Here is a 72,089-nt window from a genome sequence, read left to right as displayed (position 1 = left end):
CTGATCCTAGATCTGTACCTAAGTGAAACTTCAACCTCCACCTAAGGGGCCATAATCTGTATTGGTACTATGAGACGAAGCTACTGTCTGTCACTCTAGTAACTAGCTCAACAACTAACAGTATCAGTTGACTGGCCTGCGTGGCCTAATGGCTTCTCCACCACTTCTATCTTCTTCTGCTGTTCTGTGCTGCCTCACTGGCTGTCATCCTGGAACCACCACGTACAGTAACATTTAAAGGTCACTAATAGTGAAAATCATGATTTTCATCCAATTCAATGAAACCAGTAGGTTGACCCAAGTATTGTCAAATGACTGCAGCTTTTACACTGACAAGTTGATCATAAAGTTACTAGTCCCTTCCAGTAACTTTGGAATCAGGAAGCAGGCATTACTTCCAGGATAATGCAACTTAATTTATTGCCGGACATATTATACACCAATGGTAGCGTCTTATAATCTCAACTAATTTAAATATGTAACTCCTTAAAACCACATGTGCGCATCATACGGCTTTGTTTGCAAACCGTAAGATACTGTAGATGTAGATACTGTAGATGTAGATAGATGTAGATACTGTAGATGTAGATACTGTAGATGTAGATAGATGTAGATACTGTAGATGTAGATACTGTAGATGTAGATAGATGTAGATACTGTAGATGTAGATAGATGTAGATGCTGTAGATGTAGATACTGTAGATGTAGATACTGTAGATGTAGATAGATGTAGATGTAGATAGATGTAGATACTGTAGATGTAGATAGATGTAGATACTGTAGATGTAGATACTATAGATGTAGATACTATAGATGTAGATACTGTAGATGTAGATACTGTAGATAGATGTAGATACTGTAGATGTAGATAGATGTAGATACTGTAGATGTAGATAGATGTAGATACTGTAGATGTAGATAGATGTAGATGTAGATAGATGTAGATACTGTAGATGTAGATACTGTAGATGTAGATAGATGTAGATACTGTAGATGTAGATAGATGTAGATACTGTAGATGTAGATAGATGTAGATGTAGATAGATGTAGATACTGTAGATGTAGATAGATGTAGATACTGTAGATGTAGACAGATGTAGATACTGTAGATGTAGATAGATGTAGATACTGTAGATGTAGACAGATGTAGATACTGTAGATGTAGACAGATGTAGATACTGTAGATGTAGATAGATGTAGATACTGTAGATGTAGATAGATGTAGATACTGTAGATGTAGATAGATGTAGATACTGTAGATGTAGACAGATGTAGATACTGTAGATGTAGATAGATGTAGATACTGTAGATGTAGATAGATGTAGATACTGTAGATGTAGATAGATGTAGATACTGTAGCTGTAGACAGATGTAGATACTGTAGATGTAGATAGATGTAGATACTGTAGATGTAGATAGATGTAGATACTGTAGATGTAGATACTGTAGATGTAGATAGATGTAGATACTGTAGCTGTAGACAGATGTAGATACTGTAGATGTAGATAGATGTAGATACTGTAGATGTAGATAGATGTAGATACTGTAGATGTAGATACTGTAGCTGTAGACAGATGTAGATACTGTAGATGTAGATAGATGTAGATACTGTAGATGTAGATAGATGTAGATAGATGTAGATACTGTAGATGTAGATAGATGTAGATACTGTAGCTGTAGACAGATGTAGATAGATGTAGATACTGTAGATGTAGATAGATGTAGATACTGTAGATGTAGATAGATGTAGATACTGTAGATGTAGATAGATGTAGATACTGTAGATGTAGATAGATGTAGATACTGTAGATGTAGATAGATGTAGATACTGTAGATGTAGACAGATGTAGATACTGTAGATGTAGATAGATGTAGATACTGTAGATGTAGATAGATGTAGATACTGTAGATGTAGATAGATGTAGATACTGTAGATGTAGATAGATGTAGATACTGTAGATGTAGATAGATGTAGATACTGTAGCTGTAGACAGATGTAGATACTGTAGATGTAGATAGATGTAGATACTGTAGATGTAGATAGATGTAGATACTGTAGATGTAGATACTGTAGCTGTAGACAGATGTAGATACTGTAGATGTAGATAGATGTAGATACTGTAGATGTAGATAGATGTAGATAGATGTAGATACTGTAGCTGTAGACAGATGTAGATACTGTAGCTGTAGACAGATGTAGATAGATGTAGATACTGTAGATGTAGATAGATGTAGATACTGTAGATGTAGATAGATGTAGATACTGTAGATGTAGATAGATGTAGATACTGTAGATGTAGATAGATGTAGATACTGTAGATGTAGATAGATGTAGATACTGTAGATGTAGACAGATGTAGATACTGTAGATGTAGATAGATGTAGATACTGTAGATGTAGATAGATGTAGATACTGTAGATGTAGATAGATGTAGATACTGTAGATGTAGATAGATGTAGATACTGTAGATGTAGATAGAGGTAGATACTGTAGCTGTAGACAGATGTAGATACTGTAGATGTAGATAGATGTAGATACTGTAGATGTAGATAGATGTAGATACTATAGATGTAGACAGATGTAGATACTGTAGATGTAGATAGATGTAGATACTGTAGCTCAAGCAGAACATGGCAGAATGATACTGATACCCCTTTTTATCTGTATTGTGACTTTTAGCTAGCAAACTAACAGCATGCCGGAAAAACACACTCCACACTCCTTTTGTCTCTTAAATGAGGTCACCCTTGATGCAGCATCTATATGTGGGGAAGCTGTGCGAGCTGTCCTTCCCAGGACCCCTCTGTCCAGTCTGAGAGAGGCCTGACAAGGAGGAGTATATAGCTGGATTTGTCTCCCGCTTAAATCTTGGGGATGATTGAAGCCAAGTGGGTGACTGAAGCCTGCTTAATTGAATCGGGGCACATGGGTCCCTCTCCTCTCCCACTCCACTCCCCATCAATCTCCGTAGATGGTTGTATTTCCCAAAGCCTAAGTAATTAACTTCTACATGATATGACATGACACTTTGTTACTTTGTGTTATTTTTTACAAGCAATTCAGACGGGAGATGAGTGTGACAAATTGGACGAATCAATGGGGTACTGCACATTGTAGGGTGAACAGGTTCCCATATTAGGCGTATGGCTCTAATAAAAATGTTCTGTCGCTTTTATTTCTCATGAGTGTTCATGTTGATCAACATTTTGGCTATGCTGGCCTATGATCAAATAAATATCTGATCAATACAAACAATTCTGAACATATTGCTATTTATAATGTGTCACACCCTGATCTGTTTCACCTGTCTTTGTGCTTGTCTCCACGCCCCTCCAGGTGTTGCCCATCTTCCCCATTATCCCCTGTGCATTTATACCCATGTTCTCTGTTTGTCTGTTGCAATTCATCTTGTCTTGTCAGGTCTTACCAGCGTGCTTTCCCATCTTCCTGTTTCTCAAGTTCTGTTTCCTAGTTTTCCCAGTTTTGACTATTCTGCCTACCCTGACCCCGAGCCTACCTGCCTGACTCTGACCTGAATAAAAATCTCTGCCTGTCCTCCACCTGCCCTTTGCCTGACCAGTGTTTACAATACATCATCTGAGAACTCCCAAGTGGCGCAGCGGTCTAAGGCACTGCATCTCAGTGCTAGAAGGATCACTACAGACACCCTGGTTCGATTCCAGGCTGTATCACAACCTTGCTGTGATTGGGAGTCCCATAGGGCAGTGCACAATTGGCCCAGTGTTGTCCGAGTTTGGCCGGTGTAGGCTGTCATTGTAAATAAGTATTTGCTCTTAACTGACAGTTTTTATTTATTTTTTATTTAAAAAAGAACTGTACTATCCACCTCCTGTGTCTGCATCTGGGTCATATCATAGTCATGATAGTACGAACTGGCCATTACTGACCCAGCAAACAGACCAACTCCACAATGCTGTCTCCCAGCAAGGAGCCACCATTGGAAGACACAAGGAGTTACTGCAATGCCTTACAGAGGGACTCCATACCGTGGCAGAATGCTATGACCAGGCGTTCGATACATTGCTGGAGCAATTCCGCAAATTCCCTACTAGGCAGGGGGCCACACCAGTAATCCCCCAGACTCTCAGCAAGCCCGCTACCAGCACCATTTCTTCCCAGCCTACCCCAGTGTCCGAAGAACCCCGCTTACCTTCTCCGGAGCTCTACGACGGAGATTCTGGAACCTGCCGGGCCTTTCTCTCCCAGTGCTCCCTCATCTTCGAGCTACAGCCTTCTTCGTTCCCCTCTCAGCCCTCGAGGATAGCGTACCTCATAATACTGATTTCTGGGAGGGCACTCACCTGGGCCACGGCGGTGTGGGAGCAACAGTCCGCCATCTGCTTCAGTCTGGAGGAGTTTGTGGCGGAAGTACAGAAGGTGTTCGATTCTCCATTGTCCAGGAGATAAGTTGCTCGTAAGCTGCTCCAGCTACGTCAAGACTCCCATAGTGTGGCAGACTATGCAATGGATTTTAGCACGCTGGTGGCTGAGCGTGCCAGGAACCCGGAAGCATTGTTCGTCATGTTCCTTCACGGATTATCGGGGGTGATCAAAGATGAGCTCGCAGCCCTGGAGCTGCCCATGGACCTTCAATCCCTCATAGCTTTGACCATCTGGATTGATGGGCGGTTATGAGAATGTAGGAGGGAGAGAGAATCTGTGCCCTGTCGCCACCTCCGTGGAATCCCGGAAACCCCCGAAGTCGACATGTCCGAGTGAACCCGATGTCACCCGAGTTCTCTCGGGAATCACAGATGGCTGCCGACTTGCCTCCTTCGGAGCCCATGCAACTGGGCAGGGCTAAAATGTCTCTGGCTGAGCGCTTACGCAGACTTAACACCCCTAGCTTTCCATTTTGTGGAGATACAGGACATTTCATAGCTACCTGCCATTAAAAACCCAGATTCATCAAGTAGGTACGAGTACACTGGTGAGTTGTACGGGGAGTTTCCCCATCCTACATTGCTCGTACCCCTCTCCATGCTACCCTGTTGTGGGGCAACCATTCCAAATCTCTCCGGGTACTCATTGACTCTATGGACGACGAGAGCTTTATGGACGCTACCCTTGTGTTGAAACTGGGAATCCCCACACAACCCCTCCATTCCTATGGATGTCAGAGCGTTGGAAGGGTGCTCTATTGGCAGTCCCCCACACTACATTTCCCATTAACCTAAGAGTGTCAGGCAATCACAGTGAGAGTATGCAGTTCCTGCCCATTGAATCCCCTCATGCACTCATGGTTTTGGGGTTCTCCTGGTTCCAGAGGCACAATCCTCTGATCGACTGGGCTCCTGGTTCTATCCTGGGTTGGACCCCGTTTCGCCATGAGCATTGCCTGGGGTCGGCACTCCTTGCCCTGCGATGTCTTCCTGCGGACTTGGGAAAATCCCTGAACCTCTCCGCCATTACAGCAGAATACCAGGACCTCCGGGAGGTTTTCAGCAAGGCCCGTGCCCCCTCACTTCCTGCGCATCGGCCCTATGACTGCGCCATCGACCTTCTCCTGGGCACTACACCTCCACGGGTGCGACTTTATTCCCTGTCGGGTACGGAGACCAAAGCAATGGAAGGGTATATTGAGGACTTTCTCACTGCTGGGTTTATGCGTCCCTCTTCCTCCCCCACCGGCGCAGAGTTCTTAAATGTGGAGAAGGACTGTTTTCATGTACATTCCCTTATGTGTACGCTTCTAATGCAACTCAGGCTTTACAAAGTGTATCAGTGAACTGTACTCTAGTTTTCGTTACAAAACAATAGAAATACAGTATATTGCTGCTGTTTGTCTGATATCAAACAGTCCATGATCAACTCTCAGCTCTGCTCACAAGGGTGTTTCAAAAAGCTGTCAGTCAAGGTGAGCTCATGAATAGTATACCTGCACGACATCATAAAATGATTTCCAGGTAATAACGGTTCATGGCATTCTGCTTCCGGCTTTTCACCGTTGTTGGTAATACATTAGCATTCTTAAAAGTATTGTTTATATATACAGTACCAGTCGAAAGTTTGGACACACCTACTCATTCAAGGGGTTTTCTTTATTTTTACTATTTTCTACATTGTAGAATATTTGTAAAGCCATCAGAACTATGAAATAACACATATGGAATCATGTAGTAACCAAGTGTTAAACAAATCAAAATATATTTTATATTTGAGATTCTTCAAAGTAGCCATCCTTTGCGCTTGATGACAGCTTTGCACACTCTTGGCATTCTCTCAACCACCTTCATGAGGTAGTCACCTGGAATGCATTTCAATTAACAGGTGTGCCTTCTTAAAAGTTAATTTGTGTAATTTCTTTCCTTCTTAATGCATTTGAGATAATCAGTTGCAAGGCAGGGGTGGTATACAGAAGATAGCCCTATTTGGTAAAAGACCAAGTCCATATGATGGCAAGAACAGCTCAAATAAGCGAAGAGAAACGACAGTCCATCATTACTTTAAGACATGAAGGTCAGTCAATGTGGAACATTTCAAGAACTTTGAACGTTTATTGAAGTGCAGTTGCAAAAACCATCAAATGCTGTGATGAAACTGGCTCTCACGAGGACCTCCACAGGAAATAAAGACCCAGAGTTACTTCTGCTGCAGAGGATAAGTTCATTAGAGTTAACTGCACCTCAGATTGCAACCCAAATAAATGCTTCACAGAGGTCAAGTAACAGACACATCTCAACATCAATGTTTCAAAGGATACTGAGTGAATTAGGCCTTCATGGTTGAATTGCTGCAAAGAAACCACTACTAAAGGACACCAATAAGAAGAAGAGACTTGCTTGGGCCAAGAAACACAAGCAATTGACATTAGACCGGTGGAAATTGGTCCTTTGGTCTGATGAGCCAAGATTTTAGATTTTTGGTTCCTACAGCTTTGTGAGACGCATAGTTGGTGAATGAATGATCTCTGCATGTGTGATTCCCACCGTAAAGCATGGAGGTGGAGGTGTGATGGTGTGCGGGTGGTTTGCTGGTGACACTGTCTTTGATTTATTTAGAATTCAAAGCACACTTAACCAGCATGGCTACCACAGCAGTGATACACCACCCCATCTGGTTTGCGCTTAGTGGGACTATCGTGTTTTTCAACAGGACAATGACTCAAAACACACACCCAGGCCATGTTAGGGCTAATTGACCAAGAAGGAGAGTGATTGAGTGCTGCATCAGATGACCTGGCTTCCACAATCACCCAACCTCAACCCAATTGAGATGGTTTGGGATGAGTTGGACCACAGTGTGAAGGAAAAGCAGCCAACAAGTGCTCAGCATATGTGGGAACTCCTTCAAGACTGTTGAAAAAGCATTCCAGGTGAAGCTGGGGACCCATGGTAAATCTTGTCAGTCTCCTGAGGGGGAAAAGTTGTTGTCGTGCCCTCTTCACAACTGTATTGGTGTGTTTGTACTAAGATAGTTCAGTGGTGATGTAGACACCAAGGACCTTGAAACTCTTGACCCCTGCCACTTCAGGCCTGTCAATGTTAATGGGGGCCATTTCGGCTCTCCTTTTCCCATTGTCCACGATCAGCTCCTTTGTCTTGATCACGTTGAGGGAGAGGTTGTTGTCCTGGCACCACACTGCCAGGTCTCTGACCTCCCACTTATAGGCTGTATAATCGTTGCCGGTGATCAGGCCTACCACTGTTGTGTCATCAGCAAACTTAATGATGGTGTTGGAGTCGTGCTTGGCCACACAGTCGTAGTTGAACAGGGAGTACAGGAGGGGAATAAGCAGACACCCCTGAGGGGCCCCAGTGTTGAGGATTAGGGTGGCAGATGTGGTGTTGCCTACCCTTACCACCTGGTGGCAGCCCATCAGGAAGTCCAGGATCCAGTTGCAGAGGGAGGTGTTTAGTCCCAGGGTCCTTAGCTTAGTGATGAAATTTGTTGGTACTATGGTGTTGAACACTGAACTGTAGTCAATGAACAGCATTCTCACATAGGTGTTCCTTTTGTCCAGGTGGGAATGGGCAGTGTGGAGTGTGATTGAGATTGCGTCCTCTGTGTATCTGTTGGGGTGGTACGCGAATTGAGGTGAGTCTCGGCATGATGGTGTTGATGTGAAGCATGACCAGCTTTTCAAAGCACTTCGTGGCTACCGACATGAGTTCTACGGGTCAATAATCATTTAGGCAGGTTCCTTTCTCTTTCTTGTGCACAGGGACTATGTTGGTCTGTTTTATCAGATGAAGTTATTATTTTTTATAGAAACAGTTTACCTTTGTCCTGGATGCAAAGCGTTATATTTGGGGAAAATGCAACACACTGTGTACCACTTCATGTTTTCAAGCATGGTGGTGACTGCATCATGTTGTGGATATGCCTGTCATCTGCAAGGACGAGGGAGTTTGTTTAAACATAAACGGAATAGAGCTACGCGCAGCCAAAATCTTAGAGGAAAACCTGCTTCAGTCTACTTTCCACCAGACACTGGGAGACAAATTCACCTTTCAGCAGGACAATAACTCAAAACAAGGCCAAATATACACTGGAGTTGCTTACCAAGACGACATAGAATTTTCCTGAGTGGTTTAATTACAGTCGAAAATCGGCTTGACAATCTAAGGACTAATAAAACATTATGGCCTTTCTCTTGCATTTCAAAGATGATGGTACAAAAAATACAAAATAACGTTTTTCTCTTTGTATTATCTTTTACCGGATCTATTGTGTAATATTCTACTACATTACTTTCACATTTCCGTAAACTTTAAAGTGTTTCCTTTCAAATGGTAGCAATAATATGCATATCCTTGCTTCAGGGCCTGGGCTACAGGCAGTTAGATTTGGGTATGTTATTTTAGGCGAAAATTTTAAAATCTGGGCTAATCCTTAAGAGGATTACATATTTTTAATTACAGGACATTAGCTATAAAACTGTGAATTTTTGCTCAGACTCAATAATTTATTCAATTTCTATAGCGTAGGTCTCGACTACAACAATTGTCAGCTGTAGTGTTGGGTGTTTGAAGCCTCCAACACATAGCTTGAGCAGACAATGTAAAATGTATATTGTGTAAATATCAATGTTAAACCTGAAACATATGAAGTGAACATCCTAAAAACAAATGTATTTCATTCTTACAACATTAAGTGAATGTCCTGTGCAACCTAATTTGAACATGAAGCTAGTTTCTCTCATTTTGTGCACAAATGTTTTCATCCATGTTAGTGAGCGTTTCTCATTTGACAAGGTAATCCATTCCACCTGACGTGGCATATCAAGAAGCTGATTTAAAAGCATGATCATTACACAGGTGCACCTTGTGCTGGGGACGAAAGGCAACTAAAATGTGCAGTTCTGTCACACAACACAATGCCACAGATGTCTCAAGGTTCGAGGGAGTGTGCAATTGGCATGCTGAATGCAGGAATGTCCACCAGAGCTGTTGCCAGAGAATTTAATGTTAATTTCTCTACAAACATTGTTTTAGAAAATGTGTCAGTACAGTACATTCGCAACTGAGACGTAAGCTGAACAAGTTCCACAGACATGTGACTAACAGAAATAGAAAAATGTGTCCCTGAACAAAGGGGGTTCAAAATCAAAAGTAACAGTCAGTATCTGGTGTGGTCACCAGCTGCATTAAGTACTGCAGTGCATCCCCTCCTCATGGACTGCAACAGATTTGCCAGTTCTTGCTGTGCAAGTTCCCGGACATTTCTGGTGGTAAGGCCCTAGCCCTCACCCAATGATCCAACATGTCCCAGATGTGCTCAATGGGATTGAGATCCGGGCTCTTCGTTGGCCATGACAGAACACTGACATTCCTGTCTTGCAGGAAATCACACACATAACAAGCAGTATGGCTGGTGGCATTATCATGCTGGAGGGCCATGTCAAGATGAACCTGCAGGAAGGGTACCACATGAGGGAGGAGGATGTCTTCCCTGTAACGCACAGCGTTGAGATTGCCTGCAATGACAACAAGCTCAGTCCGATGATGCTGTGACACACCACCCCAGAACATAGGGTGACGTTGTTGCCGGTGACGTCTGGTGAGGACCTGCCTTACGACAGGCCTACAAGCCCTCAGTCCAGCCTTTCCCAGCCTATTGCGAAAAGTCTGAGCACTGATGGAGGGATTGTGCGTTCCTCGTGTAACTCGGGCAGTTGTTGTTGCCATCCTGTACCTGTCCCGCAGGTGTGATGTTCGGATGTACCGATCCTGTGCAGGTGTTGTTACACGTGGTCTGCCACTGCGAGGACAATCAGCTGTCCGTCCTGTCTCCCTGTAGCTCTGTCTTTGGCGTCTCACAGTACAGACATGGCAATTTATTGCCCTGGCCACATCTGCAGTCCTCATGCCTCCTTGCAGCATGCTAAGGCATGTTCACACAAATGAGCTGGGACCCTGGGCATCTTTCTTAGTGTTTTTCAGAGTCAGTAGAAATGCCTCTTTTAGTGTCCTAGGTTTTCATAACTGTGACCTTAATTGCCTACCGTCTGTAAAGTGTTAGTATCTTAACGACCGTTCCACAGGTGCATGTTCATTAATTGTTTATGGTTTATTGAACAAGAATGGGAAACAGTGTTTAAACCCTTTACAATAAATAACTGCGAAGGTATTTGGATTTTTATGAATTATCTTTGAAAGACAGGGTCCTGAAAAAGGGACAATTCTTTTTTTGCTGAGTTTATTTCATATGTCCTTTTATGAACTTACTGTAGTCATGTTTTTTTTTTCAGTAACACTTATAGTATACGTGTTATGTACTTGAGTGAAGACCCAAAAGCGGTTTTAACATAAAACAGAGTTCTTTAATGAAAAACAGGAATGGCATAAATCCTCTTCCAACGTAGTCAATGGAACAAAAAGAACGTTAGTATAATGCAGGATGCACCTGCCAGGCGGACTCCGACAGGATAGGACAAGGTGGAAGCAAACGGGACGACAGCTTGCTTCTGGCATCAAAAATACAAACAAGAATCAGACACTGAAAGTAGCAGGAACAGAGAGAGAAATAGAGACCTAATCAGAGGGGGAAGAGAGAACAGGTGGGAAAGAGTGAATGAGCTAGTTAGGGGAGATGTAGAACAGCTGAAGAATGAGAGACAGAGAAGGTAACCTAAAAAGACCAGCAGAGAGAGACAGAGTGAAGAGAAAGGACAGGAACAGACATAACAAGACATGACAGTACCCCCCCACTCACCGAGCGCCTCCTGGCGCACTCGAGGAGGAAACCTGGCGGCAACGGAGGAAATCATCGATCAGCGAACGGTCCAGCACGTCCCGAGAGGGAACCCAACTCCTCTCCTCAGGACCGTACCCTCCCAATCCACTAGGTACTGATGACCACGGCCCCGAGGGCGCATGTCCAAAATCTTACGAACCCTGTAGATGGGTGCGCCCTCGACAAGGATGGGGGGAGGGACGAGCAGGGGCGCGAAGAACGGGCTTAACACAGGAGACATGGAAGACCGGGTGAACGCGACGAAGATAGCGCGGGAGAAGAAGTCGCACTGCGACAGGATTAATGACCTGAGAAATACGGAACGGACCAATGAACCGCGGGGCCAACTTGCGAGAAGCTGTCTTAAGGGGAAGGTTCTGAGTGGAGAGCCATACTCTCTGACCGCAACAATATCTAGGACTCTTGGTCCTACGCTTATTAGCGGCCCTCACAGTCTGCGCCCTATTACGGCAAAGTGCCGACCTGACCCCCTTCCAGGTGCGCTCGCAACGCTGGACAAAAGCCTGAGCGGAGGGGACGCAGGACTCGGCGAGCTGAGATGAGAACAGCGGAGGCTGGTACCCGAGGCTACTCTGAAAAGGGGATAGACCGGTAGCAGACGAGGGAAGCGAGTTGTGGGCGTACTCTGCCCAGGGGAGCTGTTCTGACCAAGACGCAGGGTTACGAAAAGAAAGACTGCGTAAATGCGACCAACAGTCTGATTGGCCCGTTCGGCTTGACCGTTAGACTGGGGATGAAAGCCGGACGAGAGACTGACGGAAGCCCCAATCAAACGGCAAAACTCCCTCCAAAATTGAGACGTGAACTGCGGGCCTCTGTCGGAAACGACGTCAGACGGAAGGCCATGAATTCGGAAAACATTCTCGATAATGATCTGAGCCGTCTCCTTAGCAGAAGGGAGCTTATCGAGAGGAATGAAATGAGCCGCCTTAGAGAATCTATCGACAACCGTAAGAATAACTGTCTTCCCCGCTGATGAAGGCAGTCCGGTGATAAAATCTAAAGCGATGTGAGACCACGGTCGAGAGGGAATGGGAAGCGGTCTGAGACGGCCGGCAGGAGGAGAGTTCCCAGATTTAGTCTGCGTGCAGACCGAACAAGCGGCGACAAATCGACGCGCGTCACGTTCCCGAGTGGGCCACCAGAAACGCTGGCGAATGGAAGCGAGCGTACCCCGAACGCCGGGGTGGCCGGCTAACTTGGCAGAGTGGGCCCACTGAAGAACGGCCGGACGAGTAGGAACGGGAACGAACAGAAGGTTCCTAGGACAAGCTCGCGGCGACGGAGTGTGAGCGAGTGCTTGCTTTACCTGCCTCTCAATTCCCCAGACAGTCAACCCGACAACACGCCCCTCAGGGAGAATCCCCTCGGGGTCGGTGGAGACCTCAGAAGAACTGAAGAGACGAGATAAAGCATCAGGCTTGGTGTTTTTGAGCCCGGACGATAAGAAATAACAAACTCGAAACGAGCGAAAAACAGAGCCCAACAAGCCTGACGCGCATTAAGTCGTTTGGCTGAACGGATGTACTCAAGGTTCCTATGGTCAGTCCAAACGACAAAAGGAACGGTCGCCCCCTCCAACCACTGTCGCCATTCGCCTAGGGCTAAGCGGATGGCGAGCAGTTCGCGATTACCAACATCATAGTTACGTTCTGACGGCGATAAGCGATGAGAGAAAAACGCGCAAGGATGGACCTTGCCGTCAGAGAGAGAGCGCTGAGAAAGAATGGCTCCCACGCCCACCTCTGACGCGTCAACCTCAACAACAAACTGACTAGAGATGTCAGGTGTAACAAGAATAGGTGCGGATGTAAAACGATTCTTAAGAAGATCAAAAGCTCCCTGGGCGGAAACGGACCACTTAAAGCACGTCTTAACAGAAGTAAGGGCTGTGAGGGGAGCTGCCACCTGACCGAAATTACGGATGAAACGACGATAGAAATTAGCGAAGCCCAGAAAGCGCTGCAGCTCGACGCGTGACTTAGGAACGGGCCAATCAATGACAGCCTGGACCTTAGCGGGATCCATCTTAATGCCCTCAGCGGAAATAACGGAACCGAGAAAAGGGACAGAGGCGGCATGAAAAGTGCACTTCTCAGCCTTCACATAAAGACAGTTCTCCAAAAGGCGCTGGAGGACGCGTCGCACGTGCTGAACATGAATCGAGAGAGACGGTGAAAAAATCAGGATATCGTCCATGTAAACGAAAACAAAAATGTTCAGCATGTCTCTCAGGACGTCGTTAACTAGTGCCTGAAAGACAGCTGGAGCGTTAACGAGGCCGAAAGGAAGAACCCGGTATTCAAAGTGCCCTAACGGAGTGTTAAACGCCGTCTTCCACTCGTCCCCCTCCCTGATGCGCACGAGATGGTAGGCGTTACGAAGGTCCAATTTGGTGAAAAACCTGGCTCCCTGCAGGATCTCGAAGGCTGAAGACATAAGAGGAAGCGGATAACGATTCTTAACTGTTATGTCATTCAGCCCTCGATAATCCACGCATGGGCGCAGGGACCCGTCCTTCTTCTGAACAAAAAAACCCCCGCTCCGGCGGGAGAGGAGGAGGAGACTATGGTACCGGCGTCGAGCGAAACCGACAAATAATCCTCGAGAGCCTTACGTTCGGGAGCCGACAGAGAGTATAATCTACCCCGGGGGAGTAGTTCCCGGAAGGAGATCAATACTACAGTCATACGACCGGTGTGGAGGGAGAGAAGTGGCCTTGGAACGACTGAACACCGTGCGCAGATCGTGATACTCCTCCGGCACCCCTGTCAAATCGCCAGGCTCCTCCTGTGAAGAAGAGACAGAGGAAACAGGAGGGATAGCAGACATTAAACAGGTCACATGACAAGAAACATTCCAGGATAGGATAGTATTACTAGACCAATTAATAGAAGGGTTATGGCGCACTAGCCAGGGATGACCCAAAACAACAGGTGTAAAAGGTGAACGAAAAATTAAAAAAGAAATGGTTTCGCTATGATTACCAGAGACAGTGAGGGTTAAAGGCAGCGTCTCACGCTGAATCTTGGGGAGAGAACTACCATCTAAAGCGAACAAGGCCGTGGGCTCCCCTAACTGTCTGAGAGGAATGTCATGTTCCCGAGCCCAGGTCTCGTCCATAAAACAGCCCTCCGCCCCAGAGTCTATCAAGGCACTGCAGGAAGCAGATGAACCGGGCCAGCGGAGATGGACCGGAAAGGTAGTGCGTGATCCAGAAGGAGAGGCCTGAGTAGTTGCGCTCACCAGTAGCCCTCCTCTTACTGATGAGCTCTGGCTTTTACTGGACATGAGGTGACAAAATGACCAGCGGAGCCGCAGTAGAGACAGAGGCGATTGGTGATTCTCCGTTCCTTCTCCTTGGCCGAGATGCGGATACCCCCCAGCTGCATAGGCTCAGCATCCGAGCCGGCGGAGGAGGGTGGCAGTGATGCGGCAGGTGGCAGTGATGTGGAGAGGGGAGCAACGGAGAACGCGAGCTCCTTTCCACGAGTTCGGCGACGAAGATCAAACCGTCGCTCTATGCGAATAGCAAGAGCTATTAAGGAGTCCAGACTGGAAGGAACCTCCCGGGAGAGGATCTCATCCTTAACCTCGACGAGGAGACCCTCCAGAAAACGAGCGAGCAAAGCCGGCTCGTTCCAGTCACTAGAGGCAGCGAGAGTGCGAAACTCAATAGAATAATCCGTTATGGATCGATTCCCCTGACATAGGGAAGACAGGGCCCTGGAAGCCTCCTCCCCAAAAACAGAACGGTCAAAAACCCGTATCATCTCCTCCTTAAAGTCCTGATACTGGTTAATACACTCAGCCCTCGCCTCCCAGATTGCCGTGCCCCACTCACGCGCCCGTCCGGTAAGGAGAGAAATGACGTAGGCGATGCGGGCTGCGCTCCTGGAGTAAGTGTTGGGCTGGAGAGAGAACACCACATCACACTGAGTGAGGAATGAGCGGCACTCAGTGGGCTCCCCAGAGTAACACGGCGGGTTGTTGATCCTGGGCTCCGGAGACTCGGAAACCCTGGAAGTGGGCGGTGGATCGAGGTGGAGTTGGTGAACCTGTCTTGTGAGGTCGGAGACTTGGACGGCCAGGGTTTCAACGGCATGTCGAGCAGCAGACAATTCCTCCTCGTGTCTGCCTAGCATCGCTCCCTGGATCTCGACGGCGGAGTGAAAAGGGTCCGGAGCCGCTGGGTCCATTCTTGGTCTGATTCTTCTGTTATGTACTTGAGTGAAGACCCAAAAGCGGTTTTAACAGAAAACAGAGTTCTTTAATGAAAAACAGGAATGGCATAAATCCTCTTCCAACGTAGTCAATGGAACAAAAAGAACGTTAGTATAATGCAGGATGCACCTGCCAGGCGGACTCCGACAGGATAGGACAAGGTGGAAGCAAACGGGACGACAGCTTGCTTCTGGCATCAAAAACACAAACAAGAATCAGACACTGAAAGTAGCAGGAACAGAGAGAGAAATAGAGACCTAATCAGAGGGGGAAGAGAGAACAGGTGGGAAAGAGTGAATGAGCTAGTTAGGGGAGATGTAGAACAGCTGAAGAATGAGAGACAGAGAAGGTAACCTAAAAAGACCAGCAGAGAGAGACAGAGTGAAGAGAAAGGACAGGAACAGACATAACAAGACATGACAATACGGCTCAAATTTGTTGCACATTGAACGTGTTTACTTAAATGAAATGTTTTACATGATACCCAAGTGTCACCATGAACCACACGAAGCCTGTTGGTGTTACTGCTGTGGTTTGAGCCAGGAAGAGAAGTTCCTCTTATTTTAATTAACTCAACAGGAAACACCAACACAAGCGAACAGACTATTTAGTGGCTATCCTCTCTTCTGCCATATATATCTGTCTGTATACCTATCATATCTTGTCTGGAGCACCATCTCAACACCATGAAGTTGAAAATGTCTCTCCTTTTAGGGTTTTGATTAGTGACCTGCGCAGGTAGACTGTTGTATATCTCTAAGGTTCTATTTTTAAAGAGCAGCAATTTCATGGTAAATAAAAACACACTGATGGGCAAAAATACTGCATAAGATTCTAAGTATTATCTGAGGAATTTAGGCATTTACAGTTGAAGTCGGAAGTTTACATACATCTTATCCAAATACATTTAAACTCAGTTTTTCACAATTCCTGACATTTAATCCTAGTAAAAATTCCCTGTCCTGGGTCACTTTATTTTAAGAATGTGAAATGTCAGAATAATAGTAGAGAGAATTATTTATTTCAGCTTTTCGTTCTTTCATCACATTCCCAGTGGGTCAGAAGTGTACATACACTCAATTAGTATTTGGTAGCATTGCCTTTAAATTGTTTAACTTGGGTCAAATGTTTTGGGTAGCCTTCCACAAGCTCCCCACAATAAATTTGGATGGTGTCTATTTTGTGAAGTGCACCAGTCCCTCCTGCAGCAAAGCACCCACACAACGTTATGCTGCCACCCCCGTGCTTCACGGTTGGGATGGTGTTCTTCGGCTTGCAAGCCTCTCCATTTTTCCTCCAAACAGAGGACATTTCTCCAAAAAGTACGATCTTTGTCTCCATGTGCAATTGCAAACCGTAGTCTATTTTTTTAATGGCGGTTTTGGTGCAGTGGCTTCTTCCTTGCTGTGCGGCCTGTCAGGTTATGTCGATATAGGACTCGTTTTACTGTGGATATAGATACTTTTGTACCTCTTTCCTCCAGCATCTTCACAAGGTCCTTTGCTGTTGTTCTGGTATTGATTTGCACTTTTCACACCCACCCACTTTTCATACACCACCCACTTTTCGTACGTTAATCTCTAGGAGACAGAACGCGTCTCCTTCCTGAGCGGAATGACGGCGCATGGTGCCATGGTGTTTCTACTTGTGTACTATTGTTTTGACAGATGAACGTGGTCGTTCAAGCGTTTGGAAATTGCTCCCAAAGATGAACTGGACTTGTGGAGGTCTACAATTCATTTTCTGAGGTCTTGGCTGATTTCTTTTGATTTTCCCATATCAAGCAAAGAGGCACTGAGTTTGAAGGTAGGCCTTGAAATACATCCACAGGTACACCTCCATTGGACTCAAATGATGTCAATTAGCCTATCAGAAGCTTCTAATGCCATGACGTCATTTTCTGGAATTTTCCAAGCTTTTTAAAGGCACAGTCAACTTAGTGTATGTAATCTTCTGTGAACAGTGGATTATAAGTGAAATAATCTGTCTGTAAACAATTGTTGGAAAAATTACTTGTGTCATACGCAAAGTCGATGTCCTAACCGACTTTCAAAAACTATTGTTTGCTAACAAGAAATGTGTGGAGTGGTTGAAAAACAAGTCTTAAAGACTCCAACCTAAGTGCATGTAAACTTCCAACTTCAAAAGTAGGTCTTAGGTGGTGCAGGAAGGCCATACGAGTGGCTCAGCGGTCTAAGGCACTGCGGTCTAAGGCACTGCGGTCTAAGGCACTGCGGTCTAAGGCACTGCGGTCTAAGGCAAGTGCTTGAGGCGTCACTACATACCCGGGTTAGATCCCGGGCTGTGACACAGCCGGCTGTGTCTGGGAGACCCAAGAGGCATCACACATTGGCCCAGCGTCGTCGAAAGGTTAGGGGAGGGGTTTTTCGGCCTTGGATTTCCTTGTCCCATTGTACTCCAATCGACTCCTGTGGAGGGCTGGGTGCCTCCATGCTGACTTCGGTCGTCAGCTGTACGTTTTTCCTCTGAGACATTGGTGCAGCTGGCTTCCGGGTTAAGCGTGCAGTGTGTCAAGAAGCAGTGCGGCTTGGCAGGGTCGTGTTTCGGAGGACTAATGGCTCTCGACCTTCGCCTCTCCTGAGTCCGTACAGGAGTTGCAGTCATGGGACTAGACTGTAACTACCAATTGGAGAGAAAAAGGGGTAAAAGTACAAAACTTATAACAATTATAATTGAAGTGGTACATGGCCGTAGTGAACGCCATTGTCGCCATTACTTCAGCCGGTTAGATAGGGTGAGGCTCACACTGTTCTCCGTCGAATTTTCCCTTCCATGCATCTAGATAACATCTGGAATCACTATCGCCATAACTTCGAGAGAGGACAGTCTAGAACAGGTTAGGGTATTTCTGATTCAGGAAATCCAGACGAACTATTCACCGTATGACTAATTATTACATTCCCAATTTTCTTAATACAATATTGATAAGACAAATGTCAAAGAGCATTACAACACACTGTTGAAACCATTTTGCATATTGGTTTATACTACCTTATCATATTGGTGACCTCACCGCAGAATTACAGGGTCAAGGAGTTAGAGGGCTAACCCTTGCAGAGAAATCCTGACCAGACAGCAGACCCAATTTGGTGAGATTTGTATTGAAGCAAGACAAAACCAAAACAACAACAACTTCTTCATATTATACTTAAATCTAACCCAATGTCTCTAGGCTTTCTGGGTGATTAAGTGAGTATGTTCTTTTCCTTTTCTTTCCCTGTACTTCTACTTATTTAAAGACATTTGAAACATTCTGTGTACCAGGTTTACATTGGGTTTCTCAGTACATTTCTTATCTGGAGAACTGACATGTGTGCAACCCAAAATCCTTATCCTTATACTACATTTAATTTGTGTGCCCTTTAAGGTGCATCCTTTCTAACCCGTGAATAACCTACTAAAACTAAATTAAAGACCCCACACAATTAAATGAGACACGGCATTAACACCACTAACAAATATTCATAACCGGTGGCTTATGTTTGTGTGATGGTGTATGTGGTAAAATGTAGGGCAATAACAAACAAATGGCCAGGTCTTACTTAATTGGGAGCTCCCTTTACACCCGAATCCGGGTACCTTTATACTTAATAAAACTGCAGAATTTCACTAACTGCCCTCCCAAGACAACAGCCTCGGGAAACATTTCAAATAGAGAGATAGGGACACCCCATCCTCTCCTGGAAGAGAACATGTACATTTCGTTAGTATTCCCTATGCCAAATGTTAATCAGCAACACAAAAGTTTTAATTACAGACAAAACAAAACCCCTCCACTCATTAATCGTTTGTGTTTTAATCCATCCCCACGGTTACTGCATATACTGTTACCAATCTCCATTGGAAATTCAATGCCCTTCTTAGTCATGAACAACATTTTAAAAGGTCGTTTTAGGTTTGGTAACCCCAATGCGTGATGGGGTTAGTCAATTCTATAAAGCTATTTCCCAATAAGACGGAATTAAGTGTCTCATGAGATAAAACAAATAAAAAATAAATGGTTTTCTGAGCTTGTCTTGTTACCTTTTAGAACCCATTCCTCCGTAATTTTGCATAGATTATCCAACCCCAAAATTGGTTCCACACCCATCGCCATGTATAATGATCTGGGTATTGTTACTGGTCCTATGGTCAGAGACATGGGTATTAGTATAATCGCTTTTGATTCTTCCCACTACCCCACTAAATGTAATACTTTTTCCTGTTGCAATTCTAGACAATTTCTCAATGCAAGAAATCAGTGATGTCTGAACGCCAGTATCTATTAGAAAGTTGTGTGAGACGAGGCTTCTTACATCCCCCTCCATATAGAAACTGTCCTCTCAACGAACCACAATCGACCATATAGAGGCCAGCCTCTTAGCATTCCCTCCAAAGGCAGTAGGCTCCCTTACATCCCACACTCCCTTTACCAACAGCCCCACACCTAAAACAGGTGCTTTGACCTTGGGACCGATTCACTGCCCTTTCCTCCCTGTTTAAATTTTGTCTTACCTTGACCATTGAAACCACTGTTGGTGACTTTCACTGTGGCTGTATTAACCTCTCTAGGGTACATGGGACGCAAACGTCCCACCTGACCAACATCCAATGAAAATGCAGGGCGCCAAATTCAAACAACAGAAATCTCATAATTAAAATTCCTCAAACATACATGTATTATACACCATTTTAAAGATACACTTGTTGTTAACTTCTTGCGTCGAGCAATCCCGGATCCGGGATCCTATTTATAGCCTCAAGCTCATTAGCACAACGCAACGTTAACTATTCATGAAAATCGCAAATGAAATGAAATAAATATATTTGCTCTCAAGCTTAGACTTTTGTTAACAACACTGTCATCTCAGATTTTCAAAATATGCTTTTCAACCATAGCTAAACAAGCATTTGTGTAAGAGTATTGATAGCTAGCATAGCTATAAGCCTAGAATTCAGCCAGCAACATTTTCACAAAAACAAGAAAAGCATTCAAATAAAATCATTTACCTTTGAAGAACTTCATATGTTTTCAATGAGGAGACTCTCAGTTAGATAGCAAATGTTCAGTTTTTCAAAAAATATTATTTGTGTAGGACAAATCGCTCCATTTTGTTCCTGTTTGGCTATGAAAAAAACCTGTATCCATTTATGAGCCTCAAGCTCATTAGCATAACGTAACGTTAACTATTTATGAAAATCGCAAATGAAATGAAATAAATATGCTATCTCTCAAGCTTAGCCTTTTCTTAACAACACTGTCATCTCAGATTTTCAAAATATGCTTTTCAACCATAGCAAAACAAGCATTTGTGTAAGAGTATTGATAGCTAGTGTAGCATTTAGCGTAGCATTTAGCGGGCAACATTTTCACAAAAACCAGAAAAGCATTCAAATAAAATAATTTACCTTTGAAGAACTTCGGATGTTTTCAATGAGGAGACTCTCAGTTAGATAGCAAATGTTCAGTTTTTCCTGAAAGATTCTTTGTGTAGGAGAAAAATGCTCTGTTTTGTACATCACTTTTGGCTACCAAAAAAAAACGAAAATTCAGTCACCAAAACGCTGAACTTTTTTCCAAATTAACTCCATAAAATCTACTGAAACATGGCAAACGTTGTTTAGAATCAATCATCAAGGTGTTTTTCACATATCTCTTCATTGATATATCGTTCGTGGAAGTCTGCTTTCTTCTCTGAATTAAATGGAAAAATACTTGCAGCTGAGCTTTACGCCCAATTTCGACGCAGGACACCGGGCGGACACCTGGTAAATGTGGTCTCTTATGGTCAATCTTCCAATGATATGGCTACAAATACGTCACGATGCTGCAGACACCTTGGGGAAACGGCAGAAATTGTGGGCTCTCTCCTTGCGCATTCACAGCCATATAAGGAGACATTGGAAAACAGCGCTTCAAAAATTTTGCTCATTTCCTGTTTGAAGTTTCATCTTGGTTTCGCCTGTAGCATCAGTTCTGTGGCACTCACAGATAATATCATTGCAGTTTTGGAAACGTCAGAGTGTTTTCTTTCCAAAGCTGTCAATTATATACATAGTCGAGCATCTTTTCGTGACAAAATATCTTGTTTAAAACCCGGAACGTTTTTTTTTAATCCAAAAATGAAATACTGCCCCTAGAGTTCAAAGAGGTTAATCCCACCACAGTGTCCGATTTCAAAAAGGCTTTACGACAAAAGCATACCATGCGATTATGTTAGGTCTGCACCTACTCATAAAAAAACACAGCCATTTTTCCAGCCAAAGAGAGGAGTTACAAAAAGCAGAAATAGAGATAAAATGAATCGCTAACCTTTGATGATCTTCATCAGATGGCACCCATAGGACTTCATGTTACACAATACATGCATGTTTTGTTCGATAAAGTGCATATTTACATCCAAAAATCTCAGTTACATTGGCACGTTAAATTCAGTAATGTGTTGCTTCCAAAACACCCAGTGATTTTGCAGAGAGCCACATCAATTTACAGGAATGGTCATCATAAACTTTAATATAAGATACAAGTGTTATGCACAGAATTAGAGATATACTTTTCCTTAATGCAACCACTGTGTCAGATTTTTTTTTTTATCAGAAAAAGCAAACCACGCAATAATCTGAGTACAGCGCTCAGACAACAAATCAAGAGCCATACAGATTCCGCCAGATTGGAGTCAAAAGAAGTCAGAAATAGCGTTATAAATATTCACTTACCTTTGATGATCTTCATCAGAATGCACTCCCAGGAATCCCAGTTCCTCCTTTTGTTAGGGCGTTCAGTTTGCAAATCCAAACTCATGAAGCGCAGGCAGGTCCAGGCAAAAGTTCAGAAGAAAAGTCATATTGCAGTTCGTAGAAACATGTCAAACGATGTATAGAATCAATCTTTAGGATGTTTTTATCTTCAATAATGTGTTCAATAATAATTAAATCTTCAATAATGTTCCATCCAGAGAATTCCTTAGTCTTCCGAAATGTAAAGCTCACTCTCATGTGAACGCGTGTCATCAGCTCATGCCACTCTGGCAGACACCTGGCTCAAAGACCCCTCATTTCCCCTTCCTCTATAGTGGAAGCATCGAACAAGGTTCTAAAGACTGTTGACATCTAGTGGAAGCCTTAGGAAGTGCAATATGACCCCACAGACACTGTATATTCGATAGTCTAAGACTTGAAAAACAACAAACCTCAGATTTCCCACTTCCTGGTTGGATTTTTTCTCAGGTTTTTGCCTGCCATATGAGTTCTGTTATACTCACAGACATCATTCAAACAGTTTTAGAAACTTCAGAGTGTTTTCTATCAAAATCAACTAATAATATGCATATCCTAGCAGCTGGGCCTGAGTAGCAGGCAGTTTACTCTGGGCACGCTTTTCATCCGGACGTGAAAATACTGCCCCCTACCCCAAAGTGTGGCAGGGTAGCCTAGTGGTTAGAGCGTTGGACTAGTAACCCGAAGGTTGCAAGTTCAAACCCCCGAGCTGACAATGTACAATGTACAAAACTGTCATTCTGCCCCTGAACAGGCAGTTAACCCACTGTTCCTAGGCTGTCCTTGAAAATAAGAATAAAAAAAAATAGATTGGTATTTTCCGTCAGCAGGGAAATGCTGACCAGTTTTATCCAGTTTGCAAAATTTTGATGACATGGTGGTTATTTCTGCACCTCTCTTGACTACATCTAATGTGTTTAGATGTCCTCTCTCATGGCTCTAATACACGCCCTCTATTAATCATTTTCCAAGATAGTGATACCCACTTCCCCAGTGAGTAGTAATGGTATTTGTGCCTCTTAATTGGTCACAGTACCTGTAATGTCTTATACCAGTGTCAAGCTTCAAATATCACTCTTGTTAACAACACACATTACTAAAATTATTCACAGTTGTCTTCCCATTTCCACATAATCTGTCATAAACAAGCCTAAGATCACCAATGTGCCATGCCAAGAGTCAGCTGGAGTGGTGTAAAGCTTGCCACCATGGGACTCTGGAGCAGTAGAAACGCGTTCTGTGGAGTTATGAATCACGCTTCACCATCTGTCAGTCCGACGGATTAATCTGGGTTTGGCAGATGCCAGGAGAACACTACCTGCGCGAAATGCATAGTGGCAACTGTAAAGTTTGGTTTGGGCCCTTAGTTACAGTGGGAAATCTTAACGCTACAGCATAAAATTACATTCTAGACGATTCTATGCTTCCAACTTTGTGGCAACACTTTTGGGAAAGCCTTTTCCTGTTTCAGCATGACAATGTCCCCGTGCACAAAGCGAGATCCGTACAGAAATGGTTTGTCGAGATCGGTGTAGAAGAACTTGACTGGCCTGCACACAGCCCTGACCTCAACCCCATCGAACACCTTTGGGATGAATTGGAACGCCGACTGCGAGCCAGGCCTAATCGCCCAACATTAGTGCCCAACTTCACTAATGCTATTGTGGCTGAATGGAAGTAAGGCAGCAATTTTCTAACATCTAGTGGAAGGCCTCCCTGGAAGAGTGGAGGCTATTGTTGCAGAAAAAGGGGGACCAAGTCCATTTTCATGCCCATGATTTAGGATTGAGATGTCCACATAATTTGTAGTGTGTATATATACTAATAGACTATTCGAAGAGGGATGCTGAATGTTAAATACATCAGCCAATAGCACTCACGGAGTGTTTGAAAGAAGAGAACACGCGATGGCGGTATGCTGTTGCAATAATTTATTCAGACCCATAACCATTCAATATTTGTGAAGAGAAGTGATAGTTGTCAGCATCTTATACTAGTCCCATATTATTATTCATTATTCATTACACTGATGAAGATAAGGACAACGAAACGTATTTCATTTTACTGTTGAAAGCAAAGAAGGATTGAAGCAACAATAGAGATAAAAAGGAGACACGCTAATGTCGCACAACGTTGGGGGAAATATTATTAAAGATATTTACATGTCAGCCTGCTAATTATAAAAATGTATAATAATATATTTCTAAATTAAAATCAAATTTGCGAGCTTATAATTTTAACTTTGTAGGCGGCATGTGCTGCACCAGAATCACATGTTCTCTCCCTGCTTCATGGTTTGAATGTAATTCCAGTCCATATAATACAATACAGTAATACAATCTACACTCAAAAATTACTGAAGATGTTCCATTTAGCTATATCTATGGACTTTTCTGTTGTACGTAATGTGCGGTAGCCTATACAGTATATTATAGGCTATGCATTGGAAAGCAACACAATCATTTGGGCTTTTCTCAGGCTTGGGCTCTTAAAATGTATGGCTCATCAGGCTTCATGCCGATCAAAGCGCTAATCAAATCCAGACATATTTACATATTTATAATGCTTTAGAATGACACTTCCGGAAAAGTTATTTGTTCTCGGAATGGAACATATGTGAAATACCGGGAACATATTCATGTTAAACACTATTGCACACAGAGAGTCCATGCTACTTATGTGATTTGTTAAGCACATTTTTGCTCCTGCACTTATTTAGGCTTGCCATAACAAATGGGTTGAGTGACAAGACACTTCAGCTTTTCATTGTTCATTAATTTCTAAAACATTATGAGGTAATGTGTGTAGGCCAGTGACACAAAATCTAAAATGTTTTTTTTCCCCTAATTTTGTCTGTCATAGTTGAAGTGTGCCTATGATGAAAATTACAGGCCTCTCTCATCTTTTTAAGTGGGAGAACTTGCACAATTGGTGGCTGACTAAATACTTTTTTTGCCCCACTGTATATTCTCCTTTCATCTTTAATAATGATTAATATTGAAAGTAAGAGCGCACATTATTGTAGGAACTATACACATTACAGGAACTGTAAACTCAGGGTAGTCCCCAGGCTAATTGTTGAAGTGTCTAGCAGGGTAATGGTCAATTCCATTTCTATTCCAGTTAATTTATATGCTTTTCAATTAGGAAAATTAGGAATTGGAATTTGGTTTACTTTCTGTATTGACTGTAATTGAAATGGAAGTGTCCCTTTTGTCTGACGTGCTGGACAAGAGGAACTCTAACATAATGTCTAACTGTTGTAGCCCAGTGACTCCCCCTGCTGGCGTGTCTGTGTACATGTTGAAGATCCTCCTGGTGTCTGTGAGGCTGGTCATCATGATCTCTGCAGTCATCACCCTCTACATCAGGGATACATTCTACAAACAACACTGATTTAAGCCCACGAGTGACAGAATTATGTTTATTGTATTTTTACAATTGACAGGGCTTCCCACAGTGACGATATTATTTACAATTTGTTACCTTTATTTAACTAGGCAAGTCAGTTAAGAACAAATTCTTATTTTCAATGACGGCCTAGGAACAGTGGGTTAACTGCCTGTTCAGGGGCAGAACGACAGATTTGTACCTTGTCAGCTTGGGGATTTGAATTTGCAACCTTTCGACTGCTAATCCAACACTCTAACCACTAGGCTACACTGCCGCCCCATACAGCAGCAGATAGTATAATCATGAGATTAATAATTATGTTCCTTTTTATGTAACAATGTACAGTACACAGAAACAGAAGGATGTTGCCTGCACATGTAAACCAGATTGGGTAATTTAAAAAGTAAAAAAAATATATTTACTTTATCTTTTCATTCGTTTCTATATAAATAACATACCTTAGATATTATTTTTTTATTTGTTATATTTTTTAGGAAGCAGTTCTGAAAGTAACGCTCACAAGCCAAAAGTGGGACCTGAAAATTGCGTGCCACATCACAAATGTGCAGATATGTGTAACACGTAATTGCTCTCTCTCGCTCTGCTGTGTGTGTGTGTGTGTCTTGCTAGCTGTCACTCAAATGGCAAGGGGCTGAAGCTCATCGGCTGAAACTCGCATTTCTAGCGGGCTGGCGCACGTTGAGGTAAATGTAGGGAAAATGGTGCCGCACAGCTTCCAGAAAACAGCTGCTCATTGAGGTAAAACGTTAATTCTGCTTATAGATTATGCATGTATGAACTACACATTGAAACATACAGCCCAAAGGAAAAAAACACTTACCAGTCGCCAAAGTACCGTAGCATGTCTTTAGCCTAATGTAAGATAGCATAGCATTTCAAGGCATATTATTAGGGCTTGTCATAATATAGCATTACATGACATAGTATAATGCACAGCATAACATGATGTAAGAATATCTGACTGTAGAGTATCACATGTCTTTGGTTCATTTGTTTCTGTTTACCATGATACATTCTTTTGTTCTTATGAATACCCACTATGATAAATTATTTGTTTCTGTTTAATACCCATTAAGATGAATGATGTGTTTCTGTTGAATACCCACTATGATAAATTATTTGTTTCTGTTTAATTCCCACTATGATGAATAATTTGAAATGTTCAGTTATTTTTATGTACTTTTACAGCATACTACTGTCATGATGGTTCAAAAATGTTACAAGGAAAAGATATATATATTTAACATTTTCAAAGACAGCTGTGCTTACAGATGTGGGATGTTAATTTGACTAGTTTCTCACAGCAGGAAAATATCCTGATGCAACAGGATTATGGGGATATAATGAATGAAAATGTTTGTGGAGGTTTTAGATTTTTTTGTATTGGCAAATCAAGTTTGATATTTTAAAGTGTAAATTCCAAACTTTAGAAGCATTTTTAAACCTCGAATACATTACAAGTTTGCATTTCCTGCAACAACAGTGTGGTCAAATTAAGATCCTTCATCTGTAGTTGATCGTTGTTTGGAAGAATATCCGAATTGTAGCACGATAGAAATGTAAAGGTCATTTCCGATTGAGGCGACATATGCAGAGTTTACCGATGCAGTCCCCACACAAGCAGGTACATTGCCTTTAAATTTCAATCACGCTACAGCACTGATATTCCGCGGTCTTAGGCCAAGATTCAATTTGATCATGGTTTGCCAGCTATGTACATTTAAACATAATTTCCCGACTGAACTGAATTGAATGTTTTCTCATTGAACGCGGGAGCATTGCCTTCAAAGGTGTATAGCTGACAACAAGCTATGTGATAGAATCCTGGTCTAAGATGATGTTAAAATTCCTGATTATTGTTTGCTTCTCTTTTGCCCCACCATACAGTAGCATTTAAACTCTCAGGCATGGTCATGGAGGTCATGGAGGTCATGGGGAAGTCCTCAGGTGGAGACTGGTCTCCCATCATGGTGGAATGGTTCATAGGCTGGGGTTGGGGTAGTCCCACCATACTGTAGATTGTGGCTGATGCTTGACCTGGACCTGGAGATTCCTGCTCTTCATCACCTACTTGACTGTTACCTGGAGTCTGGAGAATACAAACATACAGTAACAACTTCACTATGAATTTATGAACGGTGACCCGGTTATAAAACAAGGTCATTAATTACCTCAAATCAATAAATTAAATATTTCTCAGTGGTTCAATGCTCTATAATATAAGAAATTAACATTTTAGCATTTTAGAATGTATACATTTTCCACTAACTGCATTTTTAAAAATGGCATCAACAATGACACAGTATCAGTGGTGTTAAATATCTATGGTATCTTACCCTGAATATAGCATACTCTGTGATTATAATTTCCACTTTGTCACCTTTAAATCAACTACATAAAATTACAATAAAATTAGCTATGAATATATAAATAATGTGAAATTACTACATCCTGTTTTCAACAGTTTTCACAAAAGTTTAATTAATATAATGTGTTAACTTTGAGTCGCTCACAAGGTATAACACACTAGGGAGTCAACGACCAATCCTATTCACCTGATGCAAACTGAAACGATGCCCAATGGGCCAATGGGTGCCAAGCCCACCCTCGGAAGCCCCTCTTTCCTGGCTATAATTCTGTGGCTCGCAACTAGAGTGCATTCAGAAAGCATTCAGACACCTTTACCTTTTCCACATTTTGTTACGGTACAGCCTTGTTCTAGCCTTTTTTTAAATGTACTCATCATTCTTCACACAACACCCCATAAAGTGAAAACAGGTTTTAAGAAATGTTTGTAAATATTATTTACAATAAAAAACAGAAATACCTTATTTACATACAGTACCAGTCAAAAGTTTGGACACACTTACTCATTCCAGGGCTTTTCTTAATTTTTTACTATTTTTTACATTGTAGAATAAAAGTGAAGACATCATCACTTTGAAATAACACATATGGAATCGTGTAGTAACCAAAAACGTGTTAAACAAATCAAAGTAGATTTTATATTTGACATAGGATAAGTTCATTAGTTACCAGCCTCAGAAATTGCAGCCCAAACAAATGCTTCACAAAGTTCAAGTAACAGACACATTTCAAATTCAACTGTTCAAAGTAGAATGCTGAATCAGGCTTTCATGGTCTAATTGCTGCAAAGAAACTACTACTAAAGGACACCAATAAGAAGAAGAGACTTGGTTCAGCCAAGAAACACGAGCAATGGACATTAGACCGGTGGACATTTTTCCTTTGGTCTGATGAGTCCAAATGTGAGATTTTTGGTTCCAACCACTGTGTCTTAGTGAGACGCAGAATAGGTGAACGGATGATCTGCGCATGTGTGGTTCCCATCGTGAAGCATGGAGGAGGAGGTGTGATGGTGTGGGGGTGCTTTGCTGGTGACACTGTCTGTGATTTATTTTGAATTCTAGGCACACTTAACCAGCATGGCTACCACAGCACTCTGCAGCGATACGCAATCCAATCTGATTGCGCTTAGTAGGACAATCATTTGTTTTTCAACAGGACACCAACAAACCTCCAGGCAGAGTACGGCTATTTGATCAAGAAGGAGAGTGATGGAGTGGGGCATCAGATGACCTGGCCTCCACAATCACCTGACCTCAACCCAATTGAGATGGTTTGGGATGAGTTAGACTGAAGAATGAAGGAAAAGCAGACAACAAGTGGTCAGAATATGTGGGAATTTCTTTCTTGTAATTCCTGAGAAGACCCTGCCTACATGGCCACATAGTATAAGAGACAGAGTAAATGTTCATGGAGCACAAAGGAATTTCTTCCACCTCACAGAACTTGAGGCACGAACAAATTTCATGTTCCGGAGAAAGTATAAAAGATCGGTGAAGAATCCAGCTACGAACTGGTCTGTTTGTTACAACTTGGGGAAGCTCATGGGAGACGGTGTGGCCACATTACCATAATGCTGATAATATAATAGCCTCAGATATGAGGTTTACATCTAATTGTTGTATAAGATGAATGAGTGAGTATGATACTGTTTACACAATTGTACAATGTGATTTTGGACAAAAAGGGGATTGGAGTTAACTAAATCAGAGGACTGCCCCTGAGCCCAGTTAGGATCAGGCGTCCTGGGACAGCCCTTTTCTGCCATTCCGAATAAAACACAACTTTGAGAAATTATCACCAGACCATGTTTTTCTCCATTGGGGGAGGACAAAGGTTGTGGACCATTGCTGAATCTTTTAACCTGTTAAATCTATGGGGGCGCTATTTAATTTTTGGATAAAAAGACGTGCCCGTTTTAAGCGCAATATTTTGTCACAAAAAGATGCTCGACTATGCATATAATTGATAGCTTTTGGAAAGAAAACACTCTGAGGTTTCCAGAACTGCAAAGATATTGTCTGTGAGTGCCCCAGAACAGGAGCTACAGGCAAAACCAAGATGAAACTGCAACCAGGAAATGAGCAGGATTTTTGAGGCTCTGTTTTTCATTGTCTCCTTATATGGCTGTGAATGCGACAGGAATGAGCCTGCCCTATCTATCGTTTCCCCAAGGTGTCTGCAGCACTGTGACGTATTTGTAGGCATATCATTGGAAGATTGACCATAAGAAATTGTTGCGTCATTTTCAGCTGCTGGTATTTTACCATGGGATTCTGAGACGAAAGCAGGCTTCCACGAACGGCATATCAATGAAGAGATATGTGAAAAAACACCTTGAAGATTGATTCTAAACAACGTTTGCCATGTTTCGGTCGATATTATGGAGTTAATTTGGAAAAAGTTTGACGTTTTGGTGACTGAATTTTCGGTTCGTTTCGGTAGCCAAATGTGATGTACAAAACGGAGCGATTTCTCCTACACAAAGATTCTTTCAGGAAAAACTGAACATTTGCTATGTAACTGAGAGTCTCCACATTGAAAACATCGGAAGTTCTTCAAAGGTAAATTATTTTATTTATTTGGTTTTCTGGTTTTTGTGAAAATGTTACGTGCTAAATGATACGCTAAATGCTAAGCTAGCTATCAATACTCTTACACAAATGCTTGATTTGCTATGGTTCAAAAGCATAATTTGAAAATCTGAGATGACAGTGTTGTTAAGAAAAGGCTAAGCTTGAGAGCAGGCATATTTATTTCATTTCATTTGCGATTTTCAGAAATCGTTAACGTTGCGTTATGGTAATGAGCCTAAGGCTGTATTCACGATCCCGGATCCGGGATGGGTAGTATCAAGAGGTTTAACCATACCACGTGGTTAAACTCTTACACTATTGATACCGACAGAATAAGAACAAGTCTTTGATAGTAATTACTAGTCTGCAGCTAGGAATTCGGTATCATTGAACGCGAAGAATGACAACCGCCGAAACATTCATTCTGTAACAAATGAATGAATGTCACTCAGAACTATCCCCTATAACCAAGACAGAGAGGGAGCGAGATGGACAATTCTACAAAAGAAACAAACTTTTCACCAGCGATCAAGACGACACACTGAGTGTAAATATATATATTGATTGCAATTGATCCCGAATGAGTGAGCGTTCATGTGTAAAGGATTAGCATTTCAATTGTTGTAATTATCACTCTGTAGTGACTTCTTAGTCGACCCCCACTTTCCCTTTTGTCTAACAAGCCGTCATGCCGGTTCAGCCCACTAGGGCACATTCTCCTATCATTTCTTGTAACCATATTTACTGTTTGTTTATGCATTTCTGTGAATTGACAATTGATTTATGGATGATTCATAGTGAAGACTGGGTTTGTGCAAATAACCAACAATTTACGACATTTGAAATGAGACTAACGTGAGGTAAAGTAAATAATGAATTAATTCGAAGACAAATTGATAAGATAAAATATCTGAAAAGTTATTTTAGGAAATGCCCCGACTTCTTAGTTAATTACATGTGCATGATTAATCAGTTGATCGCGTAATACTAATTACAGAGAATCTTTGATTAAAAACTACAAGTCTTCAATTTAATGATAGTAGAGACACGACAAGGTGGAGTAATGCTGGACTGTAAAACTGTCATGGTCAAAACATATTGAAACAAAAGCACTACTCTGTCTTCTTAACAACACTATCAACAAGGCAGGTCCTACGTCCTACAGGCCCTAGTTTCTACCTTCTTAACAACACTATTAACAAGGCAGGTCCTACAGGCCCTAGTTTCTACCTTCTTAACAACACTATTAACAAGGCAGGTCCTACAGGCCCTAGTTTCTACCTTCTTAACAACACTATTAACAAGGCAGGTCCTACAGGCCCTAGTTTCTACCTTCTTAACAACACTATCAACAAGGCAGGTCCTACAGGCCCTAGTTTCTACCTTCTTAACAACACTATTAACCTCTTGAAACTCCCCATCCCGGATCCGGGATTGTGACTAAGCCTCAGGCTCATTAGCATAACGCAACGTTAACGATTTCTGAAAATCGCAAATAAAATTAAAATAATGCGTTTGCTCTCAAGCTTAGCCTTTTCTTAACAACACTGTCATCTCAGATTTTCAAAATATGCTTTTGAACCATAGAAATTGACTAATTTGTGTAAGAGTATGCAAAGCTAGCATAGCATTTTGTGTAGCATGTAGCACGCAACATTTTCACAAAAGCCAGATAACCAAATAAATAAAATCATTTACCTTTGAAGAGCTTCTGATGTTTTCAATGAGGAGACTCCCAGCCACATACCAAATGCGCAGTGTTTCCTGAAAGCGTCTGTGTGTAGGAGAAATCGTTCCGTTTTCTACATTGCGCCTGGCTACCGAAACGAACCGAAAATGCAGTCACCTACAACGTGAAACTTTTTCCGGATTAACTACATAATATCGACGAAACATGGCAAACGTTGTTTGGAATCAATCCTCAAGGTGTTTTTTCACATATCTCTTCATTGACATGCAGTTCTTGGAAGCTTGCTTCTCTCTCTGCCCCATGGAAAAATACTGGCAGGTGACTTTTGCGCACCAATTTCGGCGCAGGACACCGGGCGGACACGTGGTAAATGTGGTCTCTTATGGTCAATCTTCCAACGATCTGCCTACAAATACGTCACAATGCTGCAGACACCTTGGGGAAACGACAGAAAGGGCAGACTCATTCCTCTTGCGTTCACAGCCATATAAGGAGATCATGAAAGACAGAGCCTCAAAAATCCTTGTCATTTCCTGGATGCCAAGTCATCTTGGTTTTGCCTGAAGCTCACGTTAAAGGGCACGCACAGAGAAGATATTTGTATTTCTGGACACGTCAGAGTGTTTTCTTTCGAACAGTAGCAATTATATGCATAGTCGAGCATCTTTTTGTGACAAAATATCTTGTTTAAAACGGGAACGTTTTTCTTCCAAAAATGAAATAGCGCCACCATAAGTGTAAGAGGTTAACAAGGCAGGTCCTACAGGCCCTAGTTTCTACCTTCTTAACAACACTATTAACAAGGCAGGTCCTACAGGCCCTAGTTTCTACCTTCTTAACAACACTATTAACAAGGCAGGTCCTACAGGCCCTAGTTTCCACCTTCTTAACAACACTATTAACAAGGCAGGTCCTACAGGCCCTAGTTTCTACCTTCTTAACAACACTATTAACAAGGCAGGTCCTACAGGCCCTAGTTTCTACCTTCTTAACAACACTATCAACAAGGCAGGTCCTACAGGCCCTAGTTTCTACCTTCTTAACAACACTATCAACAAGGCAGGTCCTACAGGCCCTAGTTTCTACCTTCTTAACAACACTATCAACAAGGCAGGTCCTACAGGCCCTAGTTTCTACCTTCTTAACAACACTATTAACAAGGCAGGCCCTACAGGCCCTAGTTTCTACCTTCTTAACAACCTATTAACAAGGCAGGTCCTACAGGCCCTAGTTTCTACCTTCTTAACAACACTATTAACAAGGCAGGTCCTACAGGCCCTAGTTTCTACCTTCTTAACAACACTATCAACAAGGCAGGTCCTACAGGCCCTGGTTTTGGTGCACATGGACTACTGTTCAGTAGTGTGTTCAGGTACCACAGTTGGCTCAGAACAGGGCAGCATGGCTGGCCCTTAAATGTACACGGAGAGCTAACATTACTGACATGCCAATGTCAATCTCTCATGGCTCAAAGTGGAGAGAGATTGACTGCATCATTACTTGTCTTTGTAAGGTGTTGACACGCTAAAGATACTGAGCTGTCTGTTTAAAATACTAGCACACAGCTCGGACACCCAAGCATACCGCACAAGACATGCCACCAGAGGTCTCTTCACAGTCCCCAAGTCCAGAACAGATTGTGGGAGGCGCACAGTACTACATAGAGCCATGACTACATGTGAAAAAGAAAGTGTGAAATATTCAGCAGACTGATGTCATTTCACATCTGGCTAAAAGTCACTTTTATTGATAACTTTGACACCTTCTGGAAACAGAAGATCCTCTACAGGAATGACAGAGTCCATCTTGGCCTCTGTCCACGCATGTCTCGTCTGCGTTGAAACACTGACTGGTAAATGATCCAAGACCAGCTCAATTAATCCCTACCATTGTGACAATGAGTCGTCATAATGCTGCATCAAATGTACATGATCTTAGAGGCATTGGCAAACACAATGTAAGTAATTTATGTACCCCTAATTGCACCGAATACATCTGTTTATCCGACAGCTATTGTAAGCAATAATCATGAGCCTATGAACCAGAGTTGCACTGTTAGCACTGAGGCGGTGTGCAATAGTAGGAAGACCACATTACGCAGGTCACCCTGCACTATCAGCTCTAATGTAAATAACATGAGTAAGTCTACCTCGGGTAAGCTTCCCAGTAAAGCATTAAAAACAATCAAGCAACCCAGAAAGTGCTAAAAATAGCCCATATTAAGAAACAAGGTCCATGAATCAAGGTCCAATAACTTGCTTGTAGCAGATGACATTCATATTCATGAATGCCAACAGGGACGGTGTTGCAGTCTATATTCAGGACCACATTCCTGTAAAGCCTAGAGACGATCTAATGTTAAATACTCTTGAAGTAATATGGCTACAGGTTCATCTGTCCTCAGCTAAAGCCCATTCTGGTGGGAAGCTGTTATAGACCACCAAGTGCTAACAGTCAGTATCTGGATAATATGTGTGAAATGATTGATAATGTATATGATATCAACAAAGAAACATATTTTCTGGGTGATTTAAATATTGACTGGCTATCATCAAGCTGCCCACTCAGGAACTTAACTATCACCAGGGCCTGCAACCTGGATCAGGTTGTCAGTCAACCTACCAGGGTAGTTACAAACAGCACAGGAATTAAGTCATTAACATGTATTGATCACATCTTTACTAATGCTACAGAATTGTGCTTTATAGCAGTATCCAAATCCATAGGATGTAGTAATCACAATATAATAGCCATATCTAGGAAAACCAAAGTTCCAAAGGCTGGGCCGAATATGCTGTATAAGAGGTCATACAATAAGTTTTGTAGTGATTCATATGTTGATGATCTGTGGTGATCTGTCTGTGGTGTTGTCACGCCCTGACCTTGGAGATCCGTTTAATATCTCTATTTTGGTTTGGTCAGGGCGTGAGTTGGGGTGGGCATTCTATGTTTTGTGTTCTATGTTTTCTAATTCTTTGTGTTTGGCCGGGTATGGTTCTCAATCAGGGACAGCTGTCTATCGTTGTCTCTGATTGGGAACCATACTTAGGTTCCCTTTTTCCCATCTGTGTTTGTGGGAAGTTGATGTTGTTTAGAGCACTTTGCTTTTGAGCTTCACAGTTGGTGTTTGTAGTGTTTATTGTTTTGTTTGGCGTCATTTTGATTAAAATAAAGAAAATGTACGCTCACCACGCTGCACCTTGGTCCTCTCCTTTCAACAGCCGTGACAGAACTTCCCACCACCAACGGACCAAGCAGTGTGGTAAGGAGGAGCAGCGTGAAAGTGACTCATGGACATGGGAGCAGCGCTATCTGGAGTATGAGACAACCTGGAAGGAGATAAAGAGGTGGTCGGTCGACCCAGGGAGAGTGCCGGAGCCCACCTGGGATTCTCTAGAACAGTGCGAGGAGGGATACCTGAGAATGGAGTTGGCGACACGAACACGGCTGGCAAAGAAGCCCGAGAGGCAGCCCCAAAAAATGTTTTGGGGGCACACGGGGAGTGTGGCAGAGTCAGGTAGTAGACCTGAGCCAACTCCCTGTGCTTACCATGGCGAGCATGTGACTGGTCATGCCCCGTGCTATGGGGTGATGCGCACTGTGTTGAGGCTGCGCATTCATGGGCCGGTGTGCTGGGTGCCAGCATCCCGCATTTGCCGGGTGAAAGCGGGCATCCAGCCAGAACGGGTGATGCCAGCTCTGCGCTCGAGACCGCCAGTGCTCCTCCACGGCCCAGTGTATCCGGTGCCTCGGCCAAGGAAGAGGCCTCCTGTATGTCTCCCCAGCCTGGTGAGTCCTGTACCGGCTCCCAGAGCCAGGTCTCCTGTGTGTCGCCAGAGTCACCCTCCAGCCCGGAGCTTCCAGAGATGCCCCAGTCCGGGGCCCGCTACGAGGGTCCCCAGTCCGAGGTCGGCGGCGAGGGTCCCCGCTCTAGAGGCGGGGTAAGTGGGGTAAGCCAGAGGTGGAGCGGGATCAACGTCCCGCACCAGAGCCGCCACCGCGGATAGCTGTCCACCCAGACCCTCCCCTAGGGAGGTTTTGTTTTAGGTTTTGTGGCCGGAGTACGCACCTTTGTGGGGGGGGGTTACTGTCATGCCCTGACCTTGGAGATCTTTTTAATGTCTCTATTTTGGTTTGGTCAGGGCGTGTGTTGTGGGCATTCTATGTTTTGATGAGGCCTAGGTTATGGCAATTAAGTCTGTCAGCCCAAATGATTGGCAAACTTACTGCAAGTTAAATCATGTAACTAAATTTAAAAAATTAAAAATAAACTACACTATGAAACAAAGAGAAATTATATAAAGAATGACAGTAAAAAGCTTTGGGGCACCTTTAAAATGAAATTGTGGAGAAAAAAGCCAACTCGGCTCCATCATTCATTGACTCTGATGGCTCATTCATCACAAAGTCCACTGATATTGCAAACTATTTTAATGTCTTTATCATTGGCAAGATAAGCAACCTTAGGGATGACATGCCAGCAACAAACGCTGACACTACACATCCAAGTATATCGGACCAAATTTTGAAAGACAAGACTTTTGTACTTTTGAATTCCGTAAAGTCAGTGTGGACGAGGTGAAAAAATGATTGCTGTCTATCATCAACAATGACAAGCCAGCAGGGTCTGACAATCTGGATGGAAAATGACTGAGGATAATAGCAGACGATATTGCCACTCCTATATGACACATCTTTAATATAAGCCTAATAGAAAGTGTGTGCCCTCAGGCTAGGAGGGAAGCTAAAGTCATTCCGCTACCGAAGAATAATAAAGCCCCCTTTACTGGCTAAAATAGCCAACCAATCATCCTGTTACCAACTCTTAGTAAACTTCTCGAAAACATTTGGTTTGACCAGATACAATGGTATTTTACAGTAAACAAAGTGACAACAGAATTCCAGCATGCTTATAGGGAAGAACACTAAATAAGCACAGCACTTACACAAATGACTGATGATTGGCTGAGAGAAATTGATGATAAAATTATTGTGGGGGCTGTCTTGTTAGACTTCAGTGCAGCTTTTTACATTATTGATCATAGTCTGCTGCTGGAAAAACGTATGTGTTTTGGCTTTACACTCCCTGCTATAATGTGGATAAAGAGTTACTTATCTAACAGAACACAGAGGGTGTTCTTTAATGGAAGCCTCTCAAATATAATCCAGTTAGAATCAGGAATTACCCAGAGTAGCTGTTTTGGCCCCTTGCTTTTTCAATTTTTACTAATGACATGCCACTGACTTTGAGTAAAGCCAGAGTGTCTATGTATGCGGATGACTCAGCTACATGTCAGCTACTACAGCGACTGAAATGACTGAAAACCATCAAAAAAGAGCTGCAGTTAGTTTCAGAGTGGGTGGCAAGGAATAAGTTAGTGCTAAATATTTCTAAAACTTAAAGCATTGTATTTGGAACAAAACACTCAGTAAACCCGAAACCTCAACTAAATATTGGATAAATAATGTGAAAATTGAGCAAGTTGAGATGACTAAACTGATTGGAGTAACCCTAGATTGTAAACTGTCATGGTCAAAACATATTGATCAAATCAAATCCAACTTTATTTGCCACATGCACCGAATACAAGTGTAGACTTTACCGTGAAATGCTTAATTACAAGCCCTTAACCAACAATGCAGTTCAAGAAGAATAAAATATTTACCAAGTAGGCTAAAATAAAAAGTAATAATAAAAAGTAACACAATAAGAATAACAATATCGAGGCTATATACAGGGGCACCGGTACCGAGTCAGTGTGCAAGGTAATCTGTACATGTACGCGGGGACGAAGTGATTATGCATAGGTAACAAACAAACAACGAGTAGCAGCAGTGTACAAGACGGGGGTCAATGTAAATTGTCCGGTGGCGATTTTTATGAATTGTTCAGCGGTCTAATAGCTTGGGGTAGAAGCTGTTGAGGAGCCTTTTGGTCCTAGACTTGGCGCTCCAGTACCGCTTGCTATGCAGTAGCAGAGAAAACAGTCTTTAACTTGGGTGACTGGAGTCTCTGACAATTTTATGGGCTTTCCTCTGACACCGCCTATTATATAGGTCCTGGATGGCAGGAAGCTTGGCCCAGATTGCGTCATCTGTGGATCTGTTGAGGCAGTCTGCGAATTGGAGTGGGTCTAGTGTGTCCGGGAGGATGCTGTTGATGTGAGCCATGACCAGCCTTTCAAAGCACTTCATGGCAACCGCTCCATGAGTGCCATGGGGCGGTAATCATTTAGGCAGGTTACTTTCGCTTCCTTGGGCACAGGGACTATAGTGGTCTGCTTGAAGTCTCGGTCAGGGAGAGGTTGAAAATGTCAGTGAAGACACTTGCCAACACTTAACAACACTATCAACAAAGGCCCTAGTTTTGTCGCACCTTGACTATTGTTCAGTCGTGTGGTCAGGTGCCACAAAAAAGGGAAAATTGTAATTTGATCAAAACAGCGGGGTCTGTGAAGCAACACAAACATTGGCACAGACACATGCATACAAGAACTACCCAGGAAGAGTAGCAGCTGCCTTGACAACAGCTAATGGGGATCCATAAAAAATACAAATGCATCAGCAAACCTTTCACCCACACAACGCCAAACACATTGCGAGACCGGTGGACATTCCTGCAGTCAGCATGCCAATTGCACACTCCTCAACCTGAAACTTGATTTGTGGCATTGTGTTGTGTGACAAAACTGCACATTTTAGAGTGGCCTTTTATTGTCCCCTGCACAAGGTGCACCTGTGTAATGATCATGCTGTTTAATCAGCTTCTTGATATACCAAACCTGTCAGGTGGATGGATTATCTTGGAAACGGAGAAATGCTCACTAACAGGATGTAAACATATTTGTGCAAAGCATTTGAGAGAAATAAACTTTTTGTGTGTATGGAAAATGTTGGGTCGTCATGGTTGATGTCAGGCAACATATATTTGGTTTATCACAGTTTCCCTGTGGGTTTAAGCCTTTGGCTGCCTTGATGTGCTGCAGCAGACAACGCTTTTATCCGGGTTGCCACAATTCCCTGTGGGTTTGAGCATTGTGCTGCCATGGCAGTGTGTGGGTACACCCTTCCAAGGTTACTGCAGGTTTCCTGTGGGTTTCAGTGACACTACTTGACGCTATGCAGTGCGTATGCGTTTACCAAGTCATGACTTGGTGTTCTGTTGTTTTGGACTTGCGGTTCCTTGTACGAGTTCTGACATTTTAGGCTCGCAAAGTTAGTGTTATTCTTGGAACCGTGGGGTCTAGGGACTTGGGCTGCAGTGGCAGCGTGTCAGTATACATAACCGTGTTGTAGCAGGTTCTGGTTTGTTATATAGGGCTCTGACAGTTCAGGCCTCATGAGGTACTGACAATTCAGGCTTCTCAGGTAAGTATTAAGGTAGGGGAAAAAGGTGGCTTCTGTGACCCTTTTTGGATCCGGTGGAACCTGTGGGTGCTTGGGCGGGTCTCCTCGTTTGGTACCGTCTGAACCGGCTTGGGGCTTGATTGTATGTCTGCATGTTTTATACCGAGTGACCGACTGAAAGAGAATGTACAGTAATGAATATAACTACTGTTCCCCGAAGGAGAGAATGTGATATAACATATTTTGGCCTTGTGCAGTCAGGGGTTTGGGTTCACTAAAGTGCTGTAATGAATTTTGGAAATGGATGCGAGCCCCGGTATTATAGCCAGAATTGTGGGGCTTCCGAGGGTGGGCTTGGCATCCATTGGCACATTGGGCATGATTTCAGTTTGCTTCAGGTGAATAGGATCGGTTGTAGACTCCCTGAGTATGTTATACCTCCTTCCCTATGTGGGAGCAAATATAACACATAGACAAATGCATAAGATGTATAGAATAGCTGAACACTAAAAACAGACTACATGAAGTGAAGGTGACACATAGGTGCCAGGATAGCTGGACATACCAAGGCCAGAGTGATATACAAAGGAGGGGGTCAGTCAAATGACTAACTGATGACCAATAGACATAGTTCGCATATTTTTAGGACGTAGAGATACAGAAGGAATGACAGAGGAGACACATAGTCTGTTGCTCTGAGATAAAGACACACATACAAAGGAACATATTGAGCTAAGTGCAGAGCCAACGCATAGGGCTGTAAAATAGAGGAATGTATAGTATTTTTAGTATAGCTGGACACGCTAGAAACTGAGGAGACACATAGTCTGCTGATCCTAGATAATACATAAACAAAAGAATGCATTTAGCTAAGTGCAGGAACAAAGCAAGGGTCTTGTCATCATTATAATCTGACGGAAAGCAGGTATGAGCGTTATTGAGCTGAACAAGCAGGATGCACGGATTGGAATGTAACTTCATTTGCATGTGGGATGGGGTCATATGCAATATGTGGATAAATACTGGAGCCAGGGCTCTGGAAAAGCGGTGTGTTCCGCGGACCATCCCGGCTTGCTATACTCTTGTATTAAAAGCCTAATTGATTTCACAAGTTCTGTAATGCGTTGTATTTTATCCGATTCTCCACGACAGAATTTGGCGAGCTAGCCCAGGAGAATCAGGGACTGAAGACGTTCTTGGCTGGCCGCGGGATCTTTGGGGCAATCTGGCAAGACAAGGGTGGCCACCCAGCTATAAACAAGGTAAGCAAAGTTCTTACAATAGTTGAAATGTCAGTGTAGATTGCCACAAAAGATCCGGTAGCAGCAGGGGGAGCGTCAAGTAGGTCTCTCTCTCAAATTTCCTAAAAACTATAGAAACGAAAGAACTTTTGAATTCAATGAATTGCATGCATGTGTATAAGCTTGGGAATTCTATAACAAATATGAATGTGCATGCATGTCTAGTGAGTAAGTAGGCGGGGGCTGTGAACTTCGCTGGTGTCGGGTGTTTGAACGGAGGGAGCGGGCATTTGCTATGGTCGGACTGCTCGAACGGACCTATGTGTCTGGTTTGATTGAGGGAGTTGTTCCGTCTGATTCTGCTTGGCCGGGCTCGACCGTTTCAGGATCTGTTTTGAGATGTGCGTAAACACAGCTCAGTCAACCTGAGCGAGCGACCCGTGTCGGGAGCGTGATTCGGGCTGCCCCCTCATTGAGCCATTCATATTGGCGACTTTTCGTGTGGGCTGACCGGTGTGACTGTTTTGCGCTCTCTGGTTGAACAGCTGGGGTTGGGCGCAGGGCTACAGCTGCCTGCTTATAAGGTCTGAATAAAATAAGTAGTTATAGAAATCCTACGATACCGCTTCAAAATATTTACCAGAAGGTCTGAATGGGTAGGTTACTTTATTGATAAGTATACTTGCTGTACTCTTGTATTAAAAGCCGAATTGATTTCACAAGTTCTGTAATGCGTTGTATTTGATCCGATTCTCCACGACACCTACTCCAGAGGAACCGTTTTATTCACAACTGTACGGTTTCTGTAATAAGCAAGAACAGTGAGCTTACCTTTATTTAGCTTTCACCAACCAATCAAGGCGCATCCAACAAAGATGATGATGACGTGGATGATGGGACCTGGCATCCCGACTGTGACAGCGTAGTTGTGGTCTATGTCCCGCTCTGGTTTTGGAATTACAGTGACATCAAAATCTAAACGTCAACATACTTCAGCATATAACATCTAGTCTAGTGTGTGTGTGTGAGCGTGTGTGTGTGTGTGTGTGTGTGAGCGTGTGTGTGTGAGCGTGTGTGTGTGAGCGTGTGTGTGTGTGTGTGTGTGTGTGTGTGTGTGTGTGTGAGCGTGTGTGTGTGTAAGCGCGTGTGTGTGTGTGTGTGTGAGCGTGTGTGTGTGTGTGAGCGTGTGTGGGTGTGTGTGCACGGTGTTTGTATAAATCTGTCTTACCTTTTTCCTGACAAATTGTTTTGATCTCCTTGGTGTCGTTGGCCCAGCTGACTTGGTTGCTGTGGTTACAGATGATGGAACCCCCTGCCACATAGACAGAGAGCAGGGGGACAGTGGAGGTCTCAGCTCCTCTACTCTCTCCTCCCACCTGAGAGCAGGTGCTGCTGTTACAGCTGGAGTCGACAGAGATGTTCTGACTTCTGCAGGCCACAGTCACGTTACAGTTGCCATTGATGGTGGAGTTAGAGTCCACTGTCAGGACTGGAGGCTCAACTCTCTGAAAACAAATATAATTCCTTTATTGTTTGTTTATTAACCTGAGTCCCAATGAATATGCATTTAACCTGCACACCATGTTTAGCTTGTTTAATTAAACTGTGAAAAAATAGAAAAACTGTCTTACGTACTTTGGACTTTTATCAAGTATTTAGCAACGTTTCTGTCATTGTTACCAGACACAACTGCATCATAAAGTCCACTGTCTCCTTCCTGGAGGTTCTTCAGTAGCAGAGAGAAGTTTCCCACACTAAATTCAGCCCTACCTCGGTACCTTTCAAAGGTACCTTTTGGGGGGTACTTTACAACATTGTCTAATCTGTTAAACTTCCAAAATAGCACATCAACATCTTGCAGTTGAACATTTGTCTGGACATTCAGGCGAACATCCTGCCCCTTCAGCACAAACACAGATGTCTCAGCACTGGGCTCTGAAATCAACACACAGAATACTTCATGTAAAAAAAGATGAAAAAGCCCATCAAACAATGTGACAAATACAGCAGTAGTATATATGAAATTAGCAACGCAACCTCTTAAAGGAATATGTGGAAATGGATTGTTTTTGCAAATAGCCAAACTGACTGACACATTGTAATGATCCAATTTGCAGACTTTGTAGTTTGGACAGGATTTTTTCTATATGTGTCATGCCCTGACATGAGAGAGCCTGTGTATTTCTCTATTTGGTTAGGTCAGGGTGTGATTTGGGTGGGCATTCTAGTTTTCTATTTCTTTGTTGGCCGGATATGGTTCCCAATCAGAGGCAGCTGTCTATCGTTGTCTCTGATTGGGAATCATACTAAGGCAGCCTGTTTTCCACCTGAGTTTGTGGGATCTTATTTTTACACAGTTGCTGTATGGTACTGCAGAACTTTACAGTCGTTTATATTTTGTTATTTTGTCGGTGTTTCAGCATTACATATAATTAACACTTTCCACACTGCGCTTTAGTCTAATTCATTCAACGACGGACGTAACAATACGCCCTTTTGCTAAATGGTTTAAAGATGAACCCATTAATAATATCAGCTGCCTTTAGATCAACATAGTCACAACCTTTGTTACAAGTAATACAGAAGTACTTTTACAATAGAAGAACTAGGATATGATACACACTGTCAACTGTTCAGTATCAGAAACCATTCAGTAAAAGCAACATGATGAATTATAACTCCATGAAGTAGAACCTAATCTGCCTTAAAGCATAGATAACTTGGATGATTATAAATATGGGCACATATTTGTGGTTGATTCTTACATACACGTGAAAACAAGTTGAGCTGTGCATTTCCGATAGTGAGAAGTTTTCTTGCTTCAAATGGCGTTGTTGCGTAGCTTCCTGTCAGTAACCTTCTTGTAACTGACACAGAACTTTTCCTCACAGTAGTGCAGTATTGTATACTATCACCACCCCAAATTGCTGTATTACTCATTACTTGTAAACACGTGTATAGCTTCAACATATGTTTACAACTACAGTATCATCAAAAAATGTTGCCCTAAAGTTAATTACATATTTTCAATTTAAAAGTCAATGAATTACTTGAATGTTGTAAAGTTAAACACATCACATGACTTAAAACTTCAGTACTTCATTAGATTATGACTTATTCTGAGTTCCTGTGTGATCCACTGGTTAGACAACCAGGACACCGATTAGACTGGTTATAAGCAGAGTAATCAGTACAAATGATACTGCCTGTTACTTACTAACCTACTAATCAGATTATAGACACATGTCTAATCAATATATTAAATATCACTATACAGATGTCTTATGAAATGTTTTTACCTGAATGATGGAGGAGAGTTAGTAGAATAGAGAGGGTGAAACGCACAGTCGCCATACTTTGACAAATAACTAAACCCAAATGAGGAAGTATTGTCACATAGGCCTAGACTTCCTCTTCCTCTAGAAGGCTTTTATAACAATATCCACAATTCTAAAATGTCCCATGGCATTTGAAACGACTTGATAACCTGTTTCCAATACACTACACTTATATAGGTACTGAAAATGCTCTCCAAACTCAGGTGTTTGTGAAATTAAAGACGTGGTAGAATGCATTTTTTTATCATGTTACAAATCAACTTAAAAATATTAGATTTGCTATTGTGTAATTATATTTTTTCTAACTCGTTTTTAACATGTACATTTTTGGTAGGGCTCTACAATAAAATGCTAATGAATTACTTAAAAATCATACAATGTGATTTTCTGGATTTTTGTTTTAGATTCCGTCTCTCACAGTTGAAGTGTACCTATGATGAAAATTACATCTACACTTCGGTCCGCAGGTAGTATAACTTTTTATAACTTTTCATTACATTTCGTTATAGTACAACGGTTTGATTTGTCTAATCTTAGCAATTTCTTCTTAGCCAGCTACATAGCCGTCCTTGTATCAACGACAATTGCATAATTATCGTATTTCGTCGTCCTAACGTATCTGCCCAGCAGCTAGCTAAGCAGCTAAGCAGCTAGCTAACATCCACTGTCCACTAGCACTGTAGTAACTATTACACTCAACTGAACGACTCGATTAGCGTAGTGTCAGCTAGCTACATAGTTGTCTTCGTATCCAAGATAATTGTGCAGTTTAGAGTGTGTAGACTTAGAGTGATTATCTTAATTTACCGAGGTTAGCTAGCCAGCTATTTGTCGTCCTTAACGTAGGAAATGCTGCTAGCTAGCTAGCCAACAGCTAGCCAACCTCTACCGAATTGAACTCCAACTTCCCGGTCAACATTCCGCGTCGTTCCACAGGTAGTATCACATTTTCATTTCACTTCATTACAGTACAACGGTTTGATTTGTTTGATCGTAGCTAGCCAGCTACATAGCCGTCTTTGTATCTAAGACAATTGTGTAGTCTAGAGCGATTTTCTAGGTTAGCTTTCTAGGTTAGCTGGCCAGCTATTGTCGTTCTTCTACTGTTTGAATAGCAGCACCGTAGTAACTATTACAGTACAACGGTTTGTTTTGTTTGATCGTAGCTAGCTAGATACATAGCCGTCTTTGTATCTAAGACAATTGTGTAGCCTAGAGCGATTTTCTAGGTTAGCCAGCCAGCTATTGTCGTTCTTTTAAGTAACGGAACGCAATCAACCTTGCTAGCTAGCCAGCTAGCCCCCGAATAGCAGCACTGTAGAAACTATTACACTCGACGGAACGACTTGATTAGTGTAGTGTCAACATCGCAGCCACTACCAGCTAGCCTACTCCAGCAGTACTGTTTCATTTCAATCATTTTAGTCAATAAGATTCTTGCTACGTAAGCTTAACTTTCTGAACATTCGAGACGTGTAGTCCACTTGTCATTCCAATCTCCTTTGCATTAGCGTAGCCTCTTCTGTACCCTGTTAACTATGTGTCTATCTATCCCTGTTCTCTCCTCTCTGCACAGACCATACAAACGCTCCACACCGCGTGGCCGCGGCCACCCTAATCTGGTGGTCCCAGCGCGCACGACCCACGTGGAGTTCCTGGTCTCCGGTAGCCTCTGGAACTGCCGATCTGCGGCCAACAAGGCAGAGTTCATCTCAGCCTATGCCTCCCTCCAGTCCCTCGACTTCCTGGCACTGACGGAAACATGGATCACCACAGATAACACTGCTACTCCTACTGCTCTCTCTTCGTCCACCCACGTGTTCTCGCACACCCCGAGAGCTTCTGGTCAGCGGGGTGGTGGCACCGGGATCCTCATCTCTCCCAAGTGGTCATTCTCTCTCTCTCCCCTTACCCATCTATCTATCGCCTCCTTTGAATTCCATGCTGTCACAGTTACCAGCCCTTTCAAGCTTAACATTCTTATCATTTATCGCCCTCCAGGTTCCCTCGGAGAGTTCATCAATGAGCTTGATGCCTTGATAAGCTCCTTTCCTGAGGACGGCTCACCTCTCACAGTCCTGGGCGACTTTAACCTCCCCACGTCTACCTTTGACTCATTCCTCTCTGCCTCCTTCTTTCCACTCCTCTCCTCTTTTGACCTCACCCTCTCACCTTCCCCCTACTCACAAGGCAGGCAATACGCTCGACCTCATCTTTACTAGATGCTGTTCTTCCACTAACCTCACTGCAACTCCCCTCCAAGTCTCCGACCACTACCTTGTATCCTTTTCCCTCTCGCTCTCATCCAACACTTCCCACACTGCCCCTACTCGGATGGTATCGCGCCGTCCCAACCTTCGCTCTCTCTCCCCGCTACTCTTTCCTCTTCCATCCTTTCATCTCTTCCCTCTGCTCATACCTTCTCCAACCTTTCTCCTGACTCTGCCTCCTCAACCCTCCTCTCTTCCCTTTCTGCATCCTTTGACTCTCTATGTCCCCTATCCTCCAGGCCGGCTCGGTCCTCCCCTCCCGCTCCGTGGCTCGATGACTCATTGCGAACTCACAGAACAGAGCTCCGGGCAGCCGAGCGGAAATGGAGGAAAACCCGCCTCCCTGCGGACCTGGCATCCTTTCACTCCCTCCTCTCTACATTTTCCTCCTCTGTCTCTGCTGCTAAAGCCACTTTCTACCACTCTAAATTCCAAGCAGCTGCCTCTAACCCTAGGAAGCTCTTTGCCACCTTCTCCTCCCTTCTGAATCCTCCTCCCCCTCCCCCCTCCTCCCTCTCTGCAGATGACTTCGTCAACCATTTTGAAAAGAAGGTCGACGACATCCGATCCTCGTTTGCTAAGTCAAACGACACCGCTGGTTCTGCTCACACTGCCCTACCCTGTGCTCTGACCTCTTTCTCCCCTCTCTCTCCAGATGAAATCTCGCTTCTTGTGACGGCCGGCCGCCCAACAACCTGCCCGCTCGACCCTATCCCCTCCTCTCTCCTCCAGACCATTTCCGGGGACCTTCTCCCTTACCTCACCTCGCTCATCAACTCATCCCTGACCGCTGGCTACGTCCCTTCCGTCTTCAAGAGAGCGAGAGTTGCACCCCTTCTGAAGAAACCTACACTCGATCCCTCCGATGTCAACAACTACAGACCAGTATCCCTTCTTTCTTTTCTCTCCAAAACTCTTGAACGTGCCGTCCTTGGCCAGCTCTCCCTCTATCTCTCTCAGAATGACCTTCTTGATCCAAATCAGTCAGGTTTCAAGACTAGTCATTCAACTGAGACTGCTCTTCTCTGCATCACGGAGGCGCTCCGCACTGCTAAAGCTAACTCTCTCTCCTCTGCTCTCATCCTTCTAGACCTATCGGCTGCCTTCGATACTGTGAACCATCAGATCCTCCTCTCCACCCTCTCCGAGTTGGGCATCTCCGGCGCGGCCCACGCTTGGATTGCGTCCTACCTGACAGGTCGCTCCTACCAGGTGGCGTGGCGAGAATCTGTCTCCTCGCCACGCGCTCTCACCACTGGTGTCCCCCAGGGCTCTGTTCTAGGCCCTCTCCTATTCTCGCTATACACCAAGTCACTTGGCTCTGTCATAACCTCACATGGTCTCTCCTATCATTGCTATGCAGACGACACACAATTAATCTTCTCCTTTCCCCCTTCTGATGACCAGGTGGCGAATCGCATCTCTGCATGTCTGGCAGACATATCAGTGTGGATGACGGATCACCACCTCAAGCTGAACCTCGGCAAGACGGAGCTGCTCTTCCTCCCGGGGAAGGACTGCCCGTTCCATGATCTCGCCATCACGGTTGACAACTCCATTGTGTCCTCCTCCCAGAGCGCTAAGAACCTTGGCGTGATCCTGGACAACACCCTGTCGTTCTCAACCAACATCATGGCGGTGGCCCGTTCCTGTAGGTTCATGCTCTACAACATCCGCAGAGTACGACCCTGCCTCACCCAGGAAGCGGCGCAGGTCCTAATCCAGGCACTTGTCATCTCCCGTCTGGATTACTGCAACTCGCTGTTGGCTGGGCTCCCTGCCTGTGCCATTAAACCCCTACAACTCATCCAGAACGCCGCAGCCCGTCTGGTGTTCAACCTTCCCAAGTTCTCTCACGTCACCCCGCTCCTCCGCTCTCTCCACTGGCTTCCAGTTGAAGCTCGCATCCGCTACAAGACCATGGTGCTTGCCTACGGAGCTGTGAGGGGAACGGCACCGCAGTACCTCCAGGCTCTGATCAGGCCCTACACCCAAGCAAGGGCACTGCGTTCATCCTCCTCTGGCCTGCTCGCCTCCCTACCATTGAGGAAGTACAGTTCCCGCTCAGCCCAGTCAAAACTGTTCGCTGCTCTGGCCCCCCAATGGTGGAACAAACTCCCTCACGACGCCAGGACAGCGGAGTCAATCACCACCTTCCGGAGACACCTGAAACCCCACCTCTTCAAGGAATACCTAGGATAGGATAAGTAATCCTTCTCACCCCCCCCCCCCCCCTTAATGACTTAGATGCACTATTGTAAAGTGGCTGTTCCACTGGATGTCAGAAGGTGAATTCACCAATTTGTAAGTCGCTCTGGATAAGAGCGTCTGCTAAATGACTTAAATGTTAAATGTTAAAATGTTACAGACCTCTACATGCTTTGTAAGTAGGAAAACCTGCAAAATCGGCAGTGTATCAAATACTTGTTCTCCCCACTGTATACACAATAACCCATAATGACAAAGCAAAAACAGATTTTTAGAAATGTTTGAAAATGTCTTAAAAAATAATCCCAACGGTATTGACGGGGGTTGAGGTATTGACGGGGTTGAGGTCAGGGCTCTGTGCAGGCCTGTCAAGATCTTCCACACCGATTTTGACAAACCTTTTCTGTATGGACCTCGCTTTGTGCATTGGGGCATTGTCATGCTGAAACAGGAAAGAGCCTTCCCCTCATCGTTGGAAAAACAGAATCATCTAGAATGTGAATATATGCTGTAGCGTTTAGATTTCCCTTCACTGGAACTAAGGAGCCTGTACTATGAAAAACAGCCCCAGACCATTATTCCTCCTCCACCAAACTTTACATTAGGCACTATGCAGTTGGGCAAGTTATGTTCTCATGCACTACATGCTTCAGCACTAGGCAGTCCCATTCTGTGAGCATTTGCGGCCTACCACTTCATGGCTGAGCCGTTGTTGCTCCTAGACGTTTCCAATTTACAATAACAGCACTTACAGTTGACCGGGGTAGCTCTAGCAGGGCAGAAATTTTACGAACGGACTTTTGGAAAGTCATATGACGGTGCCACGTTGAAAGTCAGAGCTATTCAGTAAGGCCATTCTACTGTCAATGTTTGTCTATGGAGATTGCATGACTGTGAGCTCGATTTCATACACGTGTCAGCAATGGGTGTGGCAGAAATAGCCAAATACTCTAATATATATGCAGTACTAGTCAAAAGTTTTGAATCACAAACTCATTCAAAGGTTTTTCTTTATTTTTTACTATTTTCCACATTGTAGAACAATAGTGAAGACATCATGTTTTACCAATCGTCTGTATACTACACCTACCTTGTCACAACACAACTAATTGGCTCAAACACATTAAAATTTCATGCCTTGTTACTGTGGCAACGACGTTGCCTAATGTCTCTCTCCTTCATTCCTGTTTTACTTACAGATGATATCTGCTACACTCCTTCTTCCCGAAGCTCCTCCCCTCAGAAGGTGTCACTTCCAGACACAGACAGACGTTCTAAAGCCCCTATTGGGGGGCCGGCAGCCCCGCAGAGTGCCCCGGTGGGGGCGGGACTCTGAGGAGGCGTGTTCTGTCTAAGGATGGATGCATTAACATACTCATTGAGCACATCAGTGGGCGGTCGGCCCTGTACATGTGCGACCTCTGGACGACCTTCCTGGATATGCAGTGGCATTAGAAATTCTTCCTCCTCAGGCTTACCTTCATGGGGGCGTGGTTCCTGTTCGGGATTCTGTAGTATCTGGTGGCGTTCGTGCATGGAGCTCTGCTGAGTGAGAGGATGGAGACTAACTGCTCAACTGTGTGTGTGTGTGTGTGTGTGTGTGTGTGTGTGTGTGTGTGTGTGTGTGTGTGTGTGTGTGTGTGTGTGTGTGTGTGTGTGTGTGTGTGTGTGTGTGTGTGCTTAACTGCCAGTGTAGTCTTTTTGTGTCATTTGCCAACAATTACATTGTGACATCAGGTTCTTACCAACCAACTACGAGCAAAACATTCTCCTGTAAATGGGATTTACCTCATTGTGTCCCAGACAAATTTCCCTTGAGGGCAATAGGGAGCCAATTGGGACGCATTCCCAACGTGACCCCCTAGTGAATGTGATGGAACGTTCCCTTCCAGGTGGACATGTCCAGCGACAGCCCCTTCCTCGTCCTCCCCCCTCACCTTCTATCACATCATAGACGGCAGCAGCCCGCTCAGGACCTGGGCTACCAAGGCTACGCTACACCTGGTTAGGGCTGTTCCCTTTATAGTGCACTACTTTTAACTAGGGTCAGGGTCAAAAGTAGTGTACTACATAAGAAATAGGGTGGTAGTTGGAATGAAACTTAGAATTGTGTGTCAGTGCTTTTTCCTGTCCTGAAACACTCTTTTCCCTCCCTCCCTCCTCAGGTTGGGGATGGACACACTGAGTTGCTGGTGATCATGAGCGCCACGGTGAAGCCCTCCTCTGTCACCTACCAGGTGCACACCTCCTACCTGCCTGATGAGGTCCTGTGGGGGTACGAGTTCCCCCCCCTGTGGTCTCTCTGTCCCCGTGAGGGAAAGACATGGTCGACATCGCTTTTCTTTGACAATGTGGCCAAGACCAAGACCATGCCCCTCTTCAAAACGTTCTGCCCACAGAATTACCATGGCAACAGAGGAGGAGGTGGGAGTGGGGTGGCACTGATCCAGAGAAGATCCGATTGGAGCAGAGTTACATGGAGAGAAGATAGGGAGGGTGAGGGAGGGTCAGAGACAGTAGGGTCAGAGTCAGTGTCCGAATCAGCAATGTCTGAGAGTTTACACACAGACACAAACAGCAGACCTGGGTTCAAATGCTATTTGAAATCATCTCTCCTGTTTTAATGGAACCAATAGAATAGTCCCGACATTGGTCAACTCTGCCCATTTAGCACTTCAGGTAGACTCAAGCGAATTCTCAAAGTATTTGAAATATTTTAAATACTATTTGAACCCAGGTCTGGCATATACTGGATTCTAAGCAGGGTCTGTTACTGTTTACTACAACTATTCAAATGATGAATTCTTTACTTGTTAATTTACATGATATTGGTATGTAGAGAGAGATGTAAAGGCGTTCAGTGTGTTGAGGACGGAGGAGGCCATGGAAATGCCCTGAATGCTTCCGCTGTGTCCCAAATGGCATCCAATTCCCTTTACGGAGCTCCATGGGCCCTGGTCAAAGTAGTGCACTTTATAGGGAATAGGGTTCCATTTGGGATGCACTTTAGTCTTTCTTCTGGACCATCTGTCCATCCATACACTTTAAAAACATGTACAGATGCAACACTATAGATTTCATGATGATGATTTTGTTGTTGTTATGTGCCAATGTACTGTAGAATATGCCAGCTAAAGCACCGGCCTTTGACTGGAAATGAAGAAGACAGGAGAACATGCTATTTTAAGTTGCTGTTTATAGGAGTCAGTCTGCGTTGTCTGCACAGATGTATCTGTTATTGTCGATACAGAGGACCGCAGTCTACACTTTATTAAGTACGTTGCACCTCAGGAACTTTTGTAGCACTAATTACTGGATAGAAAATAGAGTTGTGATTTTCACCTTAAAACACTTTAACAATGAAGGAAAGGTTTTAATGATGCTTTCTATTCATATTACATGTGATTGTGTATCATTGTGAAATAACAACGATGATTTAGGATGATTTTCGTCTCTTTAGTCGGTTTGTTTTTGTCGCTGGATGCACATTTTGTATTGGTCACATACACGTTTAGCAGATGTTATTGCGGGTGTAGCGAAATGCTTGCATTTATAGGAAATAATATTTTTCTAGGTAATCAAGGAGAGCTAATTGGAGGAATCAACGGTCGCAGAAGGATGCTTTCTAGGTCTATTCTATGTTGTAGGTCACAACTCTGTCTTAAACCAGAGAGCCTTTAGACTCAAATAGCACCCTATTCCCTATGTAGTGCCCTACTTTTGAACAGGGTCCTTCGGGTTGTGGTTAAAGGTAGTGCACTACATAGGGAATAGGGTGCCATTTGGGACACACTCACCCAGTGACTCTTACACACTTCTATTTCTGCCTCTGGTGGTAACCATGGTTTTCATGTGTCAACTGAGTTGAAAGAGATGTGTCAGGACTGGATCAGTGTCACCACTTGAGAGAGATGTGAAGATGTGTCAAGAGATGTGGCTTTGGATATTAACCTATTATTGGTAACACGCTACGCATGAAGCCTTTTTAGTTATAAGAGTCACAGGTAGTGGACAGAAACTCAGCAAAAAAAGAAATGTCCTCTCACTGTCAACTTTATTTTCAGGAAACTTAACATGTGTAGATATTTGTATGAACATAGCAAGATTCAACAACTGAGACATACACTGAACAAGTTCCACAGACATGTGACTAACAGAAATGGAATAATGTGTCCCTGATCAAAGAGGGGTCAAAATCAAAAGTAACAGTCAGTATCTGGTGTGGCCACCAGCCGCATTAAGTACTGCAGTGCATCTCCCCATGGATTGCACCAGATTTTCTAGTTCTTGCTGTGAGATGTTACCCCACTCTTCCACCAAGGCACCTGCAAGTTCCCAGACATTTCTGGGGGGAATGTCCCTAGCCCTCACCCTCCGATCCAACAGGTCCCAGACGTGGTCAATGGGATTGAGACCCAGGCTCTTCGCTGGCCTTGGCAGAACACTGACATTCCTGTCTTGAAGGAAATCACACACAGAATGAGCAGTATGGCTGGTGGCATTGTCATGCTGGAGGGTCATGTACAGGCCTCGGTGTAACGCTCATTCCTTCAACGATAAACGCAAATCTGACCATCATCCCTGGTGAGACAAAACCGCGAGTTGTCAGTGAAGAGCACTTTTTGCCTGATCTGGTCCAAAGACGGTGGGTTTGTGCCCATAGGGGTCGTTGTTGCCTGATGAGGACCTGTCTTTCAACAGGTCTACAAGCCCTCAGTCCAGCCTCTCTCAGCCTTATGCGGACAGTCTGAGCACTGATGGAGGGATTGTGCGTTCCTGGCGTATCTCGGGCAGTTGTTGCGACCGGAACTGTTCTCAGATATTATCCATGCAAATCAGCTTATACCACCCACCACTGCAACCTCTATGCTCTAGCCGGCTGGCTCTCACTACATATTCGTCGCCAGACCCACTGGCTCCGGGTCATCTATAAGTCTATTCTAGGTAAAGCTCCGCCTTATCTCAGCTCACTGGTCACGATAACAACACCCACCCATAGCACATGTTCCAGCACTGATCATCCCTAACGCCAACACCTCATTTGGCCGCCTTTCCTTCCAGTTCTCTGCTGCCAGTGACTGGAATGAATTGCAAAAATCGCTGAAGCTGGAGACTTATATTTCCCTCACCAACTTTAAACATCAACTATCTGAGCAGCTAACTGATCGCTGCAGCTGTACATAGTCCATCTGTAAATAGCCCACCCAATCTACCTACCTCATCCCCATATGTTTTATTTTACTTTTCTGCTCTTTTGCACACCAGTACTTGCACATCATCATCTGTTCATTTATCGCTCCAGTGTTAATCTGCCTAATTGTAATTCTTCTCTACTATGACTTTCTTCTTTTCTTCTGTGTCATTGACTTGTTTATTGTTTATTCCATGTTTTTCCATGTGTAACTCTGTGTTGTTGTCTGTGTCACACTGCTTTGCTTTATCTTGGCCAGTTTATAGTTGTAAATGAGAACTTGTTCTCAACTGACCTACCTGGTTAAATAAAGGTGAAATAAAAAAAATAAATGCAGAAGCCCCCATCTCATCTAAAGCACCAGAACTGTTCTCAGATATTATCCATGCAGAACCAGCAGACTCCAAGTCAACCAGGTTAATGAAATGTGATAAAATGAATAAAGCAGCAAATATTAAAAAGCAAATAATACAAATAAATAAATAAAAACGTGTCTATAGGATGCCAACTTTCCAACAAGTCAGTTCGTCAAATTTCTGGCCTGCGAGAGCTGCCCTGGTCAACTGTAAGTGCTGTTATTGTGAAGTGGAAACGTCTAGGAGCAGCAACTGCTCAGCCGCAAAGTGGTATGCCACACAAGCTAGAAGAACAAGAAACGCACACCTATAAAGACGAGGTGCTGGCTAGCGGAGTAGAAACTTGAAAATAAAGGAGAGCCGCACACTCTAGGAGCTCAGATGCAAAAATGTAATACCAACGTTTCAACAGACAAGCTGTCTTCATCAGGGTGACAGAACGGGACCGCTGCGTGCTGAAGCGTGTAGCGCTCACTACCGAGTTCAAAACTGACTCTGGAAGCAACGTCAGCACAAGAACTGTTCGTCAGGGGACCTACATGAAATGGTTTTCCATAGCCGAGGACCTGCACACGACACTATATTCATAAAGAAAATCATGTACTTTACAATCAACATTTTCCTTGACACACAAAAGTACTTGTTACATTTTGAACGCTTAGCAAACAGGAAAATGGTCCAATTCACGCACATATTGAGAGAACACGTGGTCATCCCTACTGCCTCTGATGTGGTGAACTCACTAAACACAAATGTATCATTTGAAAATGATGTCTGAGTGTTGGAGCGTGCCCCAACAAGAAAATGGTGCCGTCTGGTTTGCTTAATAAAATGAATTTCAAGTGATTTATACTTTTACTTTGTATACTTAAGTATATTTAGAACCAAATACTTTTAGACTTTTACTCAAGTAGTATTTTACTGGTTTACTTGAGTAACTATTACGGTATCTGTACTTTTACTCAAGTATGACAATTGGGTACTTTTTCCATCACTGCACACGAGCGTAATATCACCATGCACAATGCCAAGCGTCGGCTGGAGTGGAGTAAAGCATACTGCCATTGGACTATGGAGCTGTGGAAATGAGTTCACTGGAGGGATGACTCACACTTCACCATCTAGCAGTCCAATGGATGAATTATGGGTTTTGGCGGATTGCAATAAGTGCCATGTGATTTTTAATGACCACAGAGAGTCAGGACACCCATTTAACATTCCATCCAAAAGACTGCACTCTACTCAGGGTGATGTCCTCATCACTGTCCTGGGGTATTGGGAGGAGATCTTTAGTCCAGAGTGCCTCCTTCTGGCCCTCCAACACCACCATTGATGCCATAAGTCAATTGTGCAACCTGTAAATGTTTGAGAGGGCAGGATAATTATGATTTAAATAGTTTAACTGTTCAGATTTGTCTACACTTGCAATACATCCAGACACAATGCGTGGCTGACTACCTCCGGAGGTGGGCAGGAAGATCCCAATCAGATCTCAATTTGACTTTTGATTGTGTCCACAATTTTAGACAGGTGTAGACAATCCGAAAGTGGACAAGACCAGGACAAAGGACACATGTGAGAACCAGTTCTAAACAGAGCTATTGAGAGTAAGGGCAAGATTCAATCCAGACCACGGAAGATCCGAGTTATAGTGCAACTGAAGTGTAAAGGTAATTTCTGATCGAGCCGACACATGACACAGCGTTTACTGTGAATGCCGTCTCCATAAACTTGAGGAAATTGCCTTTCAATTTAAAGAATTCGATGCGATCACACATTGTCATCTAGGCACCATTTACAGATGACTTCCGTCTCCCACCATGGTGGGATAGTTCACACAGCTGGAGTTGGGGTTGTCCCACCTCACTGTAGATGGAGGGTGATGCTGGACCTGGAGATTCCTGCTCTTCACCACCTATTTGACTGTTACCTGGAGTCTGGAGAATACAAACATACAGTAACAACTTCACTATGAATTTATGAACGGTGACCCGGGTATAAAACAAGGTCTTAAAGCTGCAATCAGCAGTTGAAACAAAGCAAACTCACTGCCCCTGTTTTGGTAAAAAGCTGAGCGATGAGGCTGGAGAAATGTAACCACTCTTAAATTCATAGATAGAGCTATGGATTAAAGAGCTCCCATCCATGTTTTTAACCATGTTTTGAGGCTACAGTGGTGTCCTAAATTATTTACAACCTTGATAAAGTTGAGCAATAATGACTGGCCAGGGTCGGTAATTTATATTATACTAATACAATTGCTCAGAGAAAGAGTTTTTGTTTAACAACTACTTTTTTCTCTCTTTTTGAGAGGGGTCAACATTATTGACACCCCTAAAGATTTTTATAAATAAAGTAGTTAAAAGCTTAGTATTTGGTCACACATTCCTACTACGCAGTGACTAGGTCAAGCTTGTGACTCTTCATACTTGTTGGATGAATTTACAAATAGTTTTGGTTGTGTTTCAGATCATTTTGTGCCCAATAGAAATGAATGGTAACTAATGTATTGTGATTTTGGAGTCACTTTTGTTGTACATAATAATAGAATGTTTCTAAACAATTCTACATTAATGTGGATGCTACCATGACCTCGGAAAATCCTTAAGGATTCGTGAATAATGATTAGTGAGAAAGCTAAAGGGTCAAAGATCATAACCATACCCTCAAGACATGTTAACCCCTTGTTATTGGTAATGGTGAGAGGTTAGTATGTCTTGAGGGTATTGTTTTTAGAGTGACAATTCTGACACCTACCTCTGTGAGAAAATTATTTAAAATATATATATATTGCAATTGTATTAGTATAAATTAATATGATTCCCCTTTTTTTTCGTTATTAAGGGTGGCAATCATTTCTGACCCCACTGTATTATAGTGTTTGTTTACATTTGCTTTGTTTACAAACTAAGTCCAAATATGGATGCAGCAACTGCAGATTGACCCTTCAATGACCTCAAATAAATAAATACAATTTATCTGTGGCTGTTCAATAATCTACAATATGAGCATGAAATTAACTTGAGTTTACCAGTAATTTGGAATTTATTTTTGTGAATACAATGTTTTCATCAAGAATGACACAGTATCAGTAGTGTTAAATATGAGGTATCTTACCCTGACAGTAGCATACTCTGTGTTTATACCATCCTCTTTGTAACCTATAAATCAACCACATAAAAGATCTATAAAGGTTTGCTATGAGTGTACATACATACAGTATATATATATAATGTGAAATCATTACAACCTGTTATCAACAGTACACAGTGGTTTAATTAATAAAATAAAGTTTCTGTATTAAGAGTGATCCTGCAGCAAGAACAGTGAGCTTACCTTTATTCAGCTTCCGCCAAGCAATCAGGACACATCCAACGATGATGATGATGATGCCGACATTGTAGTTTTGGTTCTCTTTGTCCCGCTCTGGTTCTGCAATATAGTGACATAAAAATCACAACGTCAACATAGGATATAACATCTAGTCTAGTGTGTATGTGTGCCTGTTCGTGTGTGTGTGTGTGTGCGCACGAAAGTGTGTATCCACAAAAGTGTGTGTGCATGCATGGGTGCGTGTCTTACTAGAATTGGATGCACAAATCGTTTCGATCTCCTTCATGTTAGGGGCCCAGCTGACTTGGTTGCTGTGGTTACAGATGATGGAACCCCCTGCCACATAGACAGAGAGCAGGGGGACAGTGGAGGTCTCAGCCCCTCTACTCTCTCCTCCCACCTGAGAGCAGGTGCTGCTGTTACAGCTGGAGGTGACAGAGGTGTTCTGACCTCTGCAGGTCACAGTCACCTTATAGATGCCATTGATGGTGGAGTTAGAGTTCACTGTCAGGACTGGTGTCACAACTCTCTCTGAATACACAACAGATAAACAGGCAAATAGACATGGTTAGAAAACCCCACAAATGCACACATGCACACCTATCCATTTACACACACACACACACACACACACACAAAAGTGGATAATTTTTCTAGTCACCATTTAATGTGGTTGACATTTTCTGTACCTTAAGAGGCAGTCAATTTAAATGCATTTAACCTGAGATAGAATTCATATTTCACTATTGATTGCTACTGCAACCTTATCGATACATAGAGAAGGACGGCAGGAAGGAGGACAACCTACCTTGAACTGATATCTGGTACTTGGCAACATCTTTGTTTTCTTCACCACTCATAAAGACCACTGTCTCCTTCCTGTAGGTTCTTCAGTACGAGAGAGAAGTTTGCCTCACTAAACTCAACCCTGCCTTGGTATTTAGTGTATACTTTCTGTCATGTCTTGTTATGTCTGTTCCTGTCCTTTCTCTTCACTCTGTCTCTCTCTGCTGGTCTTTTTAGGTTACCTTCTCTGTCTCTCATTCTTCAGCTGTTCTACATCTCCCCTAACTAGCTCATTCACTCCTTCCCACCTGTTCTCTCTTCCCCCTCTGATTAGGTCTCTATTTCTCTCTCTGTTCCTGCTACTTTCAGTGTCTGATTCTTGTTTGTGTTTTTGATGCCAGAAGCAAGCTGTCGTCCCGTTTGCTTCCACATTGTCCTATCCTGTCGGAGTCCGCCTGGCAGGTGCATCCTGCATTATACTAACGTTCTTTTTGTTCCATTGACTACGTTGGAAGAGGATTTATGCCATTCCTGTTTTTCATTAAAGAACTCTGTTTTCTGTTAAAACCGCTTTTGGGTCTTCACTCAAGCACATAACAGAAGAATCAGACCAAGAATGGACCCAGCGGCTCCGGACCCTTTTCACTCCGCCGTCGAGATCCAGGGAGCGATGCTAGGCAGACACGAGGAGGAATTGTCTGCTGCTCGACATGCCGTTGAAACCCTGGCCGTCCAAGTCTCCGACCTCACAAGACAGGTTCACCAACTCCACCTCGATCCACCGCCCACTTCCAGGGTTTCCGAGTCTCCGGAGCCCAGGATCAACAACCCGCCGTGTTACTCTGGGGAGCCCACTGAGTGCCGCTCATTCCTCACTCAGTGTGATGTGGTGTTCTCTCTCCAGCCCAACACTTACTCCAGGAGCGCAGCCCGCATCGCCTACGTCATTTCTCTCCTTACCGGACGGGCGCGTGAGTGGGGCACGGCAATCTGGGAGGCGAGGGCTGAGTGTATTAACCAGTATCAGGACTTTAAGGAGGAGATGATACGGGTTTTTGACCGTTCTGTTTTTGGGGAGGAGGCTTCCAGGGCCCTGTCTTCCCTATGTCAGGGGAATCGATCCATAACGGATTATTCTATTGAGTTTCGCACTCTCGCTGCCTCTAGTGACTGGAACGAGCCGGCTTTGCTCGCTCGTTTTCTGGAGGGTCTCCTCGTCGAGGTTAAGGATGAGATCCTCTCCCGGGAGGTTCCTTCCAGTCTGGACTCCTTAATAGCTCTCGCTATTCGCATAGAGCGACGGTTTGATCTTCGTCGCCGAGCTCGTGGAAAGGAGCTCGCGTTCTCCGTTGCTCCCCTCTCCACATCACTGCCACCTGCCGCATCACTGCCACCCTCCTCCGCCGGCTCGGATGCTGAGCCTATGCAGCTGGGGGTATCCGCATCTCGGCCAAGGAGAAGGAACGGAGAATCACCAATCGCCTCTGTCTCTACTGCGGCTCCGCTGGTCATTTTGTCACCTCATGTCCAGTAAAAGCCAGAGCTCATCAGTAAGAGGAGGGCTACTGGTGAGCGCAACTACTCAGGCCTCTCCTTCTGGATCACGCACTACCTTTCCGGTCCATCTCCGCTGGCCCGGTTCATCTGCTTCCTGCAGTGCCTTGATAGACTCTGGGGCGGAGGGCTGTTTTATGGACGAGACCTGGGCTCGGGAACATGACATTCCTCTCAGACAGTTAGGGAGCCCACGGCCTTGTTCGCTTTAGATGGTAGTTCTCTCCCCAAGATTCAGCGTGAGACGCTGCCTTTAACCCTCACTGTCTCTGGTAATCATAGCGAGACCATTTCTTTTTTAATTTTTCGTTCACCTTTTACACCTGTTGTTTTGGGTCATCCCTGGCTAGTGCGCCATAACCCTTCTATTAATTGGTCTAGTAATACTATCCTATCCTGGAATGTTTCTTGTCATGTGACCTGTTTAATGTCTGCTATCCCTCCTGTTTCCTCTGTCTCTTCTTCACAGGAGGAGCCTGGTGATTTGACAGGGGTGCCGGAGGAGTATCACGATCTGCGCACGGTGTTCAGTCGTTCCAAGGCCACTTCTCTCCCTCCACACCGGTCGTATGACTGTAGTATTGATCTCCTTCCGGGAACTACTCCCCCCGGGGTAGATTATACTCTCTGTCGGCTCCCGAACGTAAGGCTCTCGAGGATTATTTGTCGGTTTCGCTCGACGCCGGTACCATAGTCTCCTCCTCCTCTCCCGCCGGAGCGGGGGTTTTTTTGTTCAGAAGAAGGACGGGTCCCTGCGCCCATGCGTGGATTATCGAGGGCTGAATGACATAACAGTTAAGAATCGTTATCCGCTTCCTCTTATGTCTTCAGCCTTCGAGATCCTGCAGGGAGCCAGGTTTTTCACCAAATTGGTCCTTCGTAACGCCTACCATCTCGTGCGCATCAGGGAGGGGGACGAGTGGAAGACGGCGTTTAACACTCCGTTAGGGCACTTTGAATACCGGGTTCTTCCTTTCGGCCTCGTTAACGCTCCAGCTGTCTTTCAGGCACTAGTTAACGACGTCCTGAGAGACATGCTGAACATTTTTGTTTTCGTTTACATGGACGATATCCTGATTTTTTCACCGTCTCTCTCGATTCATGTTCAGCACGTGCGCGACGCGTCCTCCAGCGCCTTTTGGAGAACTGTCTTTATGTGAAGGCTGAGAAGTGCACTTTTCATGCCGCCTCTGTCCCTTTTCTCGGTTCCGTTATTTCCTCTGAGGGCATTAAGATGGATCCCGCTAAGGTCCAGGCTGTCATTGATTGGCCCGTTCCTAAGTCACGCGTCGAGCTGCAGCGCTTTCTGGGCTTCGCTAATTTCTATCGTCGTTTCATCCGTAATTTCGGTCAGGTGGCAGCTCCCCTCACAGCCCTTACTTCTGTTAAGACGTGCTTTAAGTGGTCCGTTTCCGCCCAGGAGCTTTTGATCTTCTTAAGAATCGTTTTACATCCGCACCTATTCTTGTTACACCTGACATCTCTAGTCAGTTTGTTGTTGAGGTTGACGCGTCAGAGGTGGGCGTGGGAGCCATTCTTTCTCAGCGCTCTCTCTCTGACGGCAAGGTCCATCCTTGCGCGTTTTTCTCTCATCGCTTATCGCCGTCAGAACGTAACTATGATGTTGGTAATCGCGAACTGCTCGCCATCCGCTTAGCCCTAGGCGAATGGCGACAGTGGTTGGAGGGGGCGACCGTTCCTTTTGTCGTTTGGACTGACCATAGGAACCTTGAGTACATCCGTTCAGCCAAACGACTTAATGCGCGTCAGGCTCGTTGGGCTCTGTTTTTCGCTCGTTTCGAGTTTGTTATTTCTTATCGTCCGGGCTCAAAAACACCAAGCCTGATGCTTTATCTCGTCTCTTCAGTTCTTCTGAGGTCTCCACCGACCCCGAGGGGATTCTCCCTGAGGGGCGTGTTGTCGGGTTGACTGTCTGGGGAATTGAGAGGCAGGTAAAGCAAGCACTCGCTCACACTCCGTCGCCGCGAGCTTGTCCTAGGAACCTTCTGTTCGTTCCCGTTCCTACTCGTCCGGCCGTTCTTCAGTGGGCCCACTCTGCCAAGTTAGCCGGCCACCCCGGCGTTCGGGGTACGCTCGCTTCCATTCGCCAGCGTTTCTGGTGGCCCACTCGGGAACGTGACGCGCGTCGATTTGTTGCCGCTTGTTCGGTCTGCGCGCAGACTAAATCTGGGATCTCTCCTCCTGCCGGCCGTCTCAGACCGCTTCCCATTCCCTCTCGACCGTGGTCTCACATCGCTTTAGATTTTATCACCGGACTGCCTTCATCAGCGGGGAAGACAGTTATTCTTACGGTTGTCGATAGATTCTCTAAGGCGGCTCATTTCATTCCTCTCGATAAGCTCCCTTCTGCTAAGGAGACGGCTCAGATCATTATCGAGAATGTTTTCCGAATTCATGGCCTTCCGTCTGACGTCGTTTCCGACAGAGGCCCGCAGTTCACGTCTCAATTTTGGAGGAGTTTTGCCGTTTGATTGGGGCTTCCGTCAGTCTCTCGTCCGGCTTTCATCCCCAGTCTAACGGTCAAGCCGAACGGGCCAATCAGACTGTTGGTCGCATTTACGCAGTCTTTCTTTTCGTAACCCTGCGTCTTGGTCAGAACAGCTCCCCTGGGCAGAGTACGCCCACAACTCGCTTCCCTCGTCTGCTACCGGTCTATCCCCTTTTCAGAGTAGCCTCGGGTACCAGCCTCCGCTGTTCTCATCTCAGCTCGCCGAGTCCTGCGTCCCCTCCGCTCAGGCTTTTGTCCAGCGTTGCGAGCGCACCTGGAAGGGGGTCAGGTCGGCACTTTGCCGTAATAGGGCGCAGACTGTGAGGGCCGCTAATAGCGTAGGACCAAGAGTCCTAGATATTGTTGCGGTCAGAGAGTATGGCTCTCCACTCAGAACCTTCCCCTTAAGACAGCTTCTCGCAAGTTGGCCCCGCGGTTCATTGGTCCGTTCCGTATTTCTCAGGTCATTAATCCTGTCGCAGTGCGACTTCTTCTCCCGCGCTATCTTCGTCGCGTTCACCCGGTCTTCCATGTCTCCTGTGTTAAGCCCGTTCTTCGCGCCCCCGCTCGTCCCTCCCCCCCAGCCAACCTTGTCGAGGGCGCACCCATCTACAGGGTTCGTAAGATTTTGGACATGCGCCCTCGGGGTCGTGGTCATCAGTACCTAGTGGATTGGGAGGGGTACGGTCCTGAGGAGAGGAGTTGGGTTCCCTCTCGGGACGTGCTGGACCGTTCGCTGATCGATGATTTCCTCCGTTGCCGCCAGGTTTCCTCCTCGAGTGCGCCAGGAGGCGCTCGGTGAGTGGGGGGGGGTACTGTCATGTCTTGTTATGTCTGTTCCTGTCCTTTCTCTTCACTCTGTCTCTCTCTGCTGGTCTTTTTAGGTTACCTTCTCTGTCTCTCATTCTTCAGCTGTTCTACATCTCCCCTAACTAGCTCATTCACTCCTTCCCACCTGTTCTCTCTTCCCCCTCTGATTAGGTCTCTATTTCTCTCTCTGTTCCTGCTACTTTCAGTGTCTGATTCTTGTTTGTGTTTTTGATGCCAGAAGCAAGCTGTCGTCCCGTTTGCTTCCACCTTGTCCTATCCTGTCGGAGTCCGCCTGGCAGGTGCATCCTGCATTATACTAACGTTCTTTTTGTTCCATTGACTACGTTGGAAGAGGATTTATGCCATTCCTGTTTTTCATTAAAGAACTCTGTTTTCTGTTAAAACCGCTTTTGGGTCTTCACTCAAGCACATAACACTTTCACTGTTGATGATTCATTGGTGTATTTTACTAAAGTGTGAGATTTCTTAAAAGTCCACTTTAAATCCTCAATATTATTTAGTTTAGCATATCCCTGGACGTCCAGACGAACATTTTCTCCCTTCGGCACAAACCGTTTCAGAGTCTCAATGCTGGACTCTGAAATAAACAGACAGAAAACTTCATGTAAAAATGAAACAGTCTGCCAAGAACACGTTATAAAAAAATATATGGTGATTCAATGTACTGTACATTGAATGTTAACCAGGTGCAATAGCATTGTGTGTTTGCTCAACATTTGGGCATATACTGTGCCTTCAGAATGTATTCTACCCCTTGACTTTTTCTTGTATTACAGCCTGAATCTAAAATTGATTAAATTAAGATAGTTTTGTCACTGGCCTACACACAATACCCCATAATGTCAAAGTGGAATTATGTTTATTGAAAAATGTTGCAAATCCATTATAAATGAAAAGCTGAAATGTCTTGAGTCAATAAGTATTCAACCAAGTTTGTTATGGCAAGCCTAAAAATGTGCATGACTCGTCCCATAATGAGTTGCATGGACTCACTCTGTGTGCAATAATAGTGTTTAGAAGACAATGAATGTTCCTGAGTGGCCGAGTTACAGTTTTGACTTTAAATCTACTTCAATCTATGGCAAGGCCTGAAAATGGTTGTCTTGCAATGATCAGCAACAAATTTGACAGAGCTTGAAGAATTTATAAAATAATAAGGGTAAAATGTTGCACAATCCAGGTGTGGAAAACTTAGAGACTTTCCCAGAAAGACTCTCAGATGTAATCGCTGCCAAAGGTTATTCTACAATGTATATGGACGTGGTGTGACTTGGTGGTGTGACTTGGTGGTGTGAATACTTATTTCTAAAACATGTTTTCACTTAGTAATTATGGGGTGTTGTGTGTAGATGGGTGAGAGAAAGAATATATATTTCATGCATTTTGATTTCACAACAAAATGTGGAATAAGTCAAGGGGTATGAATACTTTCTGAAGGCCCTGTAGCTGATCCAACATACAAACTTTATATATTGCATTTTAGAGGGAGGGTCCTAAGCTGACATATGGCATTGTTTTATGACGTATCATGTAGCTATTTGATTTAGAATTTTAGGACCCTTTAGGTATAAAAAAATATATATATATAAAAACAATTTGATATAAAATATTAAATTAGGCTTTGACTACTATAGCCTATAGAAATGCATTGAATGACACATTTATTAATGGCAAAAAAGACAGTTAAAAATAAATCATATGGAATGCAGTTAAGTGTCTGTCCTATATCTAGGAGATACAAGAACATTCAGGAAATATATATATTTTTACACATATTTTGGCCCTTTTTTTAGGTAGGTAAAATCGGTGTACTTCCATAAATGTTTTACGGAGACCACCGGAGACAACCTTTGTGTTCGTGAGACTCTCCTCTTTCCATAGAGTGGTTCCATTAGTTTCTAGGCAAAATGTTTGGACGCTACAAACGTTTGCGTGAGAAGACCGATTGCCAGGATGTCTCATGGTCTAACAAACACCGCTGTAGCTCGGCCACCTTCCATCGCATATGTGGAAGGCCACCATAGGATGTGATGCATTAAGACACAGCCCATACAAAAACACATATCTCTAGCTTGAACTGACTGATTTTGTTTTGATTGACAGCGGTGCGTCAACAAACTCTAGGGGTCAAATAAACAAACTTTAACACATTAGCTGAAATTGTCCTTTAGAAGTCCACCAAATTCACAGAATTGAGCAATTACTTAAGTTAACTTTTTTTTACAGTGCAACAGTATGTTTATGGTAACTATAGTTGAATTAGCATAAATTACAAAACACTTTGCCTGTTTTCTGTGCATTGTACTAAATCCACCTTAATTTAGAAACCTGTTCTAGGATACAGTATGTTGGGTGATGTTTCATCATTAAAGTGTTTATGTTCATTGTAGAGTTTGTGGTCTAAAATACAGTACATATCCATCATGAAACCAGTTGGCTTATAAATGGCTGTCAACGTTCTGTCAATATCACCCCCACCCTCGTGTTGAAGCTGTGGTTTCCACATCCTGTAGCTCAAGGTGTTTCCTCACACTTTTATACTAACTCTAAAACGCTATACGTTTGCTACTTGTAATACACAACAGTAAGATTCAACAAATGACTACTAATTAACCAATTGATCAATGTTAACCGATAGAGCTACTTTCAATGAAATATCATAATATCCGAATTCTATTCCATTTCAAATATCATAATATATATTTAAAATATCAGAATTGAATGACTTGCCCAGTAAAATAAAGGTTAAAAAAAAAAAAGTGTTCTAACCACCTATCCCCATACAGAGAGAACCTCTGTCATACTGTTGTTTGGGATATGACATCAAGGCAAGTGGTAAAGTACAGTAGGAAACATGACATATCAGGTATATGACTGGATATCCAGTATATATACATTTTTTGTTTTTGTTGGTTTTACAGGATAGTGACAATTATCTGAAGAACAGTGACTCATGGACTCTTGTGGACTCTTGTCTTGTGTGTCCTGGTAGGACCCAGGCTACCCTGCCTTGCCCTTCCCCCTTTTTGTTTATCATGTGACTGTTTGTCACTGTTCTGTTGTTGTTGTCTTTTTAAATAAAACATACAAATCATAAATAGCAAAAAATGACTCAGCAACATGTGCGTAGCCCATCCCTAACATCAAGTGAAACTATCAGCACAAACTTATTGCCTGTCACATGCCTGCCTTTCTGATCAGATTATTGGTAAACATATCTAATCAATGCAGTCAATACTAGAGCAAAGGTAGAATATTTACCTGTTCCTTGGACTAGAGCTGATAGAAAAACAATGTAATGTAGGAGAGCTGCCATACTTTTTGTAGAACATACCCAGTAAACAGGAAGTTAAAGTAAGTTCCTCAACTTGTGTAGCACTGTAACGATTTTCTTGAGTCAAAGGAGAGGCGGACCAAAACGCAGCATGGTGATTATTCATGGTTCTTTAATAAAGCAACTACACATAAACAGACAAGACATGTGAAAACCCAAAACAGTCTTATCTGGTGCAAACAGAGACAGGAACAATCATCCACAAAACCCAACACCTAACAGGCTACCTAAATATGGTTCCCAATCAGAGACAATGACTAACACCTGCCTCTGATTGAGAACCATATCAGGACAAACATAAAAATAGACAAACTAGACATGTAACATAGAATGCCCACTCAGTTCAAACCCCCGAGCTGACAAGGTACAAATCTGTCGTTCTGCCACTGAACAGGCAGTTAACCCACTGTTCCCAGGCCGTCATTGAAAATAAGAATTTGTTCTTAACCTCTCTGGGTGACACGCAAGTGTCCCACCTTGCCAACAATAAATGCAAATGCACTAGTCAAATGCTAATAGCACTCGTTAAAACTCAAACGTTCATTAAAACTCACATGCAGGGTACTCAATTCAAGCTACACTCGTTATGAATCGAGCCAACAAGTCAGATTTTTAAAATGCTTTTCGGCGAAAGCATGAAAAGCTATTATCTGATAGCATGCAACACCCCGAAATACCAGAAGGGGACGTAAACAAGAGAATTAGCATAGCCGGCGCTACACAAAACGCAGAAATAAAATAAAATATAAAACATTCATTACCTTTGACGAGCTTCTTTGTTGGCACTCCTATATGTCCCATAAACATCATAATTGGGTCTTTTTTCAATTGAATCGGTCCTTGTATGCCCAAAATGTCCATTTATGAAGACCGTCCGATCCAGGAAAAACACAGTTTTTAAACGCAACGGATTGATTTTTTCTTTGTCGATTTTGTGATCAGGATTCCTTGCGATTTTGACCACGAAACACGTTCTGTTACATTTACATTTAAGTCATTTAGCAGACGCTCTTATCCAGAGCGACTTACAAATTGGTGAATTCACCTTCTGACATCCAGTGGAACAGCCACTTTACAATAGTGCATCTAAATCATTTAAGGGGGGGGTGAGAAGGATTACTTTATCCTATCCTAGGTATTCCTTGAAGAGGTGGGGTTTCAGGTGTCTCCGGAAGGTGGTGATTGACTCCGCTGTCCTGGCGTCGTGAGGGAGTTTGTTCCACCATTGGGGGCCAGAGCAGCGAACAGTTTTGACTGGGCTGAGCGGGAACTGTACTTCCTCAGTGGTAGGGAGGCGAGCAGGCCAGAGGTGGATGAACGCAGTGCCCTTGTTTGGGTGTAGGGCCTGATCAGAGCCTGGAGGTACTGGGGTGCCGTTCCCCTCACAGCTCCGTAGGCAAGCACCATGGTCTTGTAGCGGATGCGAGCTTCAACTGGAAGCCAGTGGAGAGAGCGGAGGAGCGGGGTGACGTGAGAGAACTTGGGAAGGTTGAACACCAGACGGGCTGCGGCGTTCTGGATGAGTTGTAGGGGTTTAATGGCACAGGCAGGGAGCCCAGCCAACAGCGAGTTGCAGTAATCCAGACGGGAGATGACAAGTGCCTGGATTAGGACCTGTGCCGCTTCCTGTGTGAGGCAGGGTCGTACTCTGCGGATGTTGTAGAGCATGAACCTACAGGAACGGGCCACCGCCTTGATGTTAGTTGAGAACGACAGGGTGTTGTCCAGGATCACGCCAAGGTTCATAGCGCTCTGGGAGGAGGACACAATGGAGTTGTCAACCGTGATGGCGAGATCATGGAACGGGCAGTCCTTCCCCGGGAGGAGGAGCAGCTCCGTCTTGTCAAGGTTCAGCTTGAGGTGGTGATCCGTCATCCACACTGATATGTCTGCCAGACATGCAGAGATGCGATTCGCCACCTGGTCATCAGAAGGGGAAAGGAGAAGATTAATTGTGTGTCGTCTGCATAGCAATGATAGGAGAGACCATGTGAGGTTATGACAGAGCCAAGTGACTTGGTGTATAGCGAGAATAGGAGAGGGCCTAGAACAGAGCCCTGGGGGACCCCAGTGGTGAGAGCGCGTGGCGAGGAGACAGATTCTCGCCACGCCACCTGGTAGGAGCGACCTGTCAGGTAGGACGCAATCCAAGCGTGGGCCGCGCCGGAGTTGCCCAACTCGGAGAGGGTGGAGAGGAGGATCTGATGGTTCACAGTATCGAAGGCAGCCGATAGGTCTAGAAGGATGAGAGCAGAGGAGAGAGAGTTAGCTTTAGCAGTGCGGAGCGCCTCCGTGATACAGAGAAGAGCAGTCTCAGTTGAATGACTAGTCTTGAAACCTGACTGATGTGGATCAAGAAGGTCATTCTGAGAGAGATAGCGGGTGAGCTGGCCAAGGACGGCACGTTCAAGAGTTTTGGAGAGAAAAGAAAGAAGGGATACTGGTCTGTAGTTGTTGACATCGGAGGGATCGAGTGTAGGTTTTTTCAGAAGGGGTGCAACTCTCGCTCTCTTGAAGACGGAAGGGACGTAGCCAGCGGTCAGGGATGAGTTGATGAGCGAGGTGAGGTAAGGGAGAAGGTCTCCGGAAATGGTCTGGAGAAGAGAGGAGGGGATAGGGTCAAGCGGGCAGGTTGTTGGGCGGCCGGCCGTCACAAGAAGCGAGATTTCATCTGGAGAGAGAGGGGAGAAAGAGGTCAGAGCACAGGGTAGGGCAGTGTGAGCAGAACCAGCGGTGTCGTTTGACTTAGCAAATGAGGATCGGATGTCGTCGACCTTCTTTTCAAAATGGTTGACGAAGTCATCTGCAGAGAGGGAGGAGGGGGGAGGGGGAGGAGGATTCAGGAGGGAGGAGAAGGTGGCAAAGAGCTTCCTAGGGTTAGAGGCAGATGCTTGGAATTTAGAGTGGTAGAAAGTGGCTTTAGCAGCAGAGACAGAGGAGGAAAATGTAGAGAGGAGGGAGTGAAAGGATGCCAGGTCCGCAGGGAGGCGAGTTTTCCTCCATTTCCGCTCGGCTGCCCGGAGCACTGTTCTGTGAGCTCGCAATGAGTCGTCGAGCCACGGAGCGGGAGGGGAGGACCGAGCCGGCCTGGAGGATAGGGGACATAGAGAGTCAAAGGATGCAGAAAGGGAAGAGAGGAGGGTTGAGGAGGCAGAATCAGGAGATAGGTTGGAGAAGGTATGAGCAGAGGGAAGAGATGATAGGATGGAAGAGGAGAGAGTAGCGGGGGAGAGAGAGCGAAGGTTGGGACGGCGCGATACCATCCGAGTAGGGGCAGTGTGGGAAGTGTTGGATGAGAGCGAGAGGGAAAAGGATACAAGGTAGTGGTCGGAGACTTGGAGGGGAGTTGCAATGAGGTTAGTGGAAGAACAGCATCTAGTAAAGATGAGGTCGAGTGTATTGCCTGCCTTGTGAGTAGGGGGGGAAGGTGAGAGGGTGAGGTCAAAAGAGGAGAGGAGTGGAAAGAAGGAGGCAGAGAGGAATGAGTCAAAGGTAGACGTGGGGAGGTTAAAGTCGCCCAGGACTGTGAGAGGTGAGCCGTCCTCAGGAAAGGAGCTTATCAAGGCATCAAGCTCATTGATGAACTCTCCGAGGGAACCTGGAGGGCGATAAATGATAAGGATGTTAAGCTTGAAAGGGCTGGTAACTGTGACAGCATGGAATTCAAAGGAGGCGATAGACAGATGGGTAAGGGGAGAAAAGAGAATGACCACTTGGGAGAGATGAGGATCCCGGTGCCACCACCCCGCTGACCAGAAGCTCTCGGGGTGTGCGAGAACACGTGGGTGGACGAAGAGAGAGCAGTAGGAGTAGCAGTGTTATCTGTGGTGATCCATGTTTCCGTCAGTGCCAAGAAGTCGAGGGACTGGAGGGAGGCATAGGCTGAGATGAAGTCTGCCTTGTTGGCCGCAGATCGGCAGTTCCAGAGGCTACCGGAGACCTGGAACTCCACGTGGGTCGTGCGCGCTGGGACCACCAGATTAGGGTGGCCGCGGCCACGCGGTGTGGAGCGTTTGTATGGTCTGTGCAGAGAGGAGAGAACAGGGATAGATAGACACATAGTTGACAGGCTACAGAAGAGGCTACGCTAATGCAAAGGAGATTGGAATGACAAGTGGACTACACGTCTCGAATGTTCAGAAAGTTAAGCTTACGTAGCAAGAATCTTATTGACTAAAATGATTGAAATGATACAGTACTGCTGGAGTAGGCTAGCTGGCAGTGGCTGCGTTGTTGACACTACACTAATCAAGTCGTTCCGTCGAGTGTAATAGTTTCTACAGTGCTGCTATTCGGGGGGCTAGCTGGCTAGCTGGCTAGCAAGCAGTGTTGATTACGTTACGTTACGTTAAAAGAACGACAATAGCTGGCTAGCTAACCTAGAAAATCGCTCTAGACTACACAATTGTCTTAGATACAGAGACGGCTATGTAGCTAGCTAGCTACGATCAAACAAATCAAACCGTTGTACTGTAATGAAGTGAAATGAAAATGTGATACTACCTGTGGAGCGAAGCGGAATGTTGACCGGGTTGTTGAAGTTCTATTCAGTAGACGTTGGCTAGCTGTTGGCTAGCTAGCTAGCAGTATCTCCCACGTTAAGGACGACAAATAGCTGGCTAGCTAACCTCGGTAAATTAAGATAATCACTCTAAGTCTACACACTCTAAACTACACAATTATCTGTTATAGTCACAGACATCATTGAACCAGTTTTAGAAACTTCAGAGTGTTTTCTATGCACACATACTAATCATATGCATATACTATATTCCTGGCATGAGTAGCAGGACGTTGAAATGTTGCACGATTTTTAACAGAATGTTGAAAAAAGTAGCCCGATCTTTAACAGGTTTTAACTGACTTGCCTGGTTAAATAAAGGTCAAATAAAAAATAAAAAATGTCCTTGTTTCTGTAGTGTGTTAGTTTGCACCAGTATAGGCTGTTTCGGTTTTCGTGTATCGTTTGTTGTTTTCGTATTGATTCGTGTTTTCCTTGTTTCATTCAAATATGAATCACAATAGCCACGCCGCATTTTGGTCCGACTCTCCTTTGCCTACAGAAAACCGTGACAGAAAGCATACCAAATGATTATGTTAGGTCACCGAATCACAGAAAAACACAGCCATGAGTCACAAAAAGCAGAAACATAGATAAAATGAATCACTAACCTTTGATGATCTTCATCAGATGACAGTCATAGGACTTCATGTTACACAATACATGTATGCTTTGTTCGATAAAGTGCATATTTATATAAAAAAAATCTGATTTTACATTGGCGTGTTATGTTCAGTAGTTCCAAAACTTGTGGGGATTTTGCAGAGAGCCACATCAATTTACAAAAATACTCATAATAAACATTGATATAAAATATACAACTATAATGCATGGAAATATAGATACACTTCTCCTTAACCTTATGAAAACCCAAATCTCTCATTTGGAAGCTAAAATTACATTTCATCTCTTCACCAATAATTGTATATTTAAACATTTAAAAAGCCCAACAATTCCATGA

At 44.0% G+C, this 72,089-nt stretch overlaps 2 protein-coding genes across 2 annotated transcripts; both read right to left on the bottom strand.

The window, feature by feature from the left end:
• Positions 1-25,618: 25,618 nt before the first annotated feature.
• On the bottom strand, positions 25,619-44,266 carry LOC135518895 (SLAM family member 9-like). Its single transcript, XM_064943849.1, has 5 exons — positions 44,157-44,266; positions 42,489-42,792; positions 42,086-42,360; positions 41,689-41,802; positions 25,619-27,725 (listed from the first exon to the last, which is right to left on the bottom strand). The coding sequence occupies exons 1-4, from the start codon at positions 44,209-44,211 to the stop codon at positions 41,702-41,704; spliced, it is 735 nt and encodes a 244-aa protein (XP_064799921.1). The 5' UTR covers positions 44,212-44,266; the 3' UTR covers positions 25,619-27,725; positions 41,689-41,701.
• Positions 44,267-52,708: 8,442 nt separating this feature from the next.
• LOC135518887 (uncharacterized) lies at positions 52,709-58,413 on the bottom strand. The gene is made up of 5 exons (XM_064943842.1): positions 58,362-58,413; positions 57,803-58,084; positions 57,557-57,652; positions 57,338-57,381; positions 52,709-56,157 (listed from the first exon to the last, which is right to left on the bottom strand). The coding sequence occupies exons 1-5, from the start codon at positions 58,411-58,413 to the stop codon at positions 56,005-56,007; spliced, it is 627 nt and encodes a 208-aa protein (XP_064799914.1). The 3' UTR covers positions 52,709-56,004.
• Positions 58,414-72,089: the final 13,676 nt, after the last annotated feature.

Source organism: Oncorhynchus masou, chromosome 3, assembly GCF_036934945.1.
Source record: "Oncorhynchus masou masou isolate Uvic2021 chromosome 3, UVic_Omas_1.1, whole genome shotgun sequence".
NCBI lineage: Eukaryota > Metazoa > Chordata > Actinopteri > Salmoniformes > Salmonidae > Oncorhynchus > Oncorhynchus masou.
This window is presented reverse-complemented; position numbering and strand designations above follow the sequence as displayed.

Excerpts from the sequence above, each read along its gene's own strand:
- LOC135518895 (XM_064943849.1), bottom strand. The coding sequence starts at position 44,211 with ATGGCGACTGTGCGTTTCACCCTCTCTATTCTACTAACTCTCCTCCAT. Across the intron at positions 42,361-42,488 it reads TTGATAAAAGTCCAAAGTAC|AGTTGAGCCTCCAGTCCTGA; the intron begins GTAAGACAGTTT and ends TTGTTTTCAGAG. Across the intron at positions 41,803-42,085 it reads AACAATTTGTCAGGAAAAAG|AGCGGGACATAGACCACAAC; the intron begins GTAAGACAGATT and ends TTCCAAAACCAG.
- LOC135518887 (XM_064943842.1), bottom strand. The coding sequence starts at position 58,413 with ATGAGTGGTGAAGAAAACAAAGATGTTGCCAAGTACCAGATATCAGTT. Across the intron at positions 58,085-58,361 it reads GTACCAGATATCAGTTCAAG|AGAGAGTTGTGACACCAGTC; the intron begins GTAGGTTGTCCT and ends TTGTGTATTCAG. Across the intron at positions 57,382-57,556 it reads TTGGCGGAAGCTGAATAAAG|GTTACAAAGAGGATGGTATA; the intron begins GTAAGCTCACTG and ends GTTGATTTATAG.